At 45.4% G+C, this 72,089-nt stretch overlaps 3 protein-coding genes across 7 annotated transcripts in view; 1 reads left to right on the forward strand and 2 right to left on the reverse strand.

Annotated features, from left to right (window-relative positions):
- Positions 1-11,933: 11,933 nt before the first annotated feature.
- Positions 11,934-30,187, forward strand: LOC114766611 (protein arginine N-methyltransferase 8-B). 2 transcript variants are annotated; one of them, XM_028957584.1, is made up of 10 exons: positions 11,934-12,273; positions 16,417-16,644; positions 16,795-16,950; positions 20,497-20,560; positions 23,827-23,969; positions 24,294-24,381; positions 26,143-26,258; positions 27,473-27,623; positions 28,425-28,546; positions 28,784-30,187. In XM_028957584.1, exons 1-10 carry the CDS (start codon positions 12,205-12,207, stop codon positions 28,865-28,867), a joined length of 1,221 nt encoding a protein of 406 aa, XP_028813417.1. In that variant the 5' UTR covers positions 11,934-12,204; the 3' UTR covers positions 28,868-30,187. The 2 variants fall into 2 exon arrangements, with proteins under 2 accessions (XP_028813417.1, XP_028813418.1); XM_028957585.1 differs by having other exon boundaries at positions 16,420-16,644.
- A 425-nt stretch (positions 30,188-30,612) lies between these two features.
- cracr2aa (calcium release activated channel regulator 2Aa) lies at positions 30,613-49,129 on the reverse strand. 4 transcript variants are annotated; one of them, XM_028957555.1, is made up of 19 exons: positions 49,027-49,129; positions 45,703-45,887; positions 43,481-43,592; positions 43,205-43,373; positions 41,817-41,963; positions 41,083-41,173; positions 40,681-40,776; positions 37,567-37,754; positions 37,174-37,245; positions 37,002-37,047; positions 36,687-36,778; positions 35,860-36,055; positions 35,639-35,779; positions 34,068-34,200; positions 32,695-32,776; positions 32,498-32,612; positions 32,312-32,416; positions 32,091-32,167; positions 30,613-31,167 (listed from the first exon to the last, which is right to left on the reverse strand). In XM_028957555.1, exons 2-19 carry the CDS (start codon positions 45,856-45,858, stop codon positions 31,083-31,085), a joined length of 2,103 nt encoding a protein of 700 aa, XP_028813388.1. In that variant the 5' UTR covers positions 45,859-45,887; positions 49,027-49,129; the 3' UTR covers positions 30,613-31,082. The 4 variants fall into 4 exon arrangements, with proteins under 4 accessions (XP_028813388.1, XP_028813389.1, XP_028813392.1 ...); XM_028957556.1 differs by lacking the exon at positions 49,027-49,129 and adding an exon at positions 48,815-48,991; XM_028957559.1 differs by lacking the exon at positions 49,027-49,129 and adding an exon at positions 47,496-47,669.
- A 20,880-nt stretch (positions 49,130-70,009) lies between these two features.
- The window catches only part of dnai2b (dynein, axonemal, intermediate chain 2b), a 5,759-nt gene continuing 3,679 nt past the window's right edge, over positions 70,010-72,089 (reverse strand). The window contains exons 9-11 of the mRNA XM_028958756.1: positions 70,808-70,943; positions 70,582-70,728; positions 70,010-70,213 (exon numbers count right to left, since the gene is read on the reverse strand). Of these exons, the coding sequence (XP_028814589.1) occupies positions 70,010-70,213; positions 70,582-70,728; positions 70,808-70,943 (487 nt within the window). The remainder of the gene's footprint in view (positions 70,214-70,581; positions 70,729-70,807; positions 70,944-72,089) is intronic.

A 72,089-nucleotide genomic window follows, 5' to 3' on the forward strand; every position in this document is an offset into this window, starting at 1 on the left:
CATATCTATAACCCAACACTAGATATCTATAACCCACCACTAGATATCTATAAACCACCACCATATATCTATAACCCAACACCAACTATCTATAACCTACCACCAGATATCTATAAGACAACACCAGATATCTATAACCCACCACTAGATATCTATAAACCACCACCAGATATCTATAACCCACCACCAGATATCTAAAAACCCCACCACGAGATATCTATAAACCACCACCAGATATCTATAAACCACCACCAGATATCTATAACCTACCACCAGATATCTATAACCCACCACCAGATATCTATAACCCAACACCAACTATCTATAACCTACCACCAGATATCTATAAGACAACACCAGATATCTATAATCCACCACTAGATATCTATAAACCACCACCAGATATCTATAACCCACCACCAGATATCTAAAAACCCCACCACGAGATATCTATAAACCACCACCAGATATCTATAACCTACCACCAGATATCTATAACCCACCACCAGATATCTATAACCCAACACCAACTATCTATAACCTACCACCAGATATCTATAAGACAACACCAGATATCTATAAACCACCACCAGATATCTATAACCCACCACTAGATATCTATAAACCACCACCAGATATCTATAACCCAACACCAACTATCTATAACCTACCACCAGATATCTATAAGACAACACCAGATATCTATAAACCACCACCATATATCTATAACCCAAAACCAACTATCTATAACCTACCACCAGATATCTATAAGACAACACCAGATATCTATAATCCACCACTAGATATCTATAAACCACCACCAGATATCTATAACCCACCACCAGATATCTAAAAACCCCACCACGAGATATCTATAAACCACCACCAGATATCTATAACCTACCACCAGATATCTATAAACCACCACCATATATCTATAACCCAAAACCAACTATCTATAACCTACCACCAGATATCTATAAGACAGCACCAGATATCTATAAACCACCACCAGATATCTATAACCCACCACTAGATATCTATAAACCACCACCAGATATCTATAACCCAACACCAACTATCTATAACCTACCACCAGATATCTATAAGACAACACCAGATATCTATAAACCACCACCATATATCTATAACCCAAAACCAACTATCTATAGCCTACCACCAGATATCTATAAGACAACACCAGATATCTATAAACCACCACCATATATCTATAACCCACCACCAGCATTCTGAAATATAAATAATGCATGAACGGGAATTAAGGAAGTGACGTTATCTATACGACCGAATGGGAGACACGGGAAACATAATTATAATAACGTGATTAAAAAGGAAATAAAGTCTCATCTTGTTTTCGTCATTTTGTCCACCATATCTGGTCTCGTTTTCATTCAGCAATATTGCATGATATATTTTGTTATAGTTTTTGCCACATGACCAGCATTTATGTTTCCGTCACATCATAAAGGCTCGATGATGAACTCAATTTCACCTGTGACCCCTGTCAGCCCTCTTTCAGAGTTGGAAACCCTCGTAATGAAAGTTTGAGTCCCGAGCGGGACGCAGACGTTCAGTCCGGAGCGTGTCTGCACCTCTAATCTGTTTTATATCGAGCAGTGATGTCAGGAGTGAGGAAGGTGACCCGATGTCCAGGGAACTGAATAATGTCCCAGAGATAAAGACCTTCGGCCCAGTCAGTACATATTTCAGTGAAGCTCTCAACTCAACAGCTTTTTTTACAGGAATTAAACATGGGCTGAACTGAAATGAGCAAATTCGTTCAAGGCAATACTTTTGAATGCAAATTTGCATTCTGTCAACAAAACCTGATTTCTTTGTCTGCACCCGTCACTTTTGTTCTGTGTACCGGACATTTACGTGTTTATTTACAAAAAAATTCAATGAATTTCTAATGATCTTTTTAGTAATTAAAAATCACATAGTTTATACATAATTGCAGTGGTGGCCTTTTCACTACAGTTTCTTCATTTGCTTTGCTGTTACATTACTTTCCCCTCGATGAGGAGCGGTGAGGTTGATAGAATCAGAAAATGCTCGTCAGATGACTTCATTAGATGAGGGGACAGTCATAAAGCCTGGACGGAAGCAATGAGAACTCCACCTTCATCATCAAGGGATGCTGCTGGTGTGGAGCTGTCAGATCTCAAGAAGACCTACAGAGCTGGATGGACTCACACGCGCCACGGGCACGCGGTCATGTGAGGGCTTTGATCTGGAAATGAGAGGGTGCTGATTCACAGCTTGGAAGCTTGTGGAGGTCCCACAAGAGCGCAGATACCATTGGATGACAGGACGAGTCAGCAGACGGGGCCACCACAGGCCTCCTGCTCTCCTCCCTCAGGTTTTACATCGAGGGTCGAGACACACGTACCTGACGGGAACTGGAAATCTGATGTGCTCTTCTACTGTCTCTAATTATGGCTTCATCACATGGACATCAACTTTGCTTATATATAAATGAGTCAAGAGGACAGCTAAATATATTTCTGCTGATTGAACTGATAGAAGATTACACCATCCTCAAATGTCACAAAGTTATTGGCACACATAATAATAAAAAAAATGAGTGTTGTTATTGTACAAACGGTTGTATGAAGGTGAGAGTTAAATGCAGATACAGAATTAAAACTGGGCACTTTTTACAACGAAGTTCTGGGAGTCTGTCTAGAAGTGTGAGGCTGAAAAGCAGCACACTGGCCTCCTGGGTAAAAGTGTTCTGGCTAGAAGAACAGCACTGTGGGAGGAACGTAAGGCATCTTGAATAACCTTGCTCTGTGTTCCATGGCTTCCAGTAAAGCCAGCAGCGCTGCTGGGCCCCGGTTTCGTCCTGCATGTTTACATTTACATTTACAGCATTTACCAGACACCCTTATGCAGAGCGACTTACAATCAGTAATTACTGGGACAGTCCCCCCCTGGAGCAATTTAGGGTTAAGTGTCTTGCTCAGGGACACGATGGTAGTAAGTGGGATTCGAACCCGGGTCTTCTGGTTCATAGGTGATTGTGTTACCCACTAGGCTACTACCACCCTATGTTAATATGCATGTTGATCAGAGGCCGAGATGATACCAATGTTCTCCGTGTCCTCGGATATTGACGCTGTCTTGAGAGTGCGCACAGAAGAGAGAAGGCTGTGCCCTTTGCTCGAGTATGAGCGAGCCTCCCCTCTGGCCAGTTCGCAGCTTCGCCGCCCCCACTACTTCTCGCCTTATTTACAGTGGCCTGCTGACCAGGACGTGAGGGTCCCCTGCCAAACGATTAACGTGCCACTCCGGCCGCCCCCTTCCAGGCCCGGCCCGAACCGATTTGGAGCCCTGGGCGACATTCTAGGTGGTGCTCCAGAACGCCGGCGATGGGGGGTGTTGTCCCCGCCAGAATGCCGCTTTTCAAGCTGTCCTAGGGGGACACTTGAATGTGTAAATAGCTGCGTTTTTTTTCGTCACTTGCACGTGCACACTAACACCGAACTGCATTTTATTGCTAAGTGCCATAAAAAACGGCCCTGTGAAGGGTTGAATCATGTTTTTACGCTGTTTTCTTGCAACAAAATGCATTCTTTTTTTACGTCGTTACTTTTAACAGCGTGTCGTGAACTGTACATTAAACCCGGTTGGTTTGTCATAGTGCAGGAGGAAGGGAAGCGCACCGCGGTAGCTTCATAGGGAAGTTGCTTCTACTTAATAGGCTCTGCTACGCTACGCAGGTAAATGCATGTGGTTCTGTTCTTTTCAGACCTTTTAAGAAACACCTTTTTTCGTCCTCCATTTGCCTATATTACCTTTGCACGGGTCCGGCCCTGCCGTCTTTTGCTCCTATAAATGAGTGCATGTTCTGCAGATACAAACCGCCATTTTAACTGTAGTTAAAAAACGGGCAGGTGTGGGTTAAAACAACCTGCAACGATATGTGATAATGAGCCTGACAAGAGTCGCTCATCACCAGTTAATCATTTACATTTACAGCATTTACCAGACGCCCTTATCCAGAGCGACTTACAGTCAGTAGTTACAGGGACAGTCCCCCCCTGGAGACACTCAGGGTTAAGTGTCCTGCCCGCTAGGCTACTATCGCCCTACTTTAATCAGCATGGTCGTGTTCTCAGGCAAAATGACACACATGTACAGGCACTGCAAGCATGATTTATTAAAATGAAGACTTCTGTAAGGCATTTCATGCATTTTTGACCTGGAGCAACAGCGTCCATGTAAGCAGCAGTAATGATGGATTAACAACGTGTTAATGAGCTATTGCACAGTTAAACGGATTAACCTCGGAAACGCCATCCAACAGACCACGTTTTAGCTGCATGAAACACACTGAACATGAGCAGGTTGATGTACAATCACGACTGAGGTGGAACACCGGGTCTCCTGACTCTAACTGCAGAGAACAGCAGAGCCCCAGGGCAGAGGCGATGGAGCCTGGTCAAGAGGAGCCTAAAGGGTGGATGTGAAAGGGTCATCATTGTTAAAAGATCTCCAAATACAGAGGCATCTTAACACCAATCATAACTAGTGCTTTTAGAGTGTCTGTTAAAAGGAATCCTGCATTATTTCTACATATATTAATCATATACCGCACATAATCAGCTGTAAATAAGTAGGCATAAATAAATAGATGCAATGTAACTCAAGGATAAATGGTCTTCAACGCCAGATGGAGTTTCCTGATTGTGAAATGAAGGAAAAATGAAATGTAAGCAAGATGACTTGGTGTTGAAGATATATTTCGCCGCCTAGCTTTCATACGCGAAGGCCTGAAGAACATACGAAAAAAAGCAGAGGATCGATTCGTTGTTCAATATTATGTAACATCCCTAATTAAACCAGCCATTACCTAATAGTACCTAATACCCAACAGATGGGCATCAGGCTTGATCCAAAGTCACAGTTTTCAGGCCATTAGATCCAAGAGATGAGGGAGATTTAACGCCTTTCTACTCAGTGTGTGTCTCTGAGCCTCGATGCTGCCGCCGTCCCGGCATTTCGTCCACGGTTCATTCCACGTCTAATGAGTCGGAGGTGGAGGATGATGGAGTGCACAAGACAAACAGCTGAGCGCAGAATCAATTTGCACACACACACACACACACACACAGGCCCCAAAACCAGTGTGTGTGATAAAAACGTCATTAGAAAGAAAGACATTTCATTAAATGGAACCTGGCTGTGACTGTGGGAGGAGAGGTTCTCTGTTCAGCCGCTCGCTAATAATAATAATAATACTCATAACAAGAATAATCCTCATAAAAGAACAGTGCAGAGCAAAAAGCATTTTCACTGCATCAGATGCCAACATACTGCAACCAGCATCATACGGGAAGATTGGAGGAGACATTGAGGCAGTAGAACCCTGGATATAGATCTGGAGCCCGGCATCTACGACTTGGCATTCGTATGTGGACAGAAAAGAAATATAATTTCTTCCGTACACATGACAATAAACGCTTTGAATAATTTTGAATTCATCCTCGACGGAAACAGTGTGGATGTTTCATAAGTTCAGAACAAGCAACACATCATTGTTGCAGTCTTCTTTGACATGGTTGCATTTTTGGGGGAGTTAAGTGTCTTCATGATGATTTCATACTGTGAGGTCACAGGGCAGGAGATGCAGAGAACCAGAAGAACACATTAAAAAATCATACGGGACAAGGCCCAAAACACTCAAGGTAAGTTTCCTTCCAGAACGAGCAGGTGGGAGGAGTTAAGTGGCCAGCTAGCATGCAGGGGATCTGGCGTGACCGTGTGCAGGGGCGGTGCAGGCTGTCACACAGACCAGTGGTGGCCTGGTGGGTAATCGGAAGGCTGCGGGTTCGAATCCCAAACGGAGGTCCCCTTGATCTCGGCACCGTCCCCACACACTGCTCCCCGGACAACTGTCATGGTGCCCACTGCTCACCAAGAGTGATGGTTAAATACAGAGGATACGTTTCACCGTGTCACTGTGTGCTGTGCTGCAAGGTCTCACCAAGCATGCAATACCATACTGCACAGGAAAGTTAAAAGTGAAGCGATTGTCACATGTCATACACAGCAGCACAGCACACGGTGCACACAGTGAAATTTGTCCTCTGCATTTAACCCATCACCCTGAGTGAGCAGTGGGCACCATGACAGGCACCCGGGGAGCAGTGTGTGGGGACGGTGCTTTGCTCGCTGCCCTGTAAACACTGTAATGTTTCCTCCTGTAAATAATCTCTGCCCAGTCAGGAATGTTGTCTCGCGCTGTCATCTCGTGTAGCGTTGCTTTTCGTGAGAAGACCCGACTGACACCGCCGGGTTCAGAGAGTTTGATGACCCAAGTAGGTCACTATGACAACTGCATGTGGAAGTACTTCCCAAAATAAACCGCCATTCATATGCATGCCATCCAGAAGGAGGCAGATGTCCTCTGCCGCATGGAGCCGGACCGAGGAGAGACTGGTGCCTGTCAAGGTGTTTCTTTACAATCAGAAGAACTAAGAGATCGACACCTAAACAGGACAAAGTCCTCCAGGATGCAACCCCAAAGCCGGGTGACATTCCTGTGTTTGTAAAGTCGGGAGATAAGAGGGCATCATGCGAGCAAAGACAGCTCTGAGGTGTAAAAGCGAGGGGGGGGGAGGCTGGATGTGTTCTGAACCACAGTGGCCCACTTCCTCAGAGCTGGGTCATTAATTATGGAGCCCCTCTAACCAAAGGCGCTCAGAAACATCTGCAGAGCGAGAGAGAGAGAGAGAGAGCTGAGATGAAAAAGGTTCCGATGGTCCTTCCTTTCACCAAAACACTGCAAATTACAGATGTTTAAAGATGCAGAGAAGAGTGATGAAGAAGAGGCCTGCTCTTCCTCTTATATCTGGACCGGATCCCTTCAGGTGCCGCCTCACAGTTGTTCCACAGTCGCTGGTGATTTCCCCCACTTCCCTGCATTTATTGATGTATTTCTATTCCGAAACAAAGTCCAGCTGGATGCATGAAGTATCCATCACTTGCATGACTGCATCTGTATAACCAACATCAGACCAACATCTGCAGTCACCCCTCCCCCCTCAACACACACACACACAACGGCATACATAGCCACAGGCAGACAGTTTAGCCAGACGATTATCTTCTGACCGGACTCATTATTTACACCCGTTTATTTACCAGAAACTATTATTTCTGAATAGTTCTGAATATGCATCAGAAAGGACGTCTGATCATCTGGCTACCAGCGATGGGTTCATTACGCAGCAGGAGCACCCAAGTCTCGTTGAAGGTTAGCCACACAGAAGATCGGAAGGTGTATTATGTTCTCCAGAGACGTGATGAGACTAATCGAGGAGAGGACTGGTCCCCTGTGAGGTGGAGAAAGGAAAAGTGGACCAAACACTGAGCCTTGCAGCACTGCCGCTGAATCGATTCATCAATTCAATAGCATTAATAAAACGAATTGCAAATTCGTTTAGATTCGTTTGAAAGCTACACAAGGCCACCCATCACAGGGGTTTGAAGAGTACGATCTCACAGTGAACAACACTGAGTTGAAAGATGCAGGCTGCCCCTTTAGTCCTGCATTGTCCTAAAAAGCATTTGTTCTTCTGATTCATTCCCAGGACACCATTATACAGCAGCTAAAGATAATGGTGTGTGTGTGTGTGTGTGTGTGTGTGTGTGTGTGTGTGTGTGTGTGTGTGTGTGAGTGTGTGTGTGTGATACTGCTCACCCGAGTTGAATGGATGAGTGGTTAGAGAGATAGTGCTCTAACACGGCATCAGATGAAAGTTCAGCCTCGTTCCTCTTGTCCTCCTCCTCAGGACATTACTCAAAGCCAGAGAGAGAAAAGAGCAGCGCCAAGACCGACTCCTGCAGCGACCGATTAGGACTGGAGACGGATCTTCATTCAGTCGTGCAGACGAACTATAGCTGGACAGTGTAATGTTCTCCTGAAGGTCATCATGTAGATGATGCTGATCCTGCTGAGACGTGTCCTGTGATGGTGAACCTGCAATCATCTTGAATTGAGGCACTTTGGCTGCACCTTTGTTGATGTCTTGCTGAATGTTTTCAGATAATGAAGAAGAACACGCTGCATATGAACAAGCTTTGTTGAAACGGAAACATCTCAGTTACTGTTAATGACTGGCCCTGCTGGACGGTGCTGGACGGGGGGAATAATGCCATCCCGGTTTCATCAGAAGCAGAGAATTCAGATAATCAGGATTTTCTCTTCAGCAAGACATCAACACAGATGTGAGAGGGCGTGCGAGTCTGAATGAAGCTTAATAGGTCTTTCAGGGAATTCTCTCTCTTGTTACATCCTCGCTGGCGCGTGAAGTCTGGATGAGAATCAGGATCTGATTAGACTGTCATCATGGCAACACGTCATGTGTCAATGTAGTAAATCCTTCTTATCCAATGAGATATAATGTGTATTATTTCGTAATTTAATCTAAAGATGCGGGAAAGAAGGGAAAAGGATTCCACTCTAAGGGCCCTGTTTTCAGAGACCAATATTACATGTAGCGCTCAGGCCACGTTCACTAACTAACATTTTATGTCTGTGAACGTCTCCAATGCCCTGTGTTGTATATAAAGCCACAAAGGTCCTCCAGCAGAACACACAAATTGTTGCGGTACAAAGTAAAGTAATCTTACATTTACAGCATTTACCAGACGCCCTTATCCAGAGCTACTTACAGTCAGTAGTCACTGGAGACACTCAGGGTTAAGTGTCCTGCTCAGGGACACGATGGTAGTAAGTGGGGTTTGAACCTGGGTCTTCTGGTTCACAGGCAAGTGTGTTACCCACCAGGCTAATACCACCCTACCACCCTATTTAGTAACCAGCCAACACAGTATTCCAGTTGGAAAGTCATGTTCTACAGAGACATCTTCTTTTTGCTTCCTCCTTAATGTCGCCTGCAGCATTTCACATCATCATGGTATTTTAAATGTCTGAATAGAGGTAGAATCATTCCAAATCACAGTTAACTGTAAATGGATCATCATTTATTCGTCTGTTCCATTCCATTTTTCATGATAACTTCCGTCCAGCATAACAAAGTCACCCTGAGAATCTCTCGATCAGCATATTTAATCAGCATCTTACTTTCTCACAGCAGCAGGTCTTCTTGGTGTCTGATAGAAATAAAATCGCGGGGGTCCTGGCGTCAGACCCCCAGCAGCGGCAGCTCCACCCTTCACACCTCGGTGCGTGCAACGTGACAGAGGACAGAAAAAGGGGGTTCATCAGATCCATTCAGTCCAACCTCCCATCGTCCCACAGCCTTCTGCACGCGCCGCCGTGATTACCGGCATTAATGGGCGCATTCATCACAAATTCACATCCACAGCTTCCCTTAATGAGTTTTCACAGCGGCTTCGCTCGCCAGTCAATCACGCCGGCACATCTGCCACCAGAGGATCAGTTTGGTCCGCGTTAATATACAGGATTTCGCAGCCACCGATTGTGCAAGTTGTCCCACTTAAACAAAACTTCAACTGTGAGAAACAGAACGTAAAAAAATCCAGAAAAGAATTTATTTGTTTAATGGTGCAGAAAAGAAGTGTTTGGTGAGTAGTAAAAATTCACCTTAATTCAGTGTAATGTGACCTCGGGCGGCAGTGACGGGGTCAAACGATTCCTGTAGGTCTTCACCAGGTTTGGTATTTTGGCCCATTCTTCCATGCAGATCTTCTCAAGAGCCGTGATGCTTCTCTCAGATTCTCTATTGGATTGAGGTCTGAGTGAGAGAGAGAGACAGATAAACAGAGAGAGAGAGACAGACAGAGAGAGAGAGAGAGAGAGAGACAGACAGACAGAAAGACTTAGAGACAGACAGAGAGAGAGAGAGAGAGAGAGACAGACACACAGACAGAGAGAGAGAGACAGACAGATAGACAGACACACAGAGAGAGAAACAGACAGACAGAGAGACAGACAGACAGACACACAGACAAACAGACAGAGAGACAGGCAGGCAGACAGAGAGAGAAACAGACAGACAGACACAGACAGAGAGACAGACAGACAGACAGAGCTTCTAACAGATAAACCTGATTTAAAGGGGCTGTGGTGGTCTAGTGGTAATCAGAAGGCTGCCAAGGTGCCACTGAGGTCCCCTTGATGAAGGTATCATCCCCACAAGCTGCTCCCCGGGCGCCTGTCATGGTGCCCACGGGTTAAATACAGAGGACACCTTTCACCGTGTTACCGTGTACTGTGCTGCAGGGTTTCACAATGACAATCACTTCACTTTGACTTCACCCTTTTCCGGATGGTAGGAGGGTGAAGAGTGCATGTGGAGATTCCTTCGCAATGCTGGTGATTTTCCGGACACAGTGTGTGTTGTAAATGTCCATTATGGAGGGAAGAGAAACTCTTCTAGATCACTACCACCCTACAACAATGTCAATTATGTTCAGTAATTATCAGCCTTTCTGGTCTAAATGTATCCTGCTTTATATCTGAAGAATGAACTGAATGACTGACATTAATTGGTAGATTGCGGGTTTAATTAGATGCCATAATTAAAATGAGGTCCAATTGGAATGAAGGGTTTTTAAGCATTTACATTATCCACGCCCTTATCCAGAGCGACTTACAAACAGTAGTTACAGGGACAGTCCCCCTGGAGCAACTTAGGGTTAAGTGTCTTGCTCAGGGACACAATGGTAGTAAGTGGGATTCGAACCCGGGTCTTCTGGTTCACAGGCGAGTGTGTTACCCACTAGGCTACTTCCACCCCAGCATCTCGGTTAGAAGCCTCCTCCATTCACAAAAGGCCCAGGCACACACCAGCTGCCCGCCACTCATCAAAAGTCCATTATTATCCCGCCCGTGCAGAGATGTTGGGCCGTTATCTACAGACGTCTGGACCCACAGAGAAAAAGGCGGGCAGACAGGGACAAGGGGACAGCACCTCATGAATTTCACTTTCACAACGACAATGCTGCCCTGCTGTATCGTACCAAACAGCATCGGCGGCGGTAACGCAAAACGGTTGCAGCGTACCAATTGTGCATTTGGCAATAAGCGTCGCGGGGTGAGCCGGAGATGTTAAACGTCCCATTATGGGTCCTCCTAAGAGCCACCACTGCTCTGCCGCAAGTGACACGAGGTCACGGTTTAACTGTGACAATGGACGTCGTTTCAGAGTTCCTCCAGGAATTGATGCTTTAACCGAGTCAGCACGCGCATCGGTGCAGATGACGGTACAGTTCGTCTAATTCTGCTGTGTGGCAGAGGAAATACATTATTATTACCCTGCAGAAATTAGACTTTGTGAGTGCAGATCTTGACACCTGGGTTCTTCCTCGGATTTGACCAGATTCACGGGAAAACGCTGAGATGCTGAACCACTGGGAATCGTGACAAAGCTGATCCAGGATCAGAGGCTGGAACATAAGTCCACGGCCGATTAACAGCCATTAATCATCATTTGTAATGACTTTACATGCTGAATTCTGGATCCATGCATTCCCAGAAGCTGCATCAACCCTCTGCAGAATTTAGAATTCATGAACGTCACATCCAATGAGAAGAACAATCTGAGCCCCTTTCTTCTCCGCCTCTGGAGAGGATACGTGGCGACAGGGAGCGGGGAAACGCTCTTTCCACAACCCGTTTAAGATTAAAGGGTTCTGGGATCTCCTTCGGGGTGGCGTGGCCTCACTTTGAAGGTGATTTTCAAAGCATCACTTTGAATCGTTTGAATCTTTGATGGAGTGTAATGATGTTATCAGAAGAAATTGGAACTGGAACTGCTGACTTGGCTTCAGAACCCCCCCCAAAATAGAGGATGTTCCTGCGTGCTTAAGATGATGTGATGTGCAAACGGAGATCAGTCCACACCTCCCCCAAATGACCCCTGACCTCCGTCTCACACCTGACAGAACACAGAAACCCCGTCCCCATCCCAGTCCGTCCTCCGTCCCACGGACCCTCAGTTGACCTGCTCCACTCCCTCTTCTTCTCTCTCCCCTTCCCACCTCCACCCGGTCAAGTTCCTGCGTCGCCGGAGGAGATGGAGCTCAGGCGGCCAGAGGCGGGGAGCCCCAACTGGGGACAACTTTTACTCCAGGGACCCGCTTCTCGTAGAGACACTTTTTCTAACCGGTCCGACACTGTCATAAAGAAGCCGCTATAAGGCTGAAGAGGTTGGAGAAGAAGTGCTCCATCGGTGTCCGGCTGAGATGGGGGTGAAGCACTCGTCCCGCTGCCTGCTGCTGCGGAGGAAGATGGCGGAGGCGGACAACAGCGAGGTAGGTCCGCGGTTCTACAAGTCGGAGCGTGGCGACCTGCTGCAGGCGTCCGCTGCGGTTCCGGCTCGGGCTCCGGCTCCGGCTCCGACTTCGGCTCCGACTTCGGCTCCGGCTCCATCTCGGGCTCCGACTTCGGCTCCGGTTCCGGCTCGGGCTCCGACTTCGGATCCGGTTCCGGCTCGGACTCCGGCTCCGACTTCGGTTCCGGCTCGGACTCCGGTTCCATCTCGGGCTCCGGCTCGGACTCCGGTTCCATCTCGGGCTCCGGCTCGGGCTCCGGCTCCGACTTCGGCTCGGGCTCCGGTTCCGGCTCGGGCTCCGACTTCGGATCCGGTTCCGGCTCGGACTCCGGTTCCATCTCGGGCACCGGTTCCGGCTCGGACTCGGACTCCGGCTCCGCATGCATATATAAAGTCCTCGGTCGCGGCGTGACGGGTGGAGGATGCTGGACCTGCGCGACGCTGTCCGTGGTGCTGCAACTTTTTATTGCCCCTCGTGAATTTACTGACGGCCGAAGGGACCTCGACTTTACACGACTAGGCTCATGTGCGGTAAAAAAAAAAAAGTCAGCTCAGAGACTCCTGACCCACCGGTACCATGCATCCACCCCTCAGAACCTCTCAACTCCACCAGGTCCTCCAGCTGCGTGTGTGCAGCTCCCCGCTTTTTGTGCTGGTTTTCATGTTGGTTTTTCTGAACTCAGTGACCCCGAAACCTCTTCATTCTGAGATCTTTCTACATGATTAAGCAGGAAGAAGCCTTGTCACCTGCACCACTGCCTGCACCGGCTTTTTATGAATGACACCGGCTCCTATGATTCATTTACATTTATGGCATTTACCAGACGCCCTTATCCAGAGCGACTTACAGTCAGTAGTTACAGGGACAGTCCCCCCCCTGGAGACACTCAGGGTTAAGTGTCCTGCTCAGGGACATGATGGTAGTAAGTGGGGTTCGAACCTGGGTCTTCTGGTTCACAGGCGAGTGTGTTACCCACTAGGTTACTACCTCCCTACTACGTTGTGAAGACGTAGCAAGCCAGCACGGGCGCCTCCTCCTGCCGCGACTTCACAGGTGATGCCCCGCCCACGAGACAAAAGCCCTAAAAATAGCGGTGGGGATCAGACAGGGTGCGCCACACTCCGCTTCCGTCTCCGAGTCCAGCTTGGATTTTGGACACAAATCTGCAGTAGTTTCCTGTCCTCAATGTCACCTCTGGCGTTTGATGCATTTGGTGACAGTTCTCTCTCTCTCTCTCTCTCTCTGGTCAGCCTGGCCATGAATATTGCATGTGTCACGGTCGCATTCCTTACACATGCGCCGCCTGCCACCGGAACCTGTGACGTCCTGTCTCTGTCCCCCTCCATCTATAATCCCATTAAGTCCCTTTTTGTTTAATTCAGTTGCCATCAGACAGCAGGCGGCTGCGGAGAAGTTAGAGCAGCGTGGCGCCGTACGACGGAGCTTCCGCAGGAGTCCGGCTGCTCCGCAGCTTCTGCAGCATTAGTGCAGTGACGCTGGACTCGGTGGGGTTATTAGTGTGGATGAATGCGGGCCAAGTGTGTGTGTGTGTGTGTGTGTGTGCATCTTTAACAGAGCTGATGAGCGATTGCATGTTTTTTCTCATTCGCATGATCTCCACATGAAAACAGAATAAGACAAAGTCGAATTATACTTCCTTTCCCTTCAAATGTACTTCAGAATCAGCAGTATAATAATTATTATACCGAACCTACTGTATACGGTAACAATGAGATGAAGAGTGTGTGTGTGTGTGTGTGTGTGTGTGTGGGGGGCGAATAGCTGCTCAACTGCCAGTAAAAAGCTTCTGACTCCAGCATGGTGGGAAGACGATTAGGCACTCAGTCCAGATAATAAATCACCGCAGGGCTACACACACATCAGACACACATTCACCGGCGGCCCATTACTGGACACTGGGGTGCGGCCAGATGGGGGTCAGAGGTCGAGGCAGGTTTATGGCCATTAATGACCACTCTCTATATACAGTCCAGGCCAAAAGTCTGGACACCTTCTCATGCAACGTGTTTTCTTTATCTTCATGACCATTTACGTTGGTAGATTCTCACTGAAGGCATCAAAACTATGAATGAACACATGTGGAGTTCTGTACTTAACAAAAAGTGGAGACCTGACCGGACCTGAACCCAGTCCAGATGGTTTGGGGTGAGCTGGACCAACAAGTGCTAAACACCTCTGGGAACTCCTTCAAGACTGTTGGAGAAGCATTTCAGGTGACGACCTCTTGAAGCTCATCGAGAGAATGCCAAGAGTGTGCAAAGCAGTAACCAGAGCAAAGAAACTAGAATATAAAACATGTCTTATCAGTTATTTCACCTTTTTTTGTTAAGTACAGAACTTTTGGCCTGTACTGTATACTGGATGTGCAGAGTATGTGAATGTGTATCCCTCATATTATAATACAGCTACACGAGAATTAAACCTTCTAAACAAGCTAAAACTATGTTTTATGGATCGGTTTCTTCTTCATGAAGTGAAGTGATTGTCACATGTGATACACAGCAGCACAGCACACGGTGCACACAGTGAAATTTGTCCTCTGCATTTAACCATCACTCTGAGTGAGCAGTGGGCACCATGACAGGCGCCCGGGGAGCAGTGTGTGGGGACGGTGCTTTGCTCAGTGGCACCTTGTCGGATCGGGATTTTAACCGGCAACCTTCTGATTATGGGGCCACATCCTTAACCGCTAGGCCACCACTGCCCTGTTTTACCAGGCGTCCATATCCAGAGCGACAGTCAGTATTTACAGAGACTCAGGATTAAGTTTCTTGCTCAGGGACATGATGGTAGTAGGTGGGGTTTGAACCTGGGACTTTGCGGTCTTCTGGTTCACAGGCGTGTGTTTTACACACTAGGCTACTGCCTCCCCCCCATGGAATCAGTGAAGTTCTCTGTTCTAAAGCACTTGAGGTCTGTGGCTTAATCCATGAGTGGGAAACTGACCCTTGTTAGCATGATAAATATGCTAAATTTTGTCTTTTCATCTGACCTTTCCAACCTAGGAACTTTTCACATGACCTTCAGCGTTTTTCAGATCATGCATTATCCTTGTGGGGCAGTGCTGGCCTAGCGGGTTCGAGTCAACTGAGGATAGTACCGTCCCCACACACTGCTGCTGGTTTGAAGCAGACTACACGTTTCGTGGTGAAATGTGTCGCTGTGCTTCACGATGACGATCACTTCAGTTTCACTCTAGCAGTCTTATTTATATTAGCAATAATAAAAACTGTCCCACACATTTCTCGGTCCAACTTGTTCTCCTAATATTTCCCATTATATTTTGAATATTACTGTGTTTGGGCCATTGACTGTGTTCGGTTATAAACAGCTCTCGCCCTGCATGAATAAAACCGCGGCACAGCATTCCTTCACTTTCCCTTATCTGTGCCGAGCTGAGGACACACGGCAGCCCGCGGAGACAGATGTGTGTGTATAGAACTCCACGGAGGTGTGTGTGTGTGTGTGGGTGTCAGTCAGTGTGTAGGCAGGCTGAGGCCATCACACTTCAGGTTGCACGACGCACTGCTGGTATTAAATATGAGGATTTGAGTTTTATTGTTGAATATGTCTCAGCAGGAGTCACCAGTCACAATGGCACAAATAACTACACCGACCTCTGGTCGTGCAAGACTGTCATAAAACGGCAAAAACTGTCCTACGATGTCATACAACATTCGATTACTTACTGATTTGGTGCAGCTCGGCGGTGTTGGTCACTCTGGTGACCCTAAGTGACCTTATAGCAGTGAAGTTGATCTTTCTTTAAACACAGCGGTGCCCAGTTGAGCTTCCAAATGTCACGCCGAACTCGCTTGTCATCTTTTTTCAGCGCATTATTTTTTTCCCCCGGTTTTTCCTGCCTTTATGCGTTTAACCTTTACTCTACTTCCCCTTCTTCTCTCCATTTCTTTTCATACGAAATGTATATATCTCAAAATGTCAGAAAAACAAGGTGAATACAAAGTGAACAACGGTGAAATATATGTATGGTTGACTGCATTACCTTCACAAAAATATGATAATTAGAATAATAATTAATTCGAATAATTATAGTATAATAATATATGTTTTTACATGTTTGCACTCTTCTCCCTGCAGCAGCAGCCCCTCAGCGCGGCTCAGTCCACGCAGCCGTCTCCACTGCCCAGGCCTGTCACGTCCGTCCATCATGTGCCACGCCCCGCCCACTCTGCCCCGCACTCCGCCCACTCGGCGGGCCTGGCCAGCTGTCCTGGGCGTGGCAAGATGGCCAAGCTGCTCAACCCAGAGGACATGACTTCCCGGGACTACTACTTCGACTCCTACGCTCACTTCGGCATCCATGAGGTGCAAGACACTGATAACGTCTTATGGAACATACCAGGAATAAATATGGACACCCCAATGCATGCGACATAAACACAGAATAGAATAGATGTGATAATGTTGATAATGCTGATCATGTTCCCGTCTTGTACCTGTTGTTTGTCCCAACAGGAGATGCTGAAGGACGAAGTGAGGACCTTGACCTACAGGAACTCCATGTACCACAACAAGCACGTCTTCAAAGACAAGATCGTCCTGGACGTTGGCAGCGGAACTGGCATCCTCTCCATGTTCGCTGCCAAGGCGGGTGCCAGGCACGTGTATGGGGTACGGAGAACCGCGTGGACCTGCTGAGAAGCAGGGCCAACACTGGGAATCGGCCATACTCACACAGCGGTGTCACATGACACCGTTAGATCAGACCACCTTTCTGCATGTTCTAAACCATGAGAAAAATTACTGTAACGGCAAATTATTCGTGCTGAGACTGATTGACGGGCTTGGGTGATGAATAATGTACATTGCATGCAAATGCATATTTTCGCTCTGCAACGCCTGTATTCCATCCCGGCGGGAAGACAGGTGCCTTCCCTCGGTGTCTGGCTGTGGTCCTGGCTCAGCTCGGCTCAGCTTGGCTCGATTCAGAGCCTCTCGGATGATGTAGCATGAAGCAGAAATAGTCAAAGTTCAGAGGAAGAGGAGGAAAATAACAAGAACGGATTCTTTTCTCCCAAACGCTAAAACTAAGACTGATACTCACGCACAACAATTTAAAACATTTGAACATGAAAATGTACTACTTACAATTTGCTTCGTTTGTTACCCATGGTTAGGTTATTTTTACTTTATTGATCCCAAATGGATATTTCATGTCATTGACAAACATTTAAACCTGATTAGAAAGAACTTCCAACATATATAAAGGCACATAGAACAGAAGATTCCGCTGGTTAAGAACAACATAGAGGAAACTGTTCAATTCCTTTACTTCCTTTACTCAGCTTTCTTTACTCATCTCCAATTTCCTCTCCTTGTGCTTTATGTAAAGCGTGTTCACACTGAACATATGCATCAGCCATTAAATGAAGTTCATTCTTAAAGAAAAACTCTGTTAGCTTTGCCTGAAATTGGCTGTTCTGTTTACTTTAAACTTTTTTACTTTTATAATTTAAGAAGCCCTTTCAAGAAGCCTTACCGAAACTTCAGCTGCCCCACTGACAAATAAACTGAGTGCAGAAAAATGCATCCAGACAATTCATCCCCCTACTATGAAGATGATTCTACAATTTTGTGAGTTATAACTACAAAATGGTGATCATCGTAGGAACTTTTATTGACTTAAAAAGTCCAGGTTATCTGCTTTCATGGCGAGAGATATGAAATATAATTTTCCTTGGCCCAAATCAGACAGACTGGACAGATTCAGAATCTGAATGGCACAGGCAGAGTAGCTACACATTTCACTCAAGTAAAACAATTACAAAATTACAGTAAAAAGTAGTAAAAGTACAAAATTATGTACAACTACTCAAGTTGGATTGTAATATCTCTTGTAAATTTTTGTAAAGATTGTAAATTTTTTAGAAACAAGATTTTCAGGCAGAAAAAATATCATTCTGGTATTTCCTAATGAATAACGTATTAAAGTACAATTTGTAGTAATTGATGGACTAAATATGAGTGTACAAATGATCTTGCATATGCTAATTATACATCTTAGCATTGCAATATTAAATAATACAGCTGAACAACATCGCTAACGCTAATTCCTTCTGTCTACAGAAGATGTATAGTGGTCTAATTAGCTCATTGCGCCATTAGATGCCGATATGGAAGACTGGCATTCTGGATTCTTCCTGTGATCTTTGGTTTTAGCACTGTAGACCGTCGCATCTGCCATTTTTCATTCCGCCGTTGTGCCGCCACGGTTTGTGTGGTCATGTGACTGCATGGCCACGTCTGATTGGTGAAACAGGGTCATGTGATCATTGTCGCTACACCTGAATAGTGAAACGTGTTAGATCTTCTGGCAGCGTTTGTCTGGCAAAAATGAGCAAAGCGAGATTACTGTTTCTTATTGACAAATGTACTCAAGTAAAAGTAAAAAGTATTGAATTGTAAACCTGCTCATAAAGTACATTTCCCCCCAACGTAACGGAGTAAATGTGACTCGTTACTACGCTTCTCTGATGTAGGGTCCTTACATGCAGGTGGTGGTAGAGGGTTTTCTGGCCCATTCGGCCTGTCTGTCACCAAGGGTGAGGGTTTCATAATTGTGCACTTTTTGCGCGTTATTATATGAGTTTGTGGTGTTAGAAGTACTGTCCCCTGACCTGCTTCCCGGCCATTTCAGTGAGGGACGCTCATGTCACCTCAGCCACGTTCTCCCAACATCTGCTTGGATTCACACCTGCCTTTTAAGGTCCACTGGCACGCTGATAATTAGCAACCCTGCATGTTGAAATGTCAGAGAGGGACAGAAGAAAGACGACCCCACAGGGACGGCGCTCTGACATTCGAACCTCTGCCTCTGTCTCACACAACAAAACGTCCTCACAAAGCCACCAAATCACACAGCATGTGCGTGCACGTGCTTTTACGCAGCGTGTTCACGCGCAGATTACCTTCCATTTCCATTTATACAGTTGTCCCTGGGTTGCGTTGAGGCTGTGTGTGTGTGTGTTTGTGTGTGTGTAGTGTGTGTATAGGAAGACTCCTGGGTCTCTGTTCAGTTCAGCTTTTCTGCTCGGCCACTGCTTATTGACCCGGTGTTTGTCCCTAAGGAGGGGGAAGGTGGTCTTGCAGGTGACAACGATGTCCCTGGACACTAATGAAGGCTCATGGGAAGGCCCGCCTGTGGGCTGTTCCGCGTCAGGTGGGCGGAACCGAGAGCGCCGAGCCAATTAGTGACCCGATGTGCGACAATGAGGCGTGGCGCAGCAACACAGCTGGACCTGGACTCCCGGATAAGTTCTGCACAAGTCCTGCAGCAGATAATTACAGCTCTGCTCAGCGTGCTGCTGTACGCCACGGCCTTCTTTACACTTAATTCAGGCAGCGCGACGTCGCACGATATTGCAAACTACCGCATAGTACAGGGTGGGCCATTTATATGGATACACCTTAATAAAATGGGAATGGTTGGTGACATTGAACACATTTTATAAGTGGTCAGAAACTTGTAAATAACTCATGAAATAATAAAGTTACACCATTGTTTTTCTGACCCTCTTCCTATTGAAAAAACTAAAGTTGGATCCAAGATGGCCGACTTCAAAATGGCCACTATGGTCACCACCCATCTTGAAAAGTTTGCCCCCTCACATATACTAATGTGCCACAAACAGGACGTTAACATCACCACCCATTCCCATTTTATTAAGGTGCATCCATATAAATGGGCCACCCTGTAATAGTTTACTAAGTTGAATGGTGAATGGTTTGTGGTGAATTGATCATTAGATACTTTTCCATGTCGAACGATTCGATTTTCATCACATTTTGTTCTGATATTGACACACGTGACACAAACTGAAACTTATCCTCATGCAACTTCATTTTGTTCATGTCGCTTCGGCCATAACCAATAGGGTGAATGGATGTCCCCTTTTCCCAGGACATGTCCCCGTGGATCGTCTTCCCGCCCACTCGCACTAGTGGACTAGTTGCTCTGGCAACGCCCACCGCCCTCGTCAGCTTCGTTTTCTACCTTTACACGGTGAACCTCATTGTTGCTTCTGATTTCCAGCGTGTCTCCAGCCACGTGTCTCCATTTAAAAATGTGTTTTTTCTGTTTCTGTTTTCTGTCGACTGTTTCTGTGACGCAATTTGTAACTTTTTATTGCTTGTGTTCCCTCTTCTTTTCTTACATAGATCGAGTGCTCCAGTATATCCGAATACTCCGAAAAAATCATCAAGTCCAACCACCTGGACAGCGGTAAGACCTCCATGATGTCCTCAGTGCTGATAAAGTGAGAAGATGAAAATAGTGACAGGCTGTACGTCTTGGGCGTATACGCAGTCCCACTGCACTTCGGCACAGCTGATAGCACCTCTGAAGCGTCGCACTGAAGGTGTGAGAGATAATTTCATGCCAAATTACACTTATCAGAAGTGACTGAACCATACGGCAGCTGGATGGACTCTTTAACCCCAATTTACAAAAAAAAAAGTTTGAAGTGAATTGATTGTCAGTGTGAAACACTGACAGCACAGCACACAGTGACACGGTGAAACGTGTCCTCTGTATTTAACCCTCACCCTTGGTGAGCAGTGGGCACCATGAAAGGCGCCCGGGGAGCAGTGTGTGGGGACAGGACCTTCATCAAGGGGACCTCAGTGGAACCTTGGTGGATCGGGATGTATGTATACTAGAGGTGGCTCATAGATTAATTTTCTTAATCTAGATTAATCTAAAGTAAACAAAATTAATCTAGATTAATCTAGAGTAAACAAAATTAATCTATATCAATCTAGATTCTAGATTAATCTACATTAATCTACATTAATCTAGATTAAAATGGCTCATTTGAATTCTGCCGAAGGCATTCAGAATATGTGTGCTACCCAAATAATGACTAAAAGTAAGTCTTTGAGAACGGGTTTCTCAAGCCAGGTGGCGCATTAGACCAGGGGCTCATCTCCTGTTTACAAAATGCATCACAAACTGCTTGAGAAAGCTGCTCTACTATGATCATTAGTGATGAAAAAAAATTATGTTCAATAAGATGTACTTGTGTTTACCAACTGTTTATTCATTTAAATAGCTGCATCCATGTTACCACGTCACGTTTGATGTGGTAATTTCACAGTTTGAAGACTCGTTCTCGCCTCCTACAGTGCAATTCGGCTACATCCGCGCTAAAATATCAAGGTGAAAGTCATCATAGTGTAGCGGTTCTTCTTCTGCGTCAGAACATCACATCACACATCGCGTCTTTCTGCACCTCTCTGTACAATATACAGTATTAAAAGAACATAAAAAAATATTCACAAAATAACACACATGCAAAATATTTCCAATATGTACATAAATTTAAATGAAAGAAGCTCTCACAGCTCACGCCATGTGTCCAAGAGACCTGAACCGGGTCTCAAAAACAAAATAGAAGTCTTTAGGAAATAAGAAACTAAAAGACACAAGAAAGAAGAAATATACTTATAAATCTAGTGTAACCATTTAACTCCGGCACAATAGCTTGCGTAGTATAGACCCAGCTCCCAACCCAACTTTGTGAATAGATTAACGGCGATATTTTTTTTACCGCCCGATAAGAGCAGCACGTTAACGCCGATAACGGCCCACCACTAGTATATATATATGCTGCTCCATTGAGGTGACGAGCTGCGCTGATTAGCATAGCAAGAGCACAGCGGCCCACGGGTCACATCCATCGGAGGCAGCAGATGTTTCTGGACGCGACGCACTGCAGCACAAGTCCATCCTCAGCAGCGTTTTACAGGAGCGGAGGTCCTATAAAGAGATCAGGCTTTACGGGGACTCACCTATGCAGCTGCATTTGCGTACGGGAATGGATGGATGTTATTAATGAGTGGCAAAGCAGCATAAATTCACCCATCTTGGGATCAGAGTTTGATTATGAGCGCGGCTGGCAGACATTGTGTTGTAAAATTAGTTTTTCCACTTTGCTCGAATGCTGTAGACTTCATCAGATCGCCGAAATTACAGACTTAACTAGAAACCACGATGAATCGTAATTGTCGTGTGCGGATCTGTGCAGATGAATGAAGTAATCGTGACAGAGGGAAAATATGTGTACAGCAAACTTAACAGTTGGACTCTTTCCTCACCTTCCACAGTTTCGTAAGTGTGTGTTGACTTGATTCAGGCCTTATGGGAAATGATTCATGAATAAATTTGTGTGTAATTTTCTCACAGAGCAAGAACGTGCCAGGTTTGAAAATAAGGAGGAAATTAATCTGGTCACCGCATCTTTTGTGTCGGTTTTGCATGAGAAAGTGTTCGTGTGTCCATATTGTCTGTTTGAAAATGGTTTGCGAGAACCTGCATTCAAGGAAAAGTTGCAGGATGCCTTGTGCTTGAGTCTTATTAGGGACCAAATCTCAGTGAAAGTGAGGCCAATTTCTGGTGTTTGAGGAACTAAACAGAAAAAGTGCAATATTACAAGATTTTATTTCTGAAACTTAGTTTAAATGTTGGTGGTACTACCAACACCAACACCAACATGCAGGTTATCAGGCGCTTTAATTCCAGTTACCGTGACCACGCCCACTACCAACACCAACATGCAGGTTATCAGGCGCTTTAATTCCTAGTGAACGTGACCACGCCCACTACCAACACCAACATGCAGGTTATCAGGCGCTTTAATTCCTAGTGAACGTGACCACGCCCACTACCAATACCAACATGCAGGTTATCAGACACTTTAATTCCAGTGAACGTGGCCACGCCCACTACCAACACCAACATGCAGGTTATCAGGCACTTTAATTCCTAGTGAACGTGACCACGCCCACTACCAACACCAACGTGCAGGTTATCAGGCGCTTTAATTCCTAGTGAACGTGACCACGCCCACTACCAATACCAACATGCAGGTTATCAGGCGCTTTAATTCCTAGTGAACGTGACCACGCCCACTACCAATACCAACATGCAGGTTATCAGGCGCTTTAATTCCTAGTGAACGTGACCACGCCCACTACCAACACCAACATGCAGGTTATCAGGCGCTTTAATTCCAGTTACCGTGACCACGCCCACTACCAACACCATCATGCAGGTTATCAGGCGCTTTAATTCCAGTGAACGTGGCCACGCCCACTACCAATACCAACATGCAGGTTATCAGGCGCTTTAATTCCAGTTACCATGACCACGCCCACTACCAACACCAACATGCAGGTTATCAGGCGCTTTAATTCCAGTGAACGTGGCCACGCCCACTACCAACACCAACATGCAGGTTATCAGGCACTTTAATTCCTAGTGAACGTGACCACGCCCACTACTGACACCAACATGCAGGTTATCAGGCGCTTTAATTCCAGTTACCGTGACCACGCCCACTACCAACACCATCATGCAGGTTATCAGGCGCTTTAATTCCACTGTTCTGATGGGGGAACTGGTGAAACACTCCCAATGTGCCATGTTTTCTTTGTAAATGCCCCTTTATGTGCTCAGTTGAGATGTGTGTGCTCATATTTGTGTTGCAGTCATCACCATCTTTAAGGGGAAGGTGGAGGAGACTGAGCTTCCGGTGGAGCAGGTGGACATCATCATCTCAGAGTGGATGGGCTACTGCCTTTTCTATGAGTCAATGCTCAACACTGTCATCTATGCCAGGGACAAGTGGCTGGTCAGTGGTGTCTGTCTGTCTGTCTGTTTACACTTTCCTGCATATGTAGTGCTGGGTGTTAATGTTCTTGTTTGCAATCCAGATTTTAATTATATTTGCCAAGTAAACTTTTTTCATGTTGTCATCATTGGCTGCTGTGTGTAGAATTCTGAGGGAAAATAATGAGGCTGTAACATCTCAAAATGTGGAAAAAGTGATGCTCTGTGAATACTTTTTGTTTTTTGGTTTTTCTTAGTGTGCTGAGGTATGCATCGCTCTCTCTCTCTCGCTCTCTCTCTCTCTCTCTCTCTCTCTCTCTCTCTCTCTCTCACATGTACGCACTAGAAACCCGGTGGACTGATGTTTCCCGACCGTGCAGCACTCTACATTGTGGCTATTGAGGACCGTCAGTATAAGGACTTCAAAATTCACTGTGAGTGGGTGTGTGTTCAGGTCACATAGTATCTCGTTCCTAGAACAAGCACTGTGAAGTGGTGCATAATCTAGAATAAGAGCCTGAACAAACACACACACACACACACTCCATTTTGGTATTTGACTGTTTGAAGAGGATTTCATAATGATGTTACCAGTTTCAGTGTCAACACACTCTTCTTTTGATGAGTTCATCTTGAGTCCAGGCATGGGCATCACAACACACACACACACACACTCACACTCAAGAACGGTGTGCATTTCTGATCTGCTGGAGGACAAAGCAGGTCCCAAGTCAACTCTGTGTAATATAAACCCCACTGTGGAGAAGAGGCTCGACACACTGGTGTAAATAACACACACATACAGCCTCAGAGCTTCATCACTCACCGAGAGAGGAGCTCAGACACACAGATTCTGGACACGGTTCTGTCCCTCGTGTCCCTGACACTTATAACTACTGATTAAAATGCAGTTTCAGACACTTATTTATCTACCATTAAAATAAATAAGTGGTGGCCTAGCGGTTAAGGAAGCGGCCCCATGATCAGAAGGTTGTCGGTTCAAATCCCGATCCGCCAAGGTGCCATGGCTGCCCAATGCTCGCTCAGGGTGATGGTTAAATGCAGAGGACACATTTCACTGTGTGCATCGTCTGCTGTGCTGCAATCACTTCACTTTCACAATTGGGTGGTAGTAGCCTAGTGGGTAACACACTCGCCTATGAACCAGAAGACCCGGGTTCGAATCCCACTTACTACCATTGTGTCCCTGAGCAAGACACTTAACCCTAAATTGTTCCAGGGAGACTGTCCCTGTAACTACTGATTGTAAGTCGCTCTGGATAAGGGCGTCTGATAAATGCTGTAAATGTAATGTAAATGTACTTTAAAACCAATAATGTTAATACTGGTATTAGCTAATGCTAATGCTCTACCTCCTCGGAGCATTTGGAGTTGAACTAACCATAAGAATAATAAATATCCTGGTCATGCATTAGTTTACTACAAGGTCATCAGAACTGCTGTGTAGTCAAAGAACAAATGGAAAAGAGTCTCAGCGGTGTCCTCTGGTGGACGAGTGCACCATCTGCTGCGCAGGAGCTATTACGAAGCTATTATATTAGGTTGCGAGTCGTCGCCGCAACGTGAACTGACGCATAAAGGCCGAAATATGTAATTTAAAGTATCCTGCATTCTTTGCATTATCGGAATGTGTACGGATGCGGACGGCATACCTGCGTATCTTTATAGGGGCAGTCTGCAGATGATGGTTTTAAAGATTTCAGATTTGAATTATGCGCTCACTGGAGTTATTAAAAAAATCTCTGATATTTCTGAAACAGGAATAGCCCAGTGAGGAGGGGAAAGCATGTTCCTACATTCATTTTTTTGTTCTAAATCAAATTGGAACAAGCCTTAAATCTGTCAATAATGCACCGATCGTGGCGCGAAAAAAATCCAAAAGCCAAAAAAATCCAAAAGCCAAAAAAATAACTGAAATTTGGATAAATATAAATATAATATCGCAAATAATAATGTAGTACTTAACATTTAATAAAAATTTTTTCAAAAGAGCATTTGGCTCTCACAACACAATATCTCATCTCACATCACAAATTGATGAAAGTGGCATTAAAAAGGTCTTTAAAGGACTTAAATCGGCGTAAAATTAAACCTGCAGATACCCTGCATCATTATATGATGATATTGATTTGTGTTCTCTGCCCTGCCTGCTGTCCGGACCTGATCTGTCCCAGGGTGGGAGAACGTCTACGGCTTTGACATGACCTGCATCCGAAATGTGGCCATGAAGGAGCCGCTGGTGGACATCGTGGACCCCAAGCAGGTGGTGACCAACTCCTGCCTCATCAAGGTCAGCATCAATTACGAGGACCAACCGACTTGATTTTGGGGGTCAGACGTCCATGGAGTGCTTGGTGGCCGGCATCGCGTTCTTTCTTCCCACAATCCAAACACATCCAGGCCAGGCGGCTCCACCCCCTACAGACAGGGCGGGGTCGGTGGCAAATCCCCGCAGGTGGTCCTGTGTGGCTTTTGTTTGTTGGAACCCTCGTACGCGCATCTGTTTATTGTTCGTGTGTGCAGACATGTGCATAATCTCGTAACAGACGTCATGAAGGACAAGCGTGTCCCTTTCGCACCAGGCCGAGGGGCCTTCAGCAGCTTCATGAAGTTCTCCACCGCTCATTTCTCCGCGTCCTGCAGCAGGACCCGTTCCGGTCCCCTGTGGTCGGGCTTTTCTTCAGCTGTGTTCTGGGGGCCTCGTCTGTGTATGGTTTTAAGGGGGACCGGGTTTATCTTAGCAAGCAAACCAACAAACAGCCATCCGCTCCTTCGGCCCCTCAACCGTCAGCCCGTCAGAAAAAAAAGCAAAGTCAAACACAGACGCCGCAGCGCCATCTGCTAATATTCATCCTGAGGACCGACAGAGGGACAATCCCACCGGCTGCAACAAGGGAGCCGTGTTCGGGGCCCTGTAGCGGCTCTGCCGACGGCAGGGTGGGGCTTTATACCCTGTCTGGGACAGTGTGGAGTGTTGAGGCGCAGCGCGGGACAACAAATCTGGTTTATGAGACGTCCGTGTCTGTCTGGGTGTCTGTGTGTGCGACTTTGTGTGCATCACAACCTCGAGCAATTTTATGCCGTACAGTCTGTGTTGCCAGATGCCTGATCTGTTTCAGCCCAAAATAAGACAAACAATTAGTCAAATCTATTAAGAAAGTATCCCAAAACGGACTACGACATGTGTACATGAGAAACGGATTCCACTACACAAATTCCCAACAAATAATTCTACTTCAAATATTCAGGCCAAAACCGTCCAATCTGGCAACACCAGTGAGGCTCACAGCACTGCAGTTTAAACGCATGGACAACGTTCTCTTTAGCCCTGAAAATAGGACTTTAAAGAAAAAACCTACAGTTCTACACTGAACATCTAACCTGTGTCAATCATCAAAAGGTTGTTAATTAAAATCTAATGAATACATATAAAAGGTATTTAAAATGATGGTGCTTGTCTCACAGCTGTATTACATGCGTCCCCTGTTCACGGCTGTCCCACAGGAACTGGACATCTACACGGTGAAGGCAGAGGATCTGTCCTTCACCTCGGCTTTCTGCCTGCAGGTCCAGAGGAACGACTACGTCCACGCCCTCGTCACCTACTTCAACATCGAGTTCACCAAGTGTCACAAGAAGACCGGCTTCTCCACAGGTGAAAGCAAAGTTCTGCAGATGGTGGCTTCTGGTGCCACCTAGTGGTGATGGTCAGGCATGTATAATATCAGAGTAGATCTTCCTGCTCTGCTAAGCACAAAGCTTCACGTTTTGAGTTTAATTCTTACCAATAAAATGACACAGAAAGGAAAAGTTTCCATCTTTGGACCACCAACTTGCATCCTCATCCACCTGAACATGACTGAATAGAAATCTAATCACTGACCCTAGAAGTGATTAGAAAGCCCTACAAATCAGTCAGAGTGGCACGAGCCAGTAAAATGACAGTAAAAGTCCGATTATTCCTGCTTCATAGTGCAGAACGTTCTCCGGATACGGAACGGAGCTCTTGGTCGTTTGAGGGAATTCTGAGGTGGGCTCATGTGTCTACACAGCGTGAGCACGGCCGTGTGTCAGTCATGGCCTATCTGCACCGGTGCAGGAGGTGGCGGAGGACGACCCTCTCACGCCGGAGGGGAATACATTATCAACCGTCTGCACACACACACACACACACACACTCAGTCCCTCACCACCCTGAAGAAATCCTAAGGGAGAATAATCAGGTAATGAACAAGGGCAGCTGTGCTGAACTGGGGGTGGTAGTAGCCTAGTGGGTTACACACTCGCCTGTGAACCAGAAGACCCAGGTTCCAACCCCACTTACTACCATCGTGTCCCTGAGCAGGACACTTAACCCTGAGTGTCCCCAGGGGGGGACTGTCCCTGTAACTACTGACTGTAAGTCGCTCTGGATAAGGTAAATGCTGTAAATTTAACTGTGTGTGTGTGTGTGCAGCACCAGATGCTGCGTACACACACTGGAAGCAGACGGTGTTTTATCTGGAAGAGTATCTGACTGTGAAGAGAGGAGAGGAGATCATCGGCAGCATCGCCATGAAGCCCAACGACAAGAACGAGGTGAGCGGCTGCTCCGGCACCAACTTTAATTCCACCGTAATACCGACACACACCGTCCTGTCAATACAATGCAGTGTACAATGTACAAAATGATCCAGAATGAGTTTAATTTAGCAAAATTAAGATGTGATTTGCCTTGTTTCTATAAATGAAATTAGAAAAGTTCTGTCTGGACTGCTGATGAATAATGATGAAATGTTGAGGAGGTAAAATATCTCTTCTGTTTGGTGTCCGCAGCGTGATCTGGACTTCACGTTCGAGTTGGATTTTAAAGGGCAGCTTTGTGAAGCCGCCATCTCTCACGATTACAAAATGCGCTAAAGCGTCGGCTCGCCGCGCCGCGGCGCCCTCAGTACAGGACGCCACAGAGAAAACAGCGAGGACGGGCCCCGAAAAGGACGTCCACCTGCTCCAGTGTTGCCAGACGTGCGAGAACCTTCGTTACATACTTGTCTTGTGAATCCGCAGCCGTCTCACGTGCCTTTACAGCCAATACATGTCACACATGGGGGTCATACATCCGGACTGCAAGATTAATTCATATAGATCAATTATTACGGCCCTGATAACTACTGATCCCATAATGCAGCGGACCCTTGTGCAGATGAGTTCAGCACCCCTGATTTGCAACTTCGCCCTCAGACTTACAGAAAGATCCCACCTTTTTAGGCAGAGGTGCAGTTCTAACAAGCGTTCTGTATAGTTGCATCACACGATATCATTAACGCAGTCTAAGATGATATCTGGTAGTGAGATGGAAATTGATGCAAATCGCGCGTGTGCAATAATGTTAAGCTGCTGGCACGATACTGTACTGCTCTGGCTCGGTCCAGTCCTGGTCATTTCACGCACCGCGTCCTCCCGCAACCATGAGCGTTCAGCACTAGTTGAAGCACATGAGTCGGCCTTAATTCCAACCTTCCATAATTTTGCATAATTGAGAATCATTTCCTGATTTTTCCTGATGTGTTTGTTGATTCTTGACTTCCATTTTGTTGAGTTACTTTTAACATATTAAAAATAAGGTCTATTCCAATGCATAGCAAGATAAATATTGTAATGTTATATAACATAACATTTGACTCTACTTGTCATGAGTGTTATTCTATAATGACACTGAAATAAGCTGATGACTGTTTCCAACGATGGATATGAATATATTTCTTTTGAATGCTTGTTGAGTACACAGTGCTACTGATGGGACAAGAACTTTAGGAAACAATGGCGAAAGTGGGGTTTCCATAGCGACGCCTGTGCCCCGTGCACTATGTGGCCTCAGCTGTCACCCTGTGGCCTTAACGCAGTCATTGCCAAGGCAACGGCCGGAGCCACATCCAGCCCGACGATGACCTCAATTCTCGCTCATCTTCCGCCAAAGACCTTACGTCCCCCCAGACTCGGGCCTGCTCCTCCACACCCGGCTAGATGCCTGTGCACTTTCACTTAGGTCAGATGTAGCCATGTTTCTTTAAGCCACGCCCCCTTTAGGTAGCATCCCAAGTTGGATATTATTATCAACCCAAATTATTAGGGTTCTCAGACACATTTACTAACTACATGCATGTGTGAAACATGACGTTGGAGGTTTCATAGTTGTGATGACACTGATGTACATTTTTATGTGAGTACCGATGCGCTGTAGGTGTTGGTGTGTAAAAACGTGTGCTTATGAATAAAACGTGTCCGAGCCGAAATTATGACCTGCAACATGCATTCTTTACACGTACTGCATTCAAAAGTTGGCAATAAAGGAGGTGTTATTTTTAATAGACGTCAAGTGTCCACTAGGTGGCGCATCAAGCTCATCTGTAAAATACCCTCAACCTCCTTCATTCACTTCCACAAAAAGTGTCAGAAAGTCCTGCCCACGTTCTAAAATGACTGGAACCAATGTCAGCTGGATCATGCTTCTTATGCAACGCTTTTTAACCCTTACTGGCACAAATCAGATCACACACTGGTGGAAATAAACTTTATTTATTCGTAACGCGCAGCACAGACGTATTTACATTTATCCACATACATGTCAAACAGAGATTTTTAGAAACAAACTGTAGTGCAAAAATCACGGTGCTCGGACCCAAGAAAACACGGCGTTCATGTGGCAACCTTCACATCCACAACACTGTACACGAGTACTGGATCGACAGCATCGATTATGCGAACACTCCACAGCAGCCGCATCATTAAAACCAAATTACGCCGCCAGCCGGATTATTATTCAGGTAATGATGTGTAATTATGTTTGTGGTTTGTAAGCGTGGGCCCAGCAGGTGGTGGATATGGAACCAGAGCAGCGAAGAAACTTTCAACACACGTAAAAGGCTTCACCATTAACATTCATTTTCATAAAAATACCTATATCTCAGCCACTATGGACAATTAATATTATTTACATTATTTAAAGACATTTAAATAAGAACTATACTTCTATACAACACAACCTGGTGACTCGTGTATAATAAAGAGTGAGGAACACCGAGAAGATGGACGCCAACGTAGCGACTCCGAGTGAAATAAAAGGGGCGTGGCAGGCCTAGCAGCAGGCCTTCTTCCTGCAGGGGCTGCCCACCAGTTGCACCGTCTTCTCTTTCTGATGGTCCTCCTGCTCCTTCAGGATCCTGTTGGAGGACAAGATGAATAATAAGGATCTTGCATGGCCGATGAATCTGTAGAAATAGAATGAAGCCCAGCACATTCGTGCCTTTTTTTTTTTTTTAGTTCATCTTCTGATGGAACTTGAAAGGAGCAGCGGAATGAAAGTTACGTAAGCGCGAGGACGTGGTCCAGCGCTGCACCTCCGTTTTTTGCGGAGTGAGAGATACGGTATGGAAAGAACATACACGAGTGGAAAAGGGAGAAAGATAAATGAAAAACCGTGCCGCTGCCAGACCTTGAGCTGCACGGACGAGTTATTCATTTCTCAGCAGGCGACTGATAAGAATATTGGCAAAATACGACGGAACCGTCTTCTGTATTCAAAACGTCCCATAATCCACTGATTCATATTCCAATGCAGTGGTTCAATCATCCACAGCCTACTTAATATTCATATTTATATAAACGCCCCTTCAAAAATGATCCATCCATTTTCCATGTTTCATTTACAGTATTTATCAGACACCCTTATCCAGAGCTACTTACAATCAGTAGTTACGGGGACAGTCCCCCCTGGAGACACTCAGGGTTAAGTGTCTTGCTCAGGGACTGAGAGTGATTGTATATATATATACAAATACTGATTGTAAGTCGCTCTGGATAAGGGCGTCTGATAAATGCCGTAAATGGGACATGATGGTAGTGAGCGGGATTTGAACCAGGGTCTTCTGGTTCATAGACAAGTGTGTTACCCACTACGCCACTACCACCCTTTTCCTCAGGTCCGGCCTGTAGTGATTTATTTGCTTTAATCTGACTTTTTATTATTATTAAATTTCGTTTCATATATTTTAAGGACAGACTTCTAATGTTCGGTATAGTTGTCATTCCGTATTTTCAGCTAAACACGGCGTGGCGGTGGCGAGTGTATAAAAGCTCAGCTCACCGCGCCAAGCGGACCATGCAGTCCAGCACGTTGTGTCCGGAGCAGGCGCTGCACTCGTGGAACATCAGCTGTTTGTCCTAGAAGAGGCAGGGACAGAAGACAGTGGCGCACTGGTGACTCTTCTCACCCAACATCAGGTAAGAAACACCGAAACGACTGCAGCGCCCTGGGAGCGATCACATGACCTCGCATGACCCCGGGGTCACAGGGGTCACACTCACCTTGGCTAAAGCTTCGCCTACTTGTCCCGGCACCTGCCTTTGTTTATCCAGGTCCGCCTTGTTCCCCAAAAGCATGATGGGAAGATCTTCTTCCCCTGCGCCGTCCTGTGAAGGGTTGCATCAGCACTGACGTGACAAATCCAGTGAATGCGGAGGAGGAGACGCCACGAAGGTCACATGACCCACCTGCACACTGGCCAGCCAGTGGCGGACCGCGGTGAACGACTGCTCCGTGGTGACGTCGTACACGATCACCACCCCGTCCGCCTTGCGGAAAAACTGCTTGGTTATGCTGCGGTACCTGCGGGAGAGGGAGGGAGGGCGGGGCCGTGAGCGGAGTCGCGGCCTCTTAAATCCCACTGTCGCGCGCGTAGGAGACGCACCTCTCCTGACCGGCGGTGTCCCACAGCTGCAGCGCCACCTGGCTGCCATCCACCGTTAGTGTTTTCACTCTGTAGTCGATACCTGCAACATGCACATTACAATCAAACCACAAACTCTCACTGGGCCAGCGGTGGCCTGGCGGTTAAGGAGGCGGCCCCGTAATAATAAGGTTGCCGGTTCGAATTCCGATCCGCCACTGAGCAAAGCACCATCCCCACACACTGCTCCCCGGGTGCCTGTCATGGCTGCCCACTGCTCACCAATGGTGACGGTTAAATGCAGAGGACAAATTTCACTGTGTGCACCGTGTGCTGTGCATCACATGTGACAATCACTTCACTTTAACTTTAACAGCATCAACTTCATATCTACACTCTCTGATGGACGTGTAATGTCTACAGTCACCATGATTTCACCATCAGGGTGGGGAACTGAATTCTCTCTCTCGTCAGTGCATGTTTAAAAATGTATGGTCCACCGTGCCATCTCGTGCCATCTGACATTTCCCCCGCCCAATGTAAAATGGATTTTTGATGTTTCTGGGCGGTCCGGGAGAGATGAAAGGACACACACGCGTGCACAAACCCAGGCAATATTGATTTTAAGTGAAGTACTGAGGGCCTGAGCGTAACACGCCATGCCCACGCATTCCAGAGACCTTTGAATGATTTTATATGTCAGCCTGCTATTTGAGGCAGAATGGATTTAATCAACGAGCAGGACCTAAAAACACAGGGAGGTAATAAACTCCAGCATTTTCATATGATATATATATATACACACACACACTTCACATTTCTTACGGTGCTTGTGACTAAAAAGTTTAAAAATACTGAACTTTTGAAGCAAGGAGCAAACGCCAGCCAATTAAATCCATTTTAAAGTGAAGTGATTGTCACTTGTGATACACAGCAGCACAGCTGTGAAATGTGTCCTCTGCATTTAACCATCACCCTGAGTGAGCAGTGGGCACCATGACAGGCGCCCAGGGAGCAGTGTGTGGGGACGGTGCTTTGCTCAGTGGCACTTTGGTGGATTGGGATTCGAACCGTTGGCCTTCTGATTACGGGGTCGCTTCCTTAACCGCTAGGCCACCGCTGACAAAACGACATACATTTAACACGTGAAATATTTCAAATTTACACAATTAACACGTGACTTTTCATGAGAAGATCTGATATTTATCTGATACTCATTAGGTGCAAACTAAAACAAAATGGATTAATTTTAAGACTATAATCTGTACTGTAATGTATTTATAACAATAGTTAATAAAGAGGTGATTAAGTGATTATCTGTCTCATTTAATAAAACTCAGACATGTTCACACTCAGCAGACGTGAAGTTGCCGATCAGAACGACAGACACACACCCACTGTAGCCGAGGTCCCGGGGTGAAAACTGCCATCGCAGAAGCGGCGCAGCAGTGAGGTTTTCCCCACACTGGAGTTTCCCACCAGCACAACCTTAAAGAGGCGGTCCGGGGCGGAGGCCACGCCCTCTTCCTGATGCATCCACAGAGAGGAGACAAAACATTATTCATACACACATGAAACTACTACACACAATTACATATAAGGCACTCGATCGAGGACAGAATGTAGAGGAGTGGCGGCATATCGACTAATCAGGAAGAACTCAAGACTCACAAGTAGAGGTGTGGAACTTCACTGGTCTCACATTTCGATTCGATTACGATTACCAGTGCCTCGATATCGATGCATCACGATCCATGCCATAAATGTTCTACATGGTCACATGGTGTTTTTAAATACAAGAGTTAAGGTCTCGTACTCCTGTGTGGATGGTTGGATTTGCTACAAAAGTTTGTATTGTTCTCCAAGATGGTGGCCTGTAACCACTATAACTTAAAAAGTCTAATTTTACTGCAGTGACAGAAGGTCAAGAATTGAACAGACATTATTGTTCTACTGTAATACAAAGCAACAGTTTATAAGTCAGTTTTTCAGTATTTTATCAACTCAGTCACAGCATAGAAATTAGACGTTTTCTTTTCTGGCGTTTGTGGCGTCAGGGGAGTGTAGACTGAACACAGACGTTTTTCTGCTCATCGTAGCAAATCAAAGCGTCCATACAGTGTGCAGTACTCAATCTGTATACAGTCTAAATAGTCCCATCAGGGTGAAATGGGATGTTAATAGAAAGGTATTAGACATTCAAATAAATGATTGTTCCAGAAATCAGGTCTATAGTTACATCAAACTGTTTACAATTACAAATGTATTTTAATTAAATCTTGACAATAGAAGCCTTGAATGGGATTTTTGTGTTGTTCTCTTTCAAAGTGAACCGCCTGTAACCGCCTGGTTCAGACATCCGCGGCGTCAGGCGTGGACTGACCGAAAATCTAAAGCCACTTTCAGACCGAACGGTATAAAAATTGAACGATAATTTTTTTTACAGCCCCCATAAAATCACCAAGCAACGTCATTATAATATAATTGATTACGCATCGTCTGCATCGCGATGCATCGATTATACGATTAACACCCCTACTCACAAGGCTACAAAGGTTAAAAAACACGAAGAAGCACAGACACTCTAGAACCCTTCTAGTACTCTCTGTGGAATAGTCTGCCTTTATAGGACATGTTGTGAAACAAATTAACATAAAACTAATTTACAAACATGCAAAACACTTTACCTTATTGTAGTTGTGTGTAGTACATTCATGTGTGTATGAATAATTTTTTCATGCCAAAAAACACATTTTAAACACAGCAATAAGATAGATTTTTTTGGCATCTTTGTAAATTTGTTTTCACTTTTTGTTTTATAAACTGTTCATTTGTTTTCTGAAATGTTCATTTGATTAATTAAATGTTCATTTGTTTTCACTTTTTCTGAACTGATATTTGTTTTGCGCTTGTTGGACGCCGTATGTCCTACTATTATGTTGTCCTGTCGTGACGGTCAGCTTACAGCATGGACGGTCTCCTTGCCGACAGGCTGTCCACGGGGGGAGGTGGGCGTGCCTCTGCTCTCAGCGCTGGGGGTGCTGGTGAGGGAGGGGTGGATGCTGCTCATCTGCAGCTCGACACCTTCATCGTCATCCTCCTCCTCCTGCGGGCGAAGAGATGCGCTCAGACGCGTTTGTGCACAACAACTCGGCGTAACCGCGTGCTGCTAGCCGAGTGCCCCACCATGCCTTCCTCCGCCTCGCTCCAGTCCTGCAGTTGTGTCTGGTATCCGTCCTGCAGGAGCCCGGGCAGGTGATCTTCTTCGATGGAGATGATCCTCTGGAGACGGTGGCTGGAGGAGGGAGGACCGTCCACCACGGCCTGTCCACTCATCATGTCCCTCCTCTTACACTGGGGCAGAACTTCTTCCTCGTCATCACTAGTGAAGGTTTGGGGAAATATTTTGTAGATTTATTTATAGATTTTAAGGAATCCCCACTAGATCGAGCTGTCACGTGATCAATTTTGTAGATAGGATACAATGGAAGGTCAAGTCGAACTCAGAAACATGCAAGCTGTTCAAATGTCAGATTAAACACTTTTACGATATCCCTAATAGTAACAATTAAACGTAGCTATATGTTGGTTCTTTCCATGACTTCTTTTCTACAGTAGACTGATAAATGCTGGTCCCACTTCCTGTTGATGTTGTCATGCCACAGTTTAAGAGGTAGGAGCTGGCGCACATCGTGATAAGGAGGTTTAATGACAATTATGAAACAGAAAAAAAAAAAAAAATTACCAAGCGAAGGATGACGGAGCTATATACACACAGACACTAATTAACCTTTAATGACAATCCCGTGGCCCGGTGCCACCTGTTGATTTAGAGGTTAAGTACATTTTTATTGAGCTTTTTTATACACATTTTCATTTAATTCATGAAAATTTCCACACAGATTACTGATCAAATTTGTCTTTTGCTATACCGTTCAATTAAACGTAATCGAGTCTACCTCTGGGAACAAGCAGCCAAATCAGAGTTAAGTACGAACCACACTCAGCCGTACCTTTTAAACTGCGATCTCCTCTCTGCGTTTCTCACACTGATGGATCCAGGTCTCGGACTCCAAGTGGACGTCCTGGCTGAATTTTTTGGTGCCTGAGAAACCAAGCAAACACTGCAGTGAGCTTTACATGGCGAGCCTCAGATATGGAAGGATACGATCATTTTGTTTAATATACACAGGAATTGATTATCGTGGGCAGGGGAGTTCCACACCAAATAACCACATCAGAAGCACCAAGCAAACATTGTCTGATTCAATGTCCTTAAAGTGTCCTCAGGTAAAGAAATGTTGACTTTCCCACGGTCCAGCACTCACCTGAGAGTATGTATCGTGTTCGTCTCGTAAATGTTTGTTCATTTCTCTGAGGAAATGTGATAAAAGGACACAGATAAGTTCTGAGAGTGACAGCACCCGCTGGAATTTATGATTAACATAAGCAAGTCATGTAAAGATTTATTAAGCATCTGGACGGGTGTCTGGACCTCACCTCAACAGATCAAGCTGCTTCAGCAGACTGGTCCTCTCTCTCTGGAGGCCCTCCGTTATGCGGTACATCTCACTGCGGAGACAGGAACTGAGTACAGCCGCGGTCTGGTTTTTGTGCACACACTAAAAATAGTGCACAAAACGGATACGGATGCAGTACCTGTGTGACTTTACGGGGGCAGTGTGGCGAGATCTGCACTCAATATTTTGATGAATATTTTAAGATGCGGGTATTCATTTATTTACTTGGTTTGAGGCCTCGACACTGACCCCTGGTGGTAAGGAGTACCCACTACAGATCACGACGCACATTACGGACACAGTACGTAGCTCAAAGCGACTATATTTATGACTTAAGGGTTAAAAGGGACACGTTTCGTGAGGTCACACGTACATCTCTCGCTCCTCGTCCAGCCGGGACGCCTGCTCCTGCAGCAACGCCAGCTGCTCCTGCGCGAGCGCCAGCTCCTGGCTGGTGTGTTCCAGGTCGCGGCTCAGCTCCTCGTTGGTCTGTTTCAGCTTCATGTTTTGCACCTTGGTCTCCTGCCGCTCGCTGCTCAGCTCCCTGCACTGGAACTCCAGCTGAAACAAGCGCATGTTTGCTAATGGTGAGGTTATGTAATGACTGACAACCTGCATCCAAGCGCTCTCTTTTACTTTACTTTACTCGGCAGACGCTTTTATCCAAAGCGATTTACAGGAGGAAGACACCAGCAATTCTTGTTCCATTTCTATTGATTTGCACTTACAAAAACTAAGAGCCCTGATAAGGCCTAACTTGTCAGAAAAAGAACATTCTCGGAAATTGTTAAGTGCTAGACGAAGAAAACATTTTTTTTTTATTTAGTTTGTGTAGTGTGTGTGTGTGTGTGTGTGTGTGTGCATCTGAAATACTTTCTGAACAAGCTGGTTTTCAACTGCTTCTTAAAGGTGGTGGTAGTCTCGGTTAGTCGAACGGAGCAGGACAAGTTGTCCCACCAGCCAGGGACAATGAAGGAGAACAGAGTTGATTGGAATCGGAGACCCCGTGAAGAGGGAATTTTTCAGCCTCATTTCATTTGCAATTTCATTTCATTCTTTTCTAATCTGATCCAACATCAATGCTGCTGATTGGTCCATTCGTACTCATGCCAGGGCCACGACATAAAACAACACAACTTGGGTTTGAGCAGCCCCGGATTAAACATCTTAACTCAAAATAATCTTGAAGGATTTGGGGGATCTGGTAGATTCTGCCCAGTCCGTTGTTTCAGATCACAGTTTGAATGTAAAAGTGAGTTAGTGAACACATTATTCATCATCATTATGAGCTGTGGCTGCTGACAGTTTTGTGCATGTGCTTACTTTAGTGCACGAGGGCAGAGCGATAAGAAGCCATCTGAAGAGCTTCACAAGGCCGTGAGGATAAATATAGACCAAACGGCACATACCGAACCACACACACACACAAAGCGCCGGGACAACAGAGAGGTAGTGAAGGCATGAATGTGTGAAAAGTGAGAGATTTCACAGACGCACTCATCCAGCTGAAACTAGGTTCTGTGTCTGTTTTTATCAGGGCATCGTCACCTGTCCAGACAACAGTGTTGTAGTCAAGACCACCAAAACCGAGACCAAGACACCGCAGAGACCGGAGGGTACCGAGAGCAAGACCAAAACCAAAGCAGACCAGGCCTAGAATCCACATCACATTACTCAGATCAACTGTAGAGGAAAAAAGGCTGTGCCGTAAAAGAGTCATTATTTGTTCATTCGTGATATCTTTTCAATTATATTGTCCATCTTTCTCTCAATCAAAATATCCCAGATTTGCCATAATAGGGTTGTAGTAGCCTGGTGGGTAACACACTCGCATATGAACCAGAAGACCCAGGTTCGAACCCGACTTACTACCATCGCGCCCCTGAGCAGGACACTTAACCCTGTAACTACTGATTGTAAGTCGCTCTGGATAAGGGCGTCTGATAAATGATGTAAATGTAAAAATAATTACGAGGCCTGATGGAAAATAATATTCTCAGCAATCCTCTCCTATAAGCATTTTATCAGACATCGACAAAGTAAAGAGATGGGACGTACCAGAAAGATGTTCGTATTAAGTCTCTTATACCAGGGACAGAGTCCTTGCTATGAAGCTATGAATATGGATATGGAGATGTAATGGATCCTTCTTGTGTTAGTGACTTATTAAAGCGCAGAGTACGGAGACCCTAAAGTACCATGAACTGGGAAAAATTCTGCGCACAATTTGCATCTCTAAAAAGCACCTCACAATGGAACATCACATAATGAAACTAATGCTGCTCGTGCTCGCAGACACCGGATTCTAATCAGCTGGACTCGTTTTCCGCGCATACTGAAAAATCAAGGGGCTCAGCCCGAGGGGAGGCCTACACACACTTCGGTCCAGGAACAATTACAAGGTCTGGAGACAGTACTTCTGTCCTAATTCGGACCTAATTGCATTTGGCGCATTGATTCATGTGACAGGTTGAATCCGTTTGCCGTGTATATCGACGCTGAACAAGCAGCGACCCGAGAGTTATAGGGGCGACTTTATGGATGCTTTAGAAATATTACATAACTGTCCTCCTAAACTTGTGCACACAGACCGTGATACAGAAACGTGTGCATACATGATAATAATTTCTGCCCACAGTATAATTTTGTCCATTTCATGGTGCCTAATGGGTTTCGTAGTGGTGAGCTGGCTGCTTGGAGTAGACAGAATATCTCGCCCTGAACTAACTACCGTACTGTGCGTGCATACACGACATTCTTTGTCGGATTTAGGAGTTTTTTCCTCAGTCTGACGACGCCCCTCCGCGATTATCGGGTGCCACTCAGCCCACCCCGCCATCTCCTTGCTAATGGAAGCACTACAGCGCTACCAGACAACCTGCGTGGGGCGGAGCCAGTGTTGAGGCCAAAACTGGAAACAAACGTCACCCCAGCCTTTAAAAGTGGGGTTACAGGAAGTTATTTCACGTGAAATTTACATTTACCAGACTTACAATCAGTAGTTACAGGGACAGTCCCCCCCTGGAGACACTCAGGGTTAAGTGTCTTGCTCAGGGACACAATGGTAGTAAGTGGGATTGAACCTGGGTCTTCTGGTTCACACTCGGCGAGTGTGTTACCCACTAGGCCACTACCACCTGAAATGAAGGGATTACGGCCTGAGTGGTGGGACGTGTGAAGTGGGGCTGTAAAGGTCGAGGTCAAGGAAGTAGAGGTCAGATTTACATTTACATTTAAGGCGACTTACAACGTGCTTCCATGTTACAATCAATGAAATGAACAGTTCTGGTTCAGTAGGACCCCCAACTATGAATACAATCTTTTTATTCCCTTTGTTGTATGCATAAGTAAGACAATAAGAGTTTAACACAGTCCTACAACAGCTCACCAACAGACAGTAAACAAAGTCTAAATACAACGATACAACTTTGAGTCTGTTGGGTTTTTCAGGCCCGGTTACAGCTCTCGTGTGGAGAGACGGACTCACCCTCTTCTGCTTCTGGAACAGCAGATCCAGCTCGTGCTCTTTGGTGGAGAGCTTGTGTTCCAGGTCCTGACTGCGCGACAGGAAACGCTCCGAGTCCTGCAGGGTTCAAACGGTCAAGAAAAGAACAGCATCAGCGACATACGCTGACCTGTCACCTGTTGTAATGTGTTAACGTGAGTTAGCACCCACAAAAAATAAATAAATAAATATAAATGTACTCAACCAAACATTATTATAAAAAGCATTTAAATGAAGTCAATGCTTTGATTAAGTTTGACTGATTTTTCGGAATATTCATATATGCATTGAAAATAAGGGTCTTGAGTCAAATACTTGGGATTTATTAAGTAAATGTCCTCAAATGTTGGATTTTTGCTTTTCAGCTTCGTGGGATCTCTGCACCTGCAGCATGATTCGGTCCTTCTCGTTCTTAATCTGCTGCTCCATCTCTTCATACAGCCTCTGGATCTCGTCGTCATGCGTTGCCGCCTTCCTACAGACGGGTTTGCGCAATCAGCACGTAAACAGTAGGAAAGGACAGACGAATGACAGATGTCTTGTTTAATGACTATGCTTCTACTCGAAGACGCTTTTAAAGCTCCTCGGAGTCAGGCGAAAATGAAACTCAGGTGTCAAATGAAGACACAAGCGAAATGTGTCACTGTCTGACTGCATGGTTGAAGAGCATAAGGGGCTAATGAAAGCTTTTCTTTCCTCATAATTCTCTCTCGCTGCAAAAGACACAAGGCTTTATGCAAATGAGCTTTTCCCCCCAAAAGCACCACTGCGGCCAGACGGTAAAACCTGGTGCTTATTTTCCTGGAACCTGCCAGAAGAGCAACGTGACTACGGCCCATGTGACAGCGCACCTGGGGCCAATAAAACGTGCAAAAATTATGCCTCTGATAGACAGTTCACACAGATTTCTGATTACAAGTCGTCAAATGTATTTGATGGGAGCCATTATGTAGCATCACATCAAATTAGCACCCCAAATAAAGGCTGAAATTACGTGCAGCGTAATACTGCAGGTGAAATTCATGACAGGACCACGAGGATGGAAGGAAATGGCCAATAAAGTCAAATATCTGTTCGAGCCATAATATACACACACAGCGACAGCTCATGGCACCGACCTCTTGAGGGCGCTCTCCATCTCCCTCCTCTCCTGATTGGCCTCTTTGATCTGCAGCGTGACTCTGGCCAGAAACTCCTCGAAGTTGGACAGCAGGCGAGGCTCGTCCCGTCGCAGCTGAGCCCACAGGCTGCGCACCTCAGTCGGCCTGAGAGGACCAGGGCAGAGAGAGACTTCAGAATATGCATTTGTGTGTCTTATACTGAAATCATAAATATTTCTATATATAAATATGTTTGATGCTACACAATTAATGCAGTCAATAATGAAATAATTCATTCAAACGAATGCTGCCGTTCCCCAACGCTACAGGTGAGTTTCAGTCGTCTCTGCTTGGTCCAGTGAACAGACCCACCGGTGGGACCAAGCCCGCTGTGACATTTACCCGACTACTGAGTCCACTAGCTTGGGGACCGGGACAGAACGACCTTTACTACGATCAATGCAAGGAGAGGCATGACACACGTGCATCAGAGGAGTGGACAATCGTCACAGACTCTCCTTTGCCAAAAAGCTCCAGTCTTTTGCCGGCTTCTGCAATCAGAACACATTCTGCCCAAAAAGTGACTTCCAACTACAGTGCGTGGAATTTCTATATACATATACAGTCCAGGCCAAAAGTTTGGACACCTTCTCATTCAACGTGTTCTCTTTATCTTCATGACCATTTACGTGGGTAAATTCTCACTGAAGGCATCAAAACTATGAATGAACACATGTGGAGTTCTGTACTTAACAATAAAAGGTGAAATAAGTGAAAACATGTTTTATATTCTAGTTTCTTTGCTCTGATTACTGCTTTGAACACTCTTGGCATTCTCTCGATGAGCTTCAAGAGGTCGTCACCTGAAATGCTTCTCCAACAGTCTTGAAGGAGTTCCCAGAGGTGTTTAGCACTTGTTGGTCCAGCTCACCCCAAACCATCCGGATTGGGTTCAGGTCCGGTGACTGTGGAGGTCAGGTCTCCACTTTTTGTTAAGTACAGAACTCCACATGTGTTCATTCATAGTTCTGATGCCTTCAGTGAGAATCTACCAACGTAAATGGTCATGAAGATAAAGAAAACACGTTGCATGAGAAGATGTCCAAACTTTTGGCCTGTACTGTATAAAAAATAACCTTTCTTCCATAATCTACTCTGCCTAACAAAATTAATGCATTGTAATTAAAAAGTAAATAAATAAAAAATATTGCCATGAAATGAGACTTGCCGTATGGCAGACACTGGTTATAGAAAAATATTTAAATGCATTGAGATGGTTAAACGTGCCATCAGCCCTAAACTAGCAGTAGTCTGGACAATGATTATTACTCGTACTGGCTTTGGAGCAACACTTAGGAGAAGAGCCTCCGAATGGTAACGCTGGTGAAGAACATGTTCACACTCACTCCTCAAACACATTGCTGGCACCCAGACTGTCCATCAGCATGCAGAAATGTTTCTCCTCCTCTTCCTCATCTCTCCCCCGGCTTTCCTCCCAGCGGCTCTCGTACAGCACCTCCGGGGACGACGTCTTTCTGGCCTCAGCCTCCGCTGGGTTACCAAACATGAACTCGCCTGAGATGAAGAGGAGGGCAGGAGTTGTCAAGTGCAACAAATATTGATGAGCATGTAGTCGCAGGACCAGTCACGTATTAGTGTGTGTCACAGGGCAAGAAACCCACTGAATCCAGAAGAGAACTCTTCCAAGGTGAGGTACCCATTGCCATCAGCATCCAGAGTGTCAAAGACGTCCTCCAGATCCTCCGCGCTGAGTGGCAGTTCCTTGTGCAGCCTCTGTTCAACACACACACACATCATTTGGATATGAGGCCAAGAAAAACACATGAACGCGCAACATAAATTGAGGAATCGGGCATAAAAATGGCAAAAACAAGCAAATAGTCATTCCATACTGGCAGCTCCGGCAACACCCTGGCAGCAGGACAGCCATCTGGCAAGTGACACATGGGCATAGTCACTCATAAACTCTGTGCAAACACCTGGGAAGTCCTATAACCTTACCAGACTGCAGTGTTACGTGCTAAATAAAATCCCATACACAACCTTATCTGCTGACTGGCTGTCGATCAGAGTGGTCTAAAGTGACAGCTATCATCAAACTGAAAATCCTGCTGAAACCGTTGTTTTAATGGCAAATTAAACAGTATAGTTGTTTTTGGCAGCAGTCTGTCATTTTATGTTTTATTAGTAACATCCAGACTCATTTTAGTCAAGTTTCAGTCGACTAAAATTCTGAGCATTTTAGTCTTTTTTTTGTCAGAATTATGCATGACTATTTTAGTCTAGTTTAGTAATTCAATTCTATTTAACCCAGTCAATATAGTACAAGTATCTGTACCTGAACAAACACATTTTCATTTAGTCAAAACCATTTCATAATTAAATCAAGGTTATCTTCTCATTATATTACTGTTTATTGTACCTTATATACTAAAAAATACTCAACATCCATTCCAGACGCTATTATTTCTAATAACGCGATTAAACAAGAAGCACATTTAGTCTGGATTTTATTAGTCAAGAATATTACATAGTATGTTTCATTACAGTTACCAGCATTTACGCTGCGTAAGTAACGAAAGGTTTGACAAACGTCAAGGTTTGTTGAAGATATTGAATCATAAATTTCGTTGAGGAAATCAACACTATCATCAGGCAAGACATTTTACAACTCAAGGATTCCTCAATATACGGTATTGTGCTCCATTATCTTGTATGCATCCGTGAGCCACAGCCTCTCCTACAGTCAAAAAGTTCAAGATTTTTTTTACTGAACTGTAACGTTTGGCTTTTTAAATATTATTTGGTATATATTATTTGGTATATAACTGGTTTGACTGACCTTGACGACAAACTTGAAGAAATTAATAGATTTATTTTACTTCATAGGCAGTAATGTTGTCTTATGCGTCAACGGTTGAGATTAACCAACTTAAACCAAATTATCGGCAGTAACATTTTGCCAAAGATGAACAAAAACAATATTGTTTCTGTGATGCTGTTAAATTTTACGATGAACTGCCGCAAGAAGATGACTGGACGAGTGTCTCTCAGTGAACAGTTCGCACAGCTTGCTGCCGCTTTTGTGTATGGCGTGCAAGTCGCACTTGTTCGAAAAACACGGGCAGCCGTTTTAATGCTCGATTATGTGTCCCCAAATCGCAGGACGTGCACATGTGACCTGTCGACGTCGGCGCTCCCCTCTGCAGTCATACAGTGGGTCGCGTGGGGGACACCAAAAGGATATGGAAATGAGAGCGTGGCAGCGCGCCGCTTACATCAACAGCCGGCGGACGTGAATAAAGATGAACGCGGACGGTTGTTGGTGCGTTTTCCCCCATAAATGGCGGATCAAAGGTAGGGCACCTTTTAAAGGCGCTCTTCAGTGAGGAGGACCAGGCCGTGTTCCATCAAAGGGCCCATCGGCCGCCAATCTGCACAACAATGCCGCCGAAGGAGAAGCATCACAAAAGCACGATCCTGTGTATTCGACTCCACAGTATACATCCCACACATGCATAATAAACCACACACACAAAGTGAGGAAAACACGAGTTGGACCGGAGCTCAACCACATCTCACCAAACAAGGAAAGGACTGTTGAACCCTTACTAGGAGTATTATTTTTCTATTTCTCACCAGTTTCAGATAATAACACAAGTAAAGACCATAAAAGAACACAAATGAATTGAGAAGAGCTGCATTTACAACCATGTTAATAATAAATCCACCAATCAGAACATCGGTGTGGATGGTGAAGTGATGCGAGGAGGATTAATAGCGAAAGGGCAAATGAGAAAGTACCTCCGTAGCAAACAAAATGCACAAGTGAACGGAAAAAATACGTTTTTTGGGGGGGTTGTGCGGTGGCCTCGGTTTTCACCTGCATGTCTCGGCGCGTGATGAAGCCCTTGTCCTCGAGGTCACAGATCTGGAAGAACTCCTGCGTCTTCTCCAGGACGGCGCTGCCATCGGCGGTGGCCTCGCTGTTGGCCCTCCTCGCGCGGGACCCCCGGGACGCGATGGTGAGAGCTGCCATGGCGTCCGTCACACCCCCCACGCCCCTCTCTGTAACACGGGCCAGAGAGAGAGAGAGAGAGAGAGAGAGAGAGAGAGAGAGAGAGAGAGAGAGAGAGAGAGAGAGAGAGAACTAGTCTTACTGCTGCTTGGAGCAACATCAGCACCAATACTCAACAATGTCACCGTAATCGCTTAGCAACCGCCTCTTTATCGAGACCATGGAGCTCCACGCATGAGCAGATAGGGGGGGAATAAAGAAAAGACAAAGACCAGGACCAGGCCTCCTTCACCCTCTTCCTGTCACCCCTGGATATGTCTTTTAATTCTGGATGGCACCTCCTAACGCCAGCGCCAACGTCACGGTCACACCAGGAACCGTCCATCTGAGTGGATTTTAGCCAAATTATCACCAACCACAGACTTCGGAGACAGGACATAAACTCCACGGCCTTCAAAACCCAACAAAATGCTTGTGCAGTGGACAGAGTGAATAGCGACTCGTCCCCCAGCAAGCCCGCGATTTGGGATTCGGTGGCCGGTCATCTGAATCATCACATTGAGATTCGATTAGTAGAAAACGATGCATTGCAGCGTTGGAACAGATGCATCCTGCATTTTTAACACGGCTCACACCTAAATTTGTTCTGAGATTGTCCCACCGAGGGTGTCCGACTTGGATTACCGCAAATCCGTAGCACGTCAAGTTCAACTGCAGCAGGACTAAACAGAATGCTTTATTTTCAGGCCAGGACGACCTTTTTTTTTTTATTTGTTTTGCACAAAAAAAGCTAATTGACTTTACTGTGAATTTTTTTTTATTTTACTTCTACGAGAAGGCTCACAACGCCGTACTTTTACTTGAGCGAGTTAGAAACTATACTCTTACTTCGCTGAATTGGGCAACACTCGACTTGTTGCTTTTTTTATTATTAAATCAGACGTAGCCATGCAGTCACATGACCACACGCAAGCCGTGACAAACTCGCCACACAGAGGAGACGAGGAACTCAAATAAAAGGTTACGGTACGAAGACAGAATCCCAGTCTTTCATATCATCTTCACAAACCATTTAGCGCCATAAGCTAAATAGACCTCTTCACATTTCCTGTAGCGTTAGCATTTAGCTGTTTTATTAACATAGCAATGCTAACAGGCATAATTAGCAAATATATATAATTTAAAAAAAAAAGTGAAGTGATTGTCACGTGAGACACAGCAGCACAGCACATGGTGCACACAGTGAAATTTGTCCTCTGCATTTATCCCATCACCCTGAGTGAGCAGTGGGCAGCCATGACAGGCGCCCGGGGAGCAGTGTGTGGGGACGGTGCGTTGCTCAGTGGTACCTCGGCAGATCGGGATTCGAACCGGCTACCTTCTGATCACGCTTCCTTAACCGCTAGGCCACCACTGCCCCAAATACAGTTTGTACACTTGGATTTAGTCTATTAATTACTACAAAACACACTTTATTATTATTATTAGGAAATACCAGAATTAGCACAATTCTATATTTTTTGTTTGAATACATTGTATTTTAAAGAAACAACTCAGTGCTTGATAGTGTAGTTGTTGTATCACTACATACTTCAGAACTCTTACTTGAGTCATTTTTGCATTTTTGAGTATTGATATTTGAGCGACGCTCCTCATACCTGCGTGCAGTTTCTTTCGTTCTGAATACAGCGCGAGGCTTCAGCGAACCACCTACACGCCTCTTCGTGGTAAAACCACACCGGGCCGGCCGCGGACGTCCTGCGTCTCGCGAGGCACGTTCACCCACATTGTGCTTTGTGTCTCCTCCACCTTTGTTTCTGGTCTCCGCTCTCTTTGCGTGATCTTTTTCATTTCCTCATCTGCTTTTGGGGGGGCAGTAGCCTAGTGTGTAAAACACACGCCTACCAACCAGAAGACCGCAAAGTCCCAGGTTCAAACCCCACCTACTACCATCGTGTCCCTGAGCAAGACACTTAATCCTGAGTGTCTGTAAATATTGACTGCAAGTTGCTCTGGATAAGGACGCCTGGTAAATGATGTAAAGGTAAATGCCCAGTCTGATGCATCTCAGTCCTTACAATCAGTAGATACAGGGACAGTCCCCACCCGGAGACACTCAGGGTTAAGTGTCTTGCTCAGGGACACGATGGTAGTAAGTGGGGTTCGAACCCTTTGTGTTCATATATTGGCAAAGCGATTTTCCCACTCGTGGGTCTAATTAAGACTTATCTTATCTTGTCTACATTTGACTGCCGGTAATCTCTCGTGACAACACGAGAACGGCATCACCGTTCCTCAGTCAGAAAGTCCTAAAGCGGGGCCTGGTTCGGGCGGGTGTAGGAGCGCACCGGTGGACTTTTTACATTTCACCAAGGGAGCGCGACATCTCGCCTGGCACCGAGGGAAAAGCCACGAGAACAACGGCGTTTGAAACACCACGGGCCTTCGCGCGTTCGTCCGATTCCGAAACGAATGTACACCAGCACGCCTACTCTATGTGATCGCATCACGGGGCATCAAATACGAATCACTTTATCGGTTTCATTCACGCTGCTTCTTGTTTATAACCTCACACAATTCGGAGCTCTGGGAAAAAGAAGCACCATTATTAACAATCTGGAGAACCTCTTCTGGAGAACCTCTTCTGGAGAACCTCTCTGTAGGTTTACTCCGGTATCGGGTTAACTAATTTCAGTCCTATTTCATTATTGCCCCTGGTAGTGTTAGGAACTAGTTGATCCACGTGTCAGATCATGCAACATGAAGGCCACGCACAGAGAAGCACCGGACCAGACCGTGTTTGACTTTAAAGGCGTGTGAGGCGTCTCAAACACGGGACTCGCCCAGAACGAACTTCAGCTCCAGACGACATGCGTTTTTCATTCAATGCGACTCGATTTAAACGCAATTAAAAAGCAGAAGACGTGCGATTAACAAGTGCGGCTTGCTTTTAATGAGCGCGTTTTACAACGTTTACCCGCTTACAGCGACTCTGGTCCACAATCCGACAGCCATCGCCGCTCCTCTCCTCTCACGGCCGGCATTTCCCGTCCGTCCTGTTCAGCATCCTGATTCTAACGCAAACACCGGCGGAAAGTAACTTTACTCCGCAGAGTAAACTACTTCCTGTAGGTGCAGCTGCGCGGTGCGTGTGGCGGAGGAGCCGCAGGTCGCCCTTTAAAAAGTTACCTCGATCCGGCGCGGAGCGCAGACGCGTGTTTCCCTGCGGAGTCCGGCGGTTCTGGACGGACTCCGTCCGCCTCCACGGGGCTCCTTTCCTCCGGCCCGCCTGCTTAACTCCGACCCGCCCACTTTCTTCTGGCCCGCCTACTTTACTCAGGCCCGCCTGCTTAACTCCGACCCGCCCACTTTCTTCTGGCCCGCCTACTTTACTCCGGCCCGCCTGCTTAACTCCGACCCGCCTACTTTCCTCCGGCCCGCCTGCTTAACTCCGACCCGCCTACTTTATTCTAGCCCGCCTACTTTACTCCGGCCCGCCTGCTTAACTCCGACCCGCCCACTTTATTCTGGCCCGCCTACTTTACTCCGGCCCGCCTGCTTAACTCCGACCCGCCTACTTTCCTCCGGCCCGCCTGCTTAACTCCGACCCGCCTACTTTATTCTGGCCCGCCTACTTTACTCCGGCCCGCCTGCTTTACTCAAGCCCGCCTGCTCTACTCAGGCCCGCCTGCTTAACTCCGACCCGCTTATTTTCATCAGGCCCGCCTCCTTTAATCCGGACCACCTACTTTCCTCCGGACCGCCCACTTTACTCCGACCCACCTTCTTTGATCTGGCCCGCCTTCTTTACTCCTACCCGCCTATTTTCCTCCGGACCGCCTACTTTCCTCCGACCCGCCTACTTTCACCTGGCCCGCCTTCTTTACTCCGACCCGTTTATTTTCATCTGGCCCGCCTCCTTTAATCCGGACCACCTACTTTCCTCCGGACCGCCCACTTTACTCCGACCCACCTTCTTTGATCTGGCCCGCCTTCTTTACTCCTACCCGCCTATTTTCCTCCGGACCGCCTACTTTCCTCCGACCCGCCTACTTTCACCTGGCCCGCCTTCTTTACTCCGACCCGTTTATTTTCATCTGGCCCGCCTCCTTTAATCCGGACCACCTACTTTCCTCCGGACCGCCCACTTTACTCCGACCCACCTTCTTTGATCTGGCCCGCCTTCTTTACTCCTACCCGACTATTTTCTTCCGGACCGCCTATTTTCCTCCGACCCGCCTACTTTCTTACGACCCGCCCCCTTTCCTCCGGCCCTCCTCCTTTTCTCCGGCCCGCCTACTTTATTCCGACCCGCCTACTTTCCTCCGGACCGCCTACTTTCCACCGACCCGCCTCCTTTTCTTCCGACCCGCCTCCTTTACTCCGCCCCGATCAGAGGAGGCCTTCAACGGGCCTCCACGGTTACCGTGGCAACCGCATGTTTCCCCCAATTGAAGTGCGCATCCACCCCAGTTCTATGTCCGTCTACGGAACGCTGCTGTTTGGGCGCAGAATCCTGAGGCGCCGCATTTATACACCTGTCCGTGTTCCGTGGCGGCCTAGCGGGTGCGGAGGCGGACCCGTAATCGTGAAGGTCGCCGGTTCGAATCCCGAACCGTCCCCACACACAGTGTCGTGGCTGCTGTGCTCTGCAGAGGACGAGTTTAATTATGTGCGGTGCTCCACTTCACTTACATTCAGCAAACTGGAAATTAGCAGCTTCCTCTTACAGCTCCATTTGAATTAAATTTACTTCGCTTCTCCATAGTCGGATGGAAATAACTGTTCAGGTGGATGGAGTTCGTTTAAACGTCGGGAAAGGGCGCCACCCTCCGGCTACTCAATCAAATTACTGCAGTGTTAAGCGTTGTAAAGTACCCGAAATCTCCACTTAAGAAAAAGTAAAGCTATCGTGCCAGAAAGGTTAAAGTAAACTATTAATATATGACTTGAATTAAAGTCTTAAAGGATATTATATATTTTGAACCAAGTACCAATAGTGATTCCCTGATATTTAATATACTCAAGTATTAAAAGTAAAAGTACATTTTTTAGACCCCGAAGGGTTTTTAAGAATTGCATCTTTTCTTTTCAGCATGTACACCAAATGTTTGTTCCACATTTGATACATACATTTAAATACACTAAGAGCTCACTCAGGTAGGGGCAGTGGTGGCCTAGCGGTTAAGGAAGCGACCCCGTAATCAGAAGGTTGCCGGTTCAAATCCCGATCCGCCAAGGTGCCACTGAGCAAAGCACCGTCCCCACACACTGCTCCCCGGGCGCCTGTCATGGCTGCCCACTGCTCACTCAGGGTGATGGGATAAATGCAGAGGACAAATTTCACTGTGTGCACCGTGTGCTGTGTATCACATGTGACAATCACTACGAGACCATTAAGCACTTTATAGGTCAAAAGTAGGATTTTGTATTCAACCCTAAATTTGATGGTTGGCCATTGATTGTAAGACCGGGGTTATGTGGTCAAATTTCCTGGTTCTGGTTAGAACTCTGGCTGCAGCATTCTGTACTAGCTGGAGTTTACTCGTGCACCTACTAGAGCATCCAGACAGTAATGCGTTGCAGTAATCTAACCTTGATGTAATAAAGATATGGACCAACTTCTCTGCATCGTGCATTGAGATGATGTTTCTTATTTTTGCAATATTTCTAAGGTGAAAGAATGCTATCCTAGTGACATTATCTACATTCGAATCGAATGAGCGGCCTGCATCAATGAGGACACCTAGATCCTTTGCTTCAGCAGCGAGATGCGTCCCTGATCAGAGGCCAACAGCAGGTCATTAACCACTTTAACCAGCGCTGTCTCAGTGCTATGATGAGGTCTAAATCCCGACTGATATCCTACGACTGAGCAACATTAGCTAGCGTACTACGCAGTGTTCATTCTAGACATTTGGTCGACTGGTCGAGTTCAGCGGGGTCTGACGGTGAGTTTATCAGCGTGGATAAATCTGGTAAGGTGTTAATAAACCTCTGCGCTCTACTTGATGTAATTGTCTGTTTGTCTCTATAAGGAGGGCAGTTGAGTTTATTGTGTCTAAGAAATATTTTAAAAGCGATGAGGAAATGATCTGAGATAATTTCAGATTGCAGAAGAATAACTAGGTCTACTATATTTAAACCGAAGGTCAGTACGAGATCGAGCGTGTGACCACCTTCATGAGTAGGTCCTATTATATTTTGTTTAACTCCAACTGAAGTTATTACTATAAATTACTGCAACGCCACCTCCTCTTCCAGTTAAGCGAGGTTGGTGTACAAAGCTGTATCCAGGAGGGCTAAACTCATTTAATGCTGCAAATTAATTTTGTTTTAACCAGGTTTCGACCAGGCACAGTACACGAAACCCCAAATTACCAGGCAGTCTCCCATTCGTGGAAATATCAGGTCCTACACTAACAAACACTGATTAAATATTGTGTTTTATGTCTTTAGATTGCCCTTTCCTGAACTTTTCACCTGCCCAAAGTTAATCATTTGTAGCCTTTTGCCACTTCCATCATGCTCAGAGTTTGTAATATTGTTTACAACCCAAACCTGATCTCCACTATTTCTCCACAACTTTGCATATGTCCTCTGTGGACAGTTGCTTGGACTTCATGCGAAAGTGTCTGGTCTGAATTCAGAAAACAAAGAAAAAAAGGTAACCCTTCAAATGGATAATTCTGGTGCTGAAGATTCTGTGCCAAAAGTGTGGGACTGAGAGTCTTTCAGTCAGCTCAGCACCACCCCACTCATTCTGGTTGCGTTCTCGTGCATATACTGTGCATGTGTCAGAGCTGTACCTTGAGTAATTATTCTATGCTCATGTGTCCTTCAGAGGACATGTTTGAGAACGGATGCATCATCTGATGCAGCATCTGGCCCTGTCCTGTACACATTGCAACATGTGCAGCATTGCACTTCGCAGTTCACCTTCACTTTGACTGTAATAATTGTAAATTAGTAACACTGTAAATGATGTGCTTGTACTTTTATTAAAAGTAAGCTGCAGTTCACACTGACTTTGTAGACAGGACCTGTACTGACCACTAAATGCCACTGGGTGAGGATGTTGACCAGTTTTATTACTATTTGCTTACTATTATTATACACATACACTGCAGACACACAGCAAAGAACTAAGAACTTCTTTAGAGGGCATTAAAAACAATGTCATGAAGAATTCTGAAGAATTCATGAAGAATTCTGACCGACTATTGTTGACCTGATAAAAAAAGCTTTCAGTTTCTTTAATGTCGAAAGAGCAGCTTTAACTTCTTTAGTGTCAAAACGAATTCTTATATAAGAATAAGAATAAATACATTTTGAAACAAGAAAGCAAACAGAAATTTTTGCTATGTTTACAGAGAGAGTTATACATTGTTTAAGCAAGTATTTGCATAAACCCCCCACCAGTCTATTTTCCCGAACCCAGAACCTGGCCAATGATGTTTCTTTCAACCCTCACTCTCAACGTTGGACACCGACACCCATGAATGTGGATGGATTTTTAAAGAAAGATCTGTACCAAGAGAAGTGTGAAAAAGACACGCTACTATCTAATATGTCCAAGCACCTCAAAAAGGAGCTGATGTCGTACCAAGAGAAGTGTGGGAAAGATACACTAGTATCTAAGATGTCCAAGCACCTGCAGAAGGTTCCGGAACGCCTGCTGTATGACACAAAGAACAATCGACTGGCAAAGACCCCACATAGAAATCCATCTAATTATTTAGGTCCCATCTTCTTCACCTCTACAGCCTCCCTGGCCCCCAAATTGCTGTGGGGAGCAGGATTCTGTCGTCCCATGTCCAGCTGGTCTAGGAATTTGATGGCCATTGGGGACCGTGACACCTTCACGGAGAATCATAATAGCTTCCGTTTGCAGGTCCGCAAGTTCCTTGATGAGGAGGTGGCACCACACCAATATGAGAGCGAGAACGACAGCAGGAGGGTGTGGGAGAAAGTTGGATCCATGGCCTTGCTGGGTGTAGCCACACCCACAAAATATGGCGGCCTCGGCGGAGACTTACTGTCAGCCGCTGTAATGTGGGAGGAGCAGATGTACATGAACGGACTGGCCCCTCCGTTTGCAGAGCACTCGGACTTCGTTATTCCGTACATCATAAAATACGGCAGCGAGGAGCAGATAAACAGATTCATCCCTGATATGCTGAAAGGCAAGTGCATCGGTGCCATTGCCAAACCTGAGTCAATATATGGTGGACCGGACTTCAGAGTCCAGGCCAAGAGAAATGGCAGCGACTGGCTGTTGTACGGAACAGCGAACAACGTTGTTAACGGAGGCATAAGTGACCTGGTGATTGTACCAGCAGTTACAAATTTAGAAGGGCAGTCTTACAAAGATATGCTCAGCCTCTTTCTGGTGAGGGACGGCACAAAGGGCTTCCACAAGGGCTTGACAATACAGGCTCCCAGACTGAGGGCACAGCAAATATCAAGTGAGATCATTTTTGACAACTTACATCTGTCAGAGGAAGACTTACTTGGTCAAGTCAACAAAGGCTACAATTATATAATGATGGAGAGTCCTCTGGAGCATCTGGCGAATGCAGTCATGTCCCTGTCAAGGGCAGAGTATTTGTTCACCTCAACAGTGAACCTTGTCAATAGTATAACGCCTAAGCCGGACCCTAGGATGCAAGCACAGCTGGCACAGGCCTATGACCTACTCAGAGATGCCAGACACTTCATAGATATCCGCCTGCGAAAGAATATCCATCCTGCTCACCCTGATGTCGATTATATAGCTTTACACAGCATGGCCCTGAAAGTGTACAATGATGTGACCACCCAGTGTATAAAGATAAAGAGGCAATATTACTCTAACACATGGTGATCAGAGACAAGAATGGGCTATGGTCCAGACCACATCCAGACAAGATCATTTATATGAATAGAAATGCATATTATTACTTGTGTTGGGAAGATTACTTACAGAAATATGAAAAAAGGGGAAAAGAAAAGAAAAGAAAAATAAATTGTGCAATTTGTTACAATTAAAGGTTACTCTATTTATTATGCAATGGCAGTGTACTTCAGTTACTACACACAGTAATGTAATTTACATTTGATTACTTTTGTAAATTATGAATAAACCTTCTTAACTGGAACTGTAAATTATGAATAAACCTTTGACTACTGCCAAAGTTTTCAGCACATGAATTAACATAATTATAATTGATCAATTTCATAAAAATCATATAAGGTGTGTTACCAGCTGGGCTACTACTACTACGTAATGTATTTTCTAACTATACCTCATTATTTCAGTTAACAAACTGAAAATAGGTCTATAGGAACTGCATCTGTTTCATATATTTTTTCTTTTATTTATTGAACCAAAACACTTGAATTTAAGCCAAATACTCATAAAAAACACATACTATACCACACAATAATTATTCATTTCTGCTGTTTCATATATATTACCAACAATAATGTTGTCAGTCAAAATACGCCTGGGAGGCCTGTAGCATTATACTTTTTACTCCAGCAGACTGCCTTCCTCATGGTGTCACGTTAAATCATCAACTTACAATTACACTAAAATCCACCTTTCTTCCATCTTGGTTTCAGAACTCAGTTCAATGCATTGTTTCTAATGCATCACATTGTGGTCGAATTCAACTTGGATCGCAATGTGCATAGAAGGTCTCGCCACTTCGCACAGGGACCAAAATCGCCACTGTCCACCATGTTCTGCTGCAAGGGTCTACCAGAGGTTCATTGCATTACAAGATTTGTTAAAGGATCAGGTACCTGTTTCTATACAATGATCTCTGTCTGGAGTGGAATGATATTTGGGGGCTGTTGTGGTAGTTTTGCAATGCCTTGGAAAAGAGGACAGACCTATTTTTTATTTTGGCTGCTCTAGTTAGGGGTTGCCACAGCAGAGCAACTAGTCTGGTTGTTCACACACTGGATTTACACTGGATGCCCTTCCTGACACAACCCTCCCCAACCCTTCAAATGGATCCTTCTGGTGCTGAAGGTTCTGTGCCAAAAGTGTGGGACTGAGAGTCTTTCAGTCAGCTCAGCACCACCCCACTCATTCTGGTTGTGTTCTCGTGCATATACTGTGCATGTGTCAGAGCTGTACCTTGAGTTCATTGAGATCATTTGAGATCTATGATCATGTGTCCTTCAGAGGACATGTTTGAGGACTGGATGTCCTCAGATGCACTTCCCAGTTCACCTTCACTTTGACTGTAATAATTGTAAATTAATAACACTGTAAATGATGTGCTTGTACTTTTATTATAAGTGTAAGATGGGACGTCGCAGGGCCATGACGTTGCTGCACCTTTTTGCGTAGAGGTTCAACACCTCCGTTTTCCATATCTTTGTCAAATGGCAAGAGGTATGAAATTCCAGGCACGGGTTTTTGCGATAACCCGCCCTGCCTTTGTCTGCCCCAGATGTGAGACACCGGGGGCGGGACAAGACAGAAACAACACATTCTGATTGGTCTGTGACAACTTCCTGTGGGTCAAATGTATAAAGGGATGTTCACTTGTGGTAGCTGGGCTCTTTCTTCATCTTCTTTTCCATCGGGAACTGGGCCTTCCAGCTCCTGAGTCTTCTCTGTACCCATTTTTCTCCAGGATCAGGTGATGTCTCTTCAGGCTTTTCTGTCTTTTCTCTATTTTTTCCTTTTCTCTTTCATTTAGGTTTTCTCTGTAACATTGGTACCTTTTTTACACACCATATTTACATGTAACTGCTGCAATCATAATTTACTGGTGTTAATAAATTAGAAACTTTTAACCTCTATTGTGCCCTGCCTCTTTCTGCCAGGTAACATTCAGTTGTAGTGGTTTTAATACAGTGCTTTTGTGTGTAGAGAGTGTTTGTACTATTCTCCACAGTTTTACATAAGCAAGCTGCAGTTCACACTGACTTTGTATACAGGACCTGTACTGACCACTAAATGCCACTGGGTGATGATGTTGACCAGCTTTATTACTATTTGCTTACTATTATTATACACATCGATTTTAAAGTACTGGTGCCAGTGGTGCCCTAAAAGCTGTAGAAGCTGACTCATGACTAGAAGGTTGCAGGTTCAAATACGTAAACCATCAAGGTACAATCCCCTGGTCAACAATAGTCGGTCAAAATTCTTTAAGCTTTCAGTTTCTTTAATGTCGAAAGAGAAGTTTTAACCTTCTTACTGTCAAGACGCTAAAGTATATAAGTACGAATACATTTTGAATAAAGAAAGCAATATGTTTACAAATAGAGTTATAAATTGTTTAAGGAAGTATTTGCTTAAACACCCCCCCAGTCTGTTTTCCCGAACCCAGGTTCCGGAACGCATGCTGCATCACATGAGACACAATCAACTGGCAAAGACCCCACATAGAAATAATTCATCTAATATTTTGGGTTCCATCTTCACCTCTACAACCTTCCTGGCACCCAAAAATATATGTGCAGCAGGATTCTGTCCCAAGTCCAGCTGGTCAAGGAATTTAATGGCCTTTGGAGAGCGTGACATCTTCAATGAAAATCATAATATCTTCCGTTTTAAAGCCCGCGGGTTCTTTGATAGAGATGTGGCACCACACCAATTTGAGATCGAGAACGGCAGCAGAAAGGTGTGGGAGAAAGCTGGATCCATGGACTTACTGGGTGTAGCCACACCCAAAAAATATGGCGGCCACGGAAAAGACTTTCTCTCATCCGCTATAATGTGGGAGGAGCAGATGTACTTGAACGGAGTGGCCCCTCCGTTTGCACATCACTCGGACTTCGTTATGCCGTACATCCTAAAATACGGCAGTGAGGACCAGATAAACAGATTCATCCCTGAAATGCTGAAAGGCAAGTGCATCGGTGCCATTGCCAAATCTGAGTCAATATATGGTGGACCGGACTTCAGAGTCCTGGCCAAGAGAAATGGCAGCGACTGGTTGCTAACCGGAAAAGCGAACAACGTTGTTAACGGAGGCATAAGTGACCTGGTGATTGTACCTGCAATTACAAAGTTAGAAGGGCAGTCTTACAAAGATATGCTCAGCCTCTTTCTAGTGAGGGACGGCACAAAGGGCTTCCACAAGGGCTTGACAATGCAGGCTCCCAGACTGAGGTCACAGCAAATATCGGACCAGATGGTTTTTGACAACTTACGTCTGTCAGAAAAGGATTTACTCGGTGAAGTCAACAAAGGCTACAATTATATAATGATGGAGAGTCCTCGGGAGCAACTGGCGAATGCAGTCATGTCCCTGTCAAGGGCAGAGTATTTGTTCACCTCAACAGTGAGCATTGTCAATGGTAAAATGCCTAAGCCGAATCCTAGGATGCAAGCACAGCTGCAAGAGGTCTATGACCTACTCAAAGGTGCCAGAAAGTTAATAGATAGCCACCTGAAAAAGAATATCCCTCCTGCTCACCCTGATATCGATTATACAGTTTTACAAAGTATGGCCCAGAAAGTGTACAAAGATGTGAATTCCCACTGTATGAAGATATGTAACCAATATATGTGAGCAGATCCTGTACCTCTAAAGATCTAGGAAAATGGCAGGGAAAATAATCTCAGATCCCTAACACCCTGGTCACAGACGTTTTGACCTGCCTCCCTCTAGTAGACGTTATAGAAGCCTGCAGACCAGGACCACGCGACACAGTTACAGTTTCTTCCCCCTCGCCATCTCCCTCGTAAACAGCTGAAACTTTCTCACTGTGAATCACCTTAACATTCCTCTGCACGTTATGTACACTCTGATTATAAGATTTAGAATATTTTTGTTTATTTATTGAACTGCAAATTTGTCATCTATACACACCTACATGCATCCCAGTATCTGTTTTTATCTGCAAGACAGACTAACTAGTGTTAAAATGGAGCTGTAAAATTAACATTTGCCTTCAGGCTAGTGTTGTTTTTGTCAACAAAATGTATTACTAAATATCTTTGTTAACTAACTTTTTTGTCGTGATGGAAACAAGATGAGATGCTACATAAGACACATAAGAATTTGTTTTCTCTTTTTTATCTCATTATTATTATATAGTATTTCTGTTTCTTGTATCTTGCATCACAAAATAAAAAAAAGTTTTAAAAAGTATTTTAAAGTGAAGTGATTGTCACACATGATACACAGCAGCACAGCACACAGTGCACACATGAAATTTGTCCTCTGCATTTAACCCATCACCCTGAGTGAGCAGTGTGCAGCCATGACAGGCGCCTGGGGAGCAGTGTGTGGGGACGGTGCTTTGCTCAGTGGCACCTCAGTGGTACCTTGGCAGATCGGGATTCGAACCAGCAACCTTCTGATTACGTGGCCACTTCCTTAACCACTAGGCCACCACTGCCCCGAGTCTAGCACTTAACAATTCCCTGCATGTTCTTTTTCTGACAAGTTCGGTCTTATCAGGTCTCAAAATCTATAGAAACCGTATGAGAATTGCTGGTGTCTTCCTCTTGTAAGTCGCTTTGGAAGTAAAGTAAAGTAAATTTTGCAGTTAATGCTACCTCAGGCACAAGTAAATACACAATGCCGGGTTTAGTCAGGTTTGAACTTTAGTTTATAGGAGCTGTAATATGTTATGTTACGTCATACATTCCTATGTACCAGTAGTTTTCCTGGTTGAACATGTTGAGAACAGAGTAAACATGTTCTTGTGAAAGCTCACAACTGTCACATGATTCCATCCATGTGACTGGGAGAAACACGGAAACAAGGTAACTCCTATAAATTGGCAAGATGGCCACTGCCAGCCAAAGTAAGACCGTTCCTGATCTTCTCCTCTCCTCTCTGCTCAACTCCTTCCTCTCGTCCTGCCTCATCATAAATTGTACTTTAACACAAACGACAACCTCCGTGTGGTGTTGCGGCTCATGCCGGTTCGCGTTCGCATAGTAAGTCGGAGGAAACTTACCTTCCTCTTTGCGTCACACCGCATCAAGGTTCCTTGTTTCCTCCTACACGCACTCACGTTCTGGTTCTGTGGACCATGAAAACAACGGTGTCTAGGATACTGTAATAGGTGAGCATGACTCTTCTGTGGACAGAACCACAATAATAATTTTTAAAAAATGAACTGGGAGGTTGACCTAAATCCACGATCAGTCAACAGAGCTCTTGGAATTTTGATCATTGGAATCAGTCTCAGAGCCGAAGTCGTAGGTGTGCCATTTGTAATTGCTTTGCTTGTGGACTAACTCAGACTCCGTTAGCTTAACAAATTGATGTTAGAGTAATTCATCTGCAGAGGGTCTCTTTTTTGGGTCCTGGGTTAAGCACAGTGCCAAAAAACTGTGAAATGCATCAGACTAATCCTTTTTTACTTTTAATTGTGGACAGCCATATTTTAAAGATGGAGGCCTACCTTCTGCTATTTCAATCATGGTTACTCCCAGTGACCATATATCACATTATTCATCATAGCCAAATATCCCAGCTGCTTTGACTTCTGGAGCCATCCAAAGTTTAGTCCCAATTTGCAATCGGCTTAAGAAAACTCCACCAAATTTGCATGCAGAACCAAAATCACACAGCTTCACTTCAAACTAGTTTGTAATGACAATATTTTGTCCCTTGATATCTCTATGCATTACTTTCATGTTGTGCATGTAACATAGAGCTTATAACACCTCTCTGCAGACTCTGGCAATGAAGACTTCAGGTAGAGGACTCAAATGTCTTACAGAGCCTTAGCCACAGTACTCTGTGCATACATATAGCTTATCTTGCCATGTGTATCCTCCTAGATATGTTGTAATATTGGGGTGGCTCAAATTTCTTATTGTTTGAATTTCCGATTTGGCAACAATCCTTCCAAAAATGCTGTCCAGTTCATTTTAGACTTCTTTGATCGCGATCAATTCATTGGTTGCATAATTAATCGCCTTAAAAACATCGCCAAATCCACCATTTCCAAGGCATTTAATGAAACTGAAGTCTTCCCTAGGATCTCTACGTTTTATTTCTTATGGGAAAATTCCCAAAATTAAGAAGCAGAGCAAGTCTTTTAGTCTTCTGAATTCTGATATGAGGTTAATGACTGAAAAGTAACTTACTTTCCCTAAGTTTCTTTCCATACCTAAGTTTCTTTCCATTATGTTATTTAGTGATATATTTTGTATATTTTAATAAAATCATAAATACTATAGGTCGTTTAATTATTTAAATTCTTCATTAATTTATAATCCAATCTGATTAGTCAGGAATCAGCGCCAAGACTTTTCACACGCTGGCGGCAGTGAGCAGGTGGAATGACATAATGTTGTGTAAGACATTTCACTGCAGCCTTCGTTCTGATCTGAGCATGGGGTTAGAATGTAGAGATACTGAAAACACGCTGGACAGTCTGACTCACCTAGCCATTTCGCTAGATAATGTCCTGCATGAAAAAAAATCACAGCTGCTTCCACAACCACAGCCCATGGAAATATGTAGCTCAAAACTGGGGACTCGCATTTTCTCTGTGATATGCCTGAGCTGCGGAGGGGTGTGTCACGGACAAGAGCTTAATGACCTGGAAGATGGCACACTGCCTGGGGGTCCAGATGCATCAACTGTCCAGTCCCATCTCAGTCCAGTCGCATCACACATCACACACATCGTCACACATCGCATGTCCCCAATCACGTCCACAATACAAGACACCCACACGGAACACAGCACTTTCACTTTCTTCCTTCTGGACACCACACATCACAACCCTTCGCACTCACAACCCTTAAATTGACTGGACAACTAATTCAATCAAATCCTGGTACCCGAAGTGTAGGTGTCATTGTACTTCCTTGGTGATTGATTTTGAAATTAGTAGAAAGCCCCTCCGAACCCTCTACAGCAGTTCCTAGGATCATGTGCTGGTTCATTACAGCACTATTGCTGCTCCACTGATAGACATGCTGTCCACCCGGGACCTTCATCTCGGCCAGCCTTGCCGCAAGATGAGGCCATGTTTCCCAGACCAATGTCTCTTGATATCCCTCCTGGGGGTTCCTTACCGAGCCAGGAGATCCAGGGCAAGCCGTTATGCCGGTTGAGGTGCCTGCTGGATTCCAACCGATTGTTGGGGTGCCTGCAATACTTGGTCGACTAGGAGGGCTGCGAGCCAGAGGAACCTCATTGCTGCCCTCCTCATCGGCCATCAGCGCTGTCAGAAGCCACACCTCAGCACTGTGATACCATGCACCATTCCTGTCACCACACGCCATCAACTCCGATCAGTTTTCCCTGATTATTGATCGGGAGATCACCACCAACTTCACCCACTTGACTCACCACAACTCTGCACGGAAGATAAGAGTGGTGTTTTAAGGCAGCCTCTCCCATGTGAGAATACTGTTTGGGTTTTGCCCTTGATGTTTTGTTTTGAACTTTGTATTTTGAAAAATGAAGTGTTCTGTACTCCGTCTCCACAACTGAAATGGCATCTCGCATTTCACTGATTTCAATCAGAGCAAGTTTAAAACAATATGTCCTTGAACCGTTAATACCATGATTGTCAAGTCTCAGGATCACTGAGGAAAGGAAGTGCAGAATGTGTAGAGTATGTGTATGTTCGGTTTGCGTGTCTGTCTCTCTCTTTCTCTCTCTCTCAAAATGGCATCTGTTTTGGGACAAGAAGAAAGGGTGTTGGTGTGCAGTGGAGAGGGTGTTGGTGTAAAGCGAGGACGAATTGGTGTGAAGTGAAGGATTGTGGCCAGAAGACAAGATAGACTTGTATCATAACTCAACTGACCAGAACTGTTTTGTGTGTGTTTTTTTTTTTTTTATATATATCTTTGTTTGTGATAAATGCTTAGCCATAAGTGCAATTGCATCGTTTTGGAGTTTCTGCTCCCTTGTCCCATTTGCTATGTCCCTGACCCAAGACCAGGGGTGTAACAAATTTTGGGGGCTCGTCTGGGATTTTCTTTTGCATAGGTAGGATATCTTATAGGCTGTGGACCGTGGCAGCTGTTCTCACCTGGGTGAGTTGGAGTTGTGTCTGTTTGTGTGGGTTTTCTTGCGAACTCTGCTTAGGTAGAGTTGTCCAACTGGATTCTGCCTTGAGTGGGTCCTTCCAATGGATGCTGTTTGTTATGTTAGTTTATTGTTTTAGTTCGTTATTTTGGGGGGGAAATTCTGGGGGAGGTACGCATCAAGCGTTTCTGTCTCAGTCAGAGAATGGAAAGATTGCGAGCTAGTTTTAGTTTTTACTGACCACAATCCTCTGGTGTTTTTAACAAGGATTGTTACATCCTTTGAGCCGTAGAATGGTTTGGGGTGCTCTGTGTTTGTGCGTCTTCCCTTTTAGGCTGTCTGCTGGGCGGAGATTGGAATTATGGTTCCGCCCACCTATTCCTTCGTCAACTGCCAGCCAATCAATGCACAGGCCCAGGAAGTACTTAAGGACCATTCCAACAACCAGTCGAGGTTCAATGGTGTGGAGCAGGAGGAGGATGAGGAAGCGAGAGGATAGTTTTGGAGTGTTGCAGAGTTAGAGATAAACCTTTGTTGTGTGTTAGTGATTAGTGTGGTTAGTTGTGCCTTTGTTGTGTATTTGTACAGTCTCTCCTGTCATGGTGTGTTGTCCTCCTGTGGATTGTTGTGTTGTTGTTGTTGTATATAGCACTTTAGGTTTGGTTGGTTGTTCACCGCTCACTGTAAATAAAAGCACAAGTTTGGAAGTTTTGGATGAGAGCCGTTTTGCCACCTTTGGAAGAACTGGAAAACATACACCAGATGGTGTAATCATTTTGATGTTGCGCGTAATATTCATATGGTGCCACCGTTTAATGAACGGGAAGTTCAGAAGTACTTTAATCACTTTGAACGTGTTGACATAACCCTTACATTACAATGGCCGGTTAATGTGTGGACCTTGCTGTTGCAGTTTGTAATAACCGGGAAAGCACATGAATGCATATGAACTTCTGCTAGATGTATTTAGAAATAGCCTTCCCACTGCTGTGCCCACCTGTCTGAGCAAAGTCAAGGTGACCACATTAGCTAAGGCTGCTAACAGCGCTGACAAGTTCGTCCTGATGCGCCGGAAGGTTTTTGGGTCTTTTTCCCAGGCTGTAGGATTGTTCAGGCCGACATTCCCACGAGGGGCTGGAGAAATCCGAGGTCGGACCAAGCATCCGCGCAGAACGAGTCTTGTGAGTGTTTCTACTGCCATAAGGTCCGACATCTTATTACAGATTGCCCTGTTTTAAAACAGAAGGAACAATCCTTGAAAAACCCTGTGAAGAAAGGGTTCCCTTGCACTCTGTTGTACAGGAGCAGAACCAAGATCTATCGTTAGCGAAATGTGAATTTGGTAAAGCCACAGTTACCTATCTGGGGAAACAGGTGGGTCAGGGTCAACTTCATCCACTTGAGGCCAAGGTTTTAGCAATCTTGGAATTTTCTACGCCTACCACTCAAAGGGAATTGCATAGATTTTTGGGGATGGTTGGTTATTATCGAGGGTTTTGTCACAACTTTGCAGATGTTACTTTGCCGCTTTAGAATTCACTTAAGAAAGACCGTGAGTTTATATGGTCTGAAGACTGTCGACATGCTTTCAGGAATTCATAGGCATTGTGTCATGATCTGGACCGGCAGGGGTGACTCCGGATCCGGAGTTCAGACCGGAGTTTCATGTTAGTCTCGTGTAATGTTCCCTGATCGTGTTCACCTGTTGTCTATGTATATAATTGTATTAAACTATCCTGTTCGTGTCTGTTCGCCGTCGGGTCATTGTGCGTGTTTATGTTTCCTTGTCTCATGTAGTTTGTATTAAACCCCTGTCTTGTGAAATCGTGTGAATGCGTCCTCCTTCATCGCCATGTCTAGCCCAAATGTGACAGAATGACCCGACCATGTGGACGCAGCTGATCGATGCCCCGCTGAGATCCAGGGAGCCGTGGTTCGTCGGGAGGACGTCTGCCCCACAGTTCCATGTCCAAGGTTCCATGTCCATGGACGTCCCCTAATGCCGCCGTCTCATCCGGATTCCAGCGACGCACCTCCGGTAATCGCCAGTTCCCCGCCATGATCCACGTCATGTTTTATCAGTTCCCCAAGCGTGACAGACTCTTGGAAAGCCTACGAAAGCTACCGTGGGGTCGAGAGGATCTGTCACGCTGTCCATGTTCCCCCTGGCATTTCCGGAGGCAAGGGAGTACCGACAAATTTGTGTTACCGGACCTCGATGGCCTACGAAAGGTACCGTGGGGTCGAGGAGTCCAGTCGCACAGTTCAGGTGCTCCCGGCGTTAACTGAGGTGAGGGAGGCGGCGAACTTTCCAGCGGGGCGTGCCAGAGACTGACCGGAGTGATGGGTGCCTGCGGACCGCGAACAGGATGCCAGTCCCCCACGGACAAGCCGTGCTTTGGCCCGGGCCTGACGCCGCCGGTGCAGGACAGCTGCCACTCGTCCTTATGGACTTCCCCCCCCTTTCATGGACCGTTTTGTGTGTCACTCCCAGAGGTAGTGCCTTTGAGGGGGGTGTACTGTCATGATTCGGACCGGCAGGGGTGACTCCGGAGTTCGGACCGGAGTTTCATGTTCATCTCGTGTTCACCTGATGTCTATGTATATAATTGTATAAAACTATCCGGTTCATGTCTGTTCGCCGGCGGGTCACTGTGCTTGTTTATGTTCCCTTGTCTCGTATAGTTTGTATTAAACCCCTGTTGCGTGAAATCGTGCGAATGCGTCCTTCTTCATCGCCATGTCCAGCCCAAACGTGACACATTGTTATGTACTGATGGTGGCAGATTTCCAGAAACCTTTCAAACTTGAGGTAGATGCGAGTGCCACCGGAGCTGGTGCCGTGCTGTTGCAGGAGGACGCTGAAACTATTGATCACCCCGTCTGCTACTTCTCACGGAAGTTTCTGAAACATCAGCTAAACTATAACACTATTGAAAAGGAGGCATTAGCTTTACTTCTGGCACTTCAATATTTTGAGGTTTACATCGGGTCCACTACTATTCCTGTTGTCGTGTTCACAGATCATAACCCTCTAGTGTTTCTCTCCAGGATGAGGAACACTAACCAACGCCTTCGCTGGTCCTTGTACTTGCAGGGGGGTAGTTCATAACAATTTTAGCATTATATAAGTTTATAAAATGGTCGTTACTGTAAAACTGTAGAGAATAGTAAAAAAAACTCTACACACAAAAGCACCGTATTAAAACCACTCCAACATGATGTTACCTAGCAGAAAGAGGCATGGCACAACAGAAGTTAAAAGGATGAACAGTTTCTAATATATTAACACCAGTAAATTATTATTATTGCAGTTACATGTAAATATTGTATGTAAAAAAGGTGGCAATGTTTACAGAAACACCCAAAATAAAAGATGAATCGAGAGAAAGGCCTGAACCAAGCTTCAAAGAAGTTGCCTGGTCCAGGAGAAAAACAGTTAGAGAGAAAAGGCCCAGGAACTGGAAGGCCCAGTTCCCGATGAAAGGGAAAGTTGAAGAAGAAGTCCCTAGTGTCCACCACATAGTTCTTTTATACATTTGACTCCCAGGAAGTTGTCAAAGACCAATCAGAATTTGTAGTTTCTGCCCTGTCACGCCCCCGGTGTCTCCCGTCTGAGGCATAGTGGGGGATCTCAAAACAAATGCTGGCATTTCACACCTCTTGCTCGGAGAAGGCCATTTGACAAAGATATGGAAAATGGCGGTGATGAACCTCTAAGCAAAACCTTACATTTACGGCATTTGGCAGACACCCTTATCCAGAGCGACTTACAACGTGCTTTCAAGTTACCATCGATGAAGAGATCAATTCCGGTTCACTAGGACCCCAACTATGAATACATCTATTTTTTTCACTCTGTTGTAGATTCTGTACACAAAGTTCGACAACAAGAAAATTACAATTTAATATAAATAATCTTTAAAGAGGAAGGTCTTGAGCTGTCGTTTGAAGGTGCTCAGTGACTGAGCTGTTCTGACCTCGAGGGGAAGTTCATTCCACCACCGAGGGGCCAAGACGGAGAAGAGTCTAGATGAATGTTTTCCTTTTACCTTCAGAGATGGAGGGACCAGGCGAGCAGTACTGGAGGCTCGGAGTATACCAGGTGCAGTGCGAGGTGTAATAAGGGCTGTGAGGTAGGATGGTGCTACTCCATGTTTGGCTTTGTAGGCCAGCATCAGTATTTTGAACCTGATGCGTGCAGCTACTGGGAGCCAGTGGAGGGAACGTAGGGGTGGTGTGGGAGAATTTGGGAAGGTTGAAGATTAGTCGTGCTGCTGCATTTTGTATTAGTTGTAGAGGTCGGATGGTACATAGTGGTAGACCAGCTAGAAGGGAGTTACAGTAGTCCAGTCATGAGATTACTAAGGACTGAACCAGTAGTTGGGTGGCCTGGGTTGACAGATAAGGGCGGATTCGTCTGATATTGTAGAGAAGGAATCTACATGAGCGGGAGAGATTGCTGATGTGAGTTGAGAAGGAGAGTTGGTTGTCTATTGTTACGCCAAGGTTGCGGGCTGTTGTAGAAGGAGAGAGCTGTGAGTTGTCCAGGTAAATAGCAAGATCCTGATGTGGTGAAGAATCTGCTGGAATGAATATTAGTTCAGTTTTGGTGGGATTGAGTTGGAGGTGATGGGCTGCCATCCAAGACGAGATGTCGGTTAGACATGCAGAGATTTTGGAAGCAGCATGTAGATCAGAGGGAGGAAAGGAGAAGAGGAGTTGTGTGTCGTCAGCATAGCAGTGGTAGGATAATCCATGTGAGGAAATGACCTCACCAAGTGATCTCGTGTAGAGGGAGAAAAGGAGAGGACCTAGCACCGAACTTTGAGGGACACCAGTGGAGAGTCTACGTGAGGTAGAGGTGGATCCTTTCCAAGTCACTTGGTAAGATCGCTCATCAAGGTAGGAAGCAAACCACTGCCATGCTGAGCCCCGAATTCCAAGCCTCTTCAGGATTGACAAGAGAGTCTTGTGGTTAACGGTGTCAAATGCAGCAGATAGGTCGAGGAGAATAAGAACTGATGACAGTTTTGCCAATCTGGCTGCATGTAGCTGCCCGGTAACCGCCAAAAGGGCAGTCTCGGTGGAATGAGCTGTTCTGAAGCCAGACTGGTTAGGATCCAGGAGGTTGTTCTGTGATAAATGGAGTGATAGCTGGTTGTAGACACAGTGCTCAAGGATTTTGGATAGAAATGAGAGGAGGGAAACTGGTCTGTAATTGTTAATGTCTGTAGGATCAGCAGTGGGTTTCTTTAGGATTGGAAGAACCCTTGCTGTTTTAAAGGCGGATGGTACGTGGCCAGATGAGATTGAGCTGTTAATGATATAGGAAATGAAAGGGATGAGGTCAGGGGAGATAGTTTGAAACATTGCAGAAGGTATTGGATCTAGTGGACAGGTGGTTGGGTTGCCTGTGGATATAATCTGAATGATTTCATCAGATGTGAGCTTAGAAAATTGATTTAGAGTAGTTGTCGAATTTTCAGAAGGAAGAGTAGGATTAGTGGTGGGGAATGTCTCACAGATTTTTTCAATCTTCCCTGTGAAGAAGTTGGCAAAATCATCAGCTGTTAATGAAGTTGGGGCAGGGGGAGTCGGGGGGTTGAGTAGGGATAAGAAGATGTTGTGGAGTTTTTGAGGGTTGTGGGCAGAGGCTTCTAGTTTTGCTTTGTAGAAAGCAGTTTTAGCAGTAGTGAGGTTAGTAGAAAATTTGCGCAGAAGATTCTGGTAATCCAGTAGGTCTGAGTCAAGTTGAGATTTCTTGTATTTTCTCTCCGCTGCTCGAAGAACTCTTTGATTGCTACACAATGTATCGTAGAGCCAGGGCGCAGGGGGAGAAGTCCTTTTGGGTTTAGTTGATAGAGGACAGAGTTGATCAATGGAAAGGGAAAGTGAGGTGAGGAGAGAGTTAGTAGAGATCTCTAGTGGTAAGGAGAGGAATGAGTCAGAGGTTGGGAGATGTGAAAGAATGCAGGAAGATACAGATGAAGGTGAGACAGTGTGAAGGTTTTGTCTAGTGAAGGATGGATGGGGGACAGTTGTGGATCCTGTAGGTACAGTGAGGGTAAAGGTCAGGAAGTGGTGGTCAGAGATGTGAAGGGGAGTGGAAGAAAGGTCAGAAGTTGGAGAAGGACGACTGAAGACCAGGTCCAAGACATTCCCTCCTTTGTGTGTGGGAGAGATGTTGCTGTTGGTCATGGAAAAAGAGTAGAGAAGGGGAAGAAGGCAGGATGATTGGAGCTGGGCTGATGGAAGGTTGAAGTCACCAAGGAGAGTTAGGGGGTTTCTAAAGAGAAAGTGCTGAGGAGAATGTCCAATTCATCTATAAAGGGCCCAAGTGGCCCTGGAGGGCGATATAAGACTATGAGAATGATGTTCACAGGAGAAGAAACTGAGACTGCATGGAATTTGAAAGAAGAGATGCTAAGATGTGTCAGAGGCATTGGTGTGAAGGACCAATTTCTAGATATTAAAAGGCCAGTACCCCCTCCTCTCCCAGTTTTTCTAGGAGTGTGGGAGAACGTGTAGGCAGAAGAGAGGGCAGCAGGTGTAGCTGTGTTCTGAGGGGACATCCAGGTCTCTGTTAGTGCCAGGAAGTTTAGAGAGTGGAGAGTAGTGAGACCAGAGATGCTTAAAACACAATCTACCTTTCAAACACACAACACAATTGATACTGCTACACAGTCCTACAGCTGAGCTTACAAATAGACAGTAAACTAAATCTAGATCCTACCTTTCCAGAAGAGACTAATACAATGATGGACAAGAAGCACTCTGAAGACTGATCTGACTCCACCTTCCCTATAAGTCCAGCCCCCTAATTTACACCTCAGGGAACCCGAAACTATCAGTGATTGACCATCTGAGTATGATAATGATGCCAATCACTTGGTGCTGCTTAAAACACAGACATCATCAGGGCCTGACCCTCAACCAATCAGAAACTTGACTGGACATGTGCTCTCCACCACCATCAGACCTCCCTGCCTTCAATATTTGTTACTGTTCCTAATTGTGCATTGTTTGCTTTTTTGTGTAGTACTGTGCGGTATTAAAGTCAGAACCAGGTTCTTCAGTTTAGAGCACCTGAACACCTAAGTGATCTGAACCATTTTTATTGAGCAGCTGTAGCTTATCAATTAATTTGTCAGAGTCAATAAAGAGCGATAAAAAAAACACATGAAATGCTTGCAGATGATCTTCTTTCATTCCGCTGCCATCCTCCCACCCTCCACCATGTGGAAGAAGTGCCTCTCAGCTCGTTCCAGCAGCTCCTTTGCTCGCTCCACCTTCTCGCTCTCCTTCCTCTCCTCCTCTTTGCTCTGCTCAGAGCGGCTGCGCTCCTTCAGCCGTATCTCCCGCTGCTGCTCTTCCAGAATCTTCGCCCCCTTCGTCTCCCTCTCGAACATCTGTGAGGAACACAGAGAGGTCAGTGAATTTTGAAAGTGAAATGATTGTCACACGTGATACACAGCAGCACAGCACACGGTGCACACAGTGAAATTTGTCCTCTGCATTTAACCCATCACCCTGAGTGAGCAGTGGGCAGCCATGACCGGCGCCCGGGGAGCAGTGTGTGGGGACGGTGCTTTGCTCAGTGGCACCTCAGTGGTACCTTGGCAGATCGGGATTCGAACCAGCAACCTTCTGATTACGGGGCCGCTTCCTTAACCACTAGGCCACCACTGCAGATGTGCGACCGAGGCCCATCACTAAACCATTACAGACGTGGGACATCATAACTGATGGCGATGATGATGATGTGGGGTGAACTGACCTCGGACGCCAGAGCCTTCTCATTACGCTGCAGGGTGCAGAGACCAGACGAGATCTCCAGCAGCGTTGTGGTTCCCTGCTGAGAACCGCAGGCCAGGAAATGTCCGTTATCCTGAACCCGCAAGCTCCACAGAGCCTCATCACACACCTGTATACACACACACACACACACACACATTGAGAAAATGTGACCCTATCTTTCAGTAGGCGGAGCTCATGGGACCCACCTTTAAACTGAGGGTGGGGTCTTTCTGGTTGAATAAAAAATCCCACACGTCTAAAGTTCCGTCCATCTTCACAGTGAAGAAGACAGAGGGACGAACGGGACTCCAGCAGCCATCCAACAGGTGGACCCTGTCAGACCTGCATGAGCAGAACATCAGAGACGTTGCCACTAGGGCAGCAACTATCGAATATTTTTGGATTAGAGTATTCTGTGGATTTTTTTTTTTTTAATCGGTTAATCGAGTAATCTGATAACTCCCAACTTTTGATTTTTAAACAACTCTATCAATAGCGTGTTATGCAACATGAAAATCCTCTTAAAATGAGCAAGAAATTGGCTGTGATTCCTCATAAAATTATTTTTATTTTTTTTAAACTCCATACTTTTATTAGATCAAAGCTTAAAACCTTTGGGTTACTGGCTCCAGAACTAAGCCCATTTCAATCTTTCTGTGAAACATTCATGATGTACATGACAAGAAACTATGAAACATAGGTTAGTCTATTTGTCCTTTATTTTTTTATTTTAATTTTAAAAAGGGAAAAGGGGTGTACCCCCTGCTATAGCCCATCTGAGAATAAAGAGTGGACAAAAAAGTATAAAAGTACAAAATAGTAAAAAGAAAATATATTTAAAAAAATTAAAGTATTACTAATAATCCAACATAAACAATACAGTTCGGTTTCCAGTGTATCCAGATGAGGTAGGTAGGTAGAATGTTTGTCTTAGTGCATGTGTGTGCAATGCATGTGCAAGCCTGCCCCGCTGTGATGTACAACAAATGTTATAAACTGGCCCAAAAGTAAATCTATATACTGATGAATGTAGATCTGTCCATCTGTTGCATTTATTATTACTACCTTATGTATGGGGAAGGCGTGTTTTGAGATGTAACCTATCAGTGTGTGTGTGTGTGTGTGCGCGTTCTTTCTTGCTACTTATGCCTCGTCACTATCGACTCATAACACAAATAATTACAAATAATGTACGTTCTAACGATACCTTGTAGAAGAAGAATCTTTCGGTTAAGGTGCTGTAGTATTGACAAAGTGCTATTATGGTAAGCTGGGTCCGTTTTACAGTGTATACACCGCTCTACGTTGTCCACCATATGCAGCATAAATGGTCCCACACTTCAGACACAGCGGTATCTTCATTTTCCACCAATAAATCGCGCCTCCTTAAATCTTTTAAAATCGCATCAGTTAAAACAATGATACCGGAGTGGCGCAGCTCCGCACTGCGTAGCTCCGCGGCCGTGATACAGTAATTAAACGGAGCCT

This window comes from Denticeps clupeoides, chromosome 17 (genome assembly GCF_900700375.1).
Source record: "Denticeps clupeoides chromosome 17, fDenClu1.1, whole genome shotgun sequence".
NCBI classification, from domain to species: Eukaryota; Metazoa; Chordata; class Actinopteri; order Clupeiformes; family Denticipitidae; genus Denticeps; species Denticeps clupeoides.

Bases quoted from the DNA above. Each gene is read 5' to 3' on its own strand.
- LOC114766611 (XM_028957584.1), top strand. From the start codon at position 12,205: ATGGGGGTGAAGCACTCGTCCCGCTGCCTGCTGCTGCGGAGGAAGATG. The intron at 23,970-24,293 runs GTCAGTGGTGTC...TGTACGCACTAG, and splicing joins ATGCCAGGGACAAGTGGCTG to AAACCCGGTGGACTGATGTT. The intron at 28,547-28,783 runs GTGAGCGGCTGC...TGGTGTCCGCAG, and splicing joins AGCCCAACGACAAGAACGAG to CGTGATCTGGACTTCACGTT.
- cracr2aa (XM_028957555.1), bottom strand. From the start codon at position 45,858: ATGGCAGCTCTCACCATCGCGTCCCGGGGGTCCCGCGCGAGGAGGGCC. The intron at 36,056-36,686 runs GTACGGCTGAGT...AACCTTCACTAG, and splicing joins AGGAGATCGCAGTTTAAAAG to TGATGACGAGGAAGAAGTTC. The intron at 32,613-32,694 runs GTGCGTCTCCTA...CCTCTCCCGCAG, and splicing joins GACACCGCCGGTCAGGAGAG to GTACCGCAGCATAACCAAGC.